Raw genomic sequence first — 71,264 nt, forward strand, 5'->3', positions numbered from 1 at the left:
TTTGTTGTGTTTTCCCTGATTTGTTTTGGTTTTTGTTTTCTTTTCTTTTTTTGTTTTGAGAGAAAGAACATGAAGTTGGGTGATTATTCTGGGAGGAGTTGGGAAATGAGAAAGAATATGATTAAAATGCATTTTATGAAAATATTTTTAATACATTTTTTTCAAGATTACTGAGCTTGATGAAGGAGAAACCCTCTTTCCATCCAAATTAACAAAGTTGAGTGCCTGACTTTTTAACACAGACCAAGTCTAATTTTATCCATACACAGCAGTCAGGAGCTACTTGGTTGCCAGGGAAACAAAACATACCTGAAAGCGTTCCACTCAGTGTCAGCTGAGCCAGAACTGGAAGGTTATTGACACAGTTCCAAGTAAAAGTCATTCCAGACCATGCAACCAGAGAATACTGGCTTCCTCGCTTTGCCACGGTATGTTTCTTTCTTCAGTGTTGGGGATCAAACAAGTCCAGTCATCTCTTAACATTCAGGACACTTGTCTTATAAACACACTAAACCTCCACCCAGGAGAGACTGGAAGAAGGTGTCTCCCTGATAGAACTCAGCAGAGAGTTCTCAATGAAGCACAAATGACTGAAAAACACTTAGCCATCAGAGAGATGAAAATTAAACTACTTTAAGATTTCTTTTTTCCTTTCTTTTATTGAAAATAGTGGTGTTTTTTGTTTGTTTGTTTTTGTCCACTGAGCAAGTTCCAGGACAGCCAGGGCTATGCTAAGAAATCTTGTCTCGAAAAACCAAAAAGGATCTGTGAGGCTCAGTTTCATTCTGAGGATTCGTGGAGGCAGGATCGCCATCTCAGACTGAGGTAGAGGTAAGAGCCAATGGCTGACTGCTTTGCTTTTCTGATCTTCAGGTTGAACCCCAATATATGTCTTTGGGTTTTTATTATTCATACTCCAATAGATTTTTCCCCTTTAATAATATACTATGATTGTTGTTTCCCCTCCATTTCTCCCAGATCTTCCTACCTCCCTTCCCATCTGGACCCGTTCACTTTATGTCTCTCATCGGAAAACAAACAGGCTTCTAAGGGATAATGATAAAAATAAAATATAATAAGATAAATTAAAAACTAACATCGGAATTGGACAAAACAAACAAAAGGAAAAGAGCCCCAAAGAAGAGACGAGAAACAGAGACCCACTCATTTGCACACCCAGGAATCCCATAAAAAAACACTAAACTAGAAACCATTATATATATATATATATATATATATATATATATATATATATATCACATAGTGAAGGGATGGAGAGATGGCTCAGTGGTTAAGAGCGCTGCCTGCGCTTCCAGAGGTCCTGAGTTCAATTCCCAGTAACCACGTGGTAGCTCACAACCATCTATAAGGAGATCTGGTGCCCTCTTCAGACAGAACACTATACAGATAATAAATCTTAAAAAAAAAAACCACATAGTGAACCTCATACATTGAGAGTGGGAGACATCCAAACCCCACTCTTGCCAATCAACAGGCCATCTAGTCAAAACTTAAAAAGAAATGCTGGAACTAACTGATATCATAAACCAAATGGGCCTAACAGATATTTACAGAACATTTCACCCGAACACAAAAAAAGGATACCTATGGAACTTTCTCCAAAACTGACCACATACTTGGACACAAAGCGAGTTTCAACAGATTCAGGAAAGTTGAAATAACACCCTGCATCCTATCTGACCACCACAGATTAAAACTGAACATCAACAGGAAGTAAAAAACAGAAAGCTTAAAAACTCATGGAAACTGAACCACTCACTACTGAATGAAAAATGGGTCAAGATGGAAATTAAGAAAGAAATTAAAGAGTCCTCAAACTAAATGGAAATAAAAACACAACATACCCAAACTTACAGGACAAAATGTAGGCAATTCTAAGAGTCAAGTTCACTGCATTAAGTGCCTACATTTAAAAAAAAATGGAGAGGGCTGGAGAGATGGCTCAGAAGTTACGAGCACTGGCTGTTCTTCCAGACAGCCCTAGTTCAAATCCCAGCAACCACATGGTGGCTCAGAAACATCTGTAATGAGATCTGGTGCCCTTTTCTGCCCTGTAGGCACACATGCAGGAAGGACACTATATATATTTTAAATGAGAGATCTTATACTTTGAGAGTTCATCTAACCCCAATCAGAATGGCCAAGATCAGTAAAGCAAATGACAGCTCTTGCTGGTGAAGATGTGGGGAAAAAGCAACTTACTCATTGCTGCTGGGATTACAAACTGGTACAGACACTACAAAAATCAGAGTAGAAGTTCCACAAAAATCTGAAAGTCAGTCTACCTCAAGACCCAAATATACCACTCTTGGGATACACTCAAAGGACTCTATATCCTACTACAGAGATACCTGATAACTCATGTTCTATTTATTTATTTATAATAGCCAAAAATTGGAAACAGACTAGATGTCCGTTGACTAATGGATGGGTAATGAAAATGTGATACATTTTCACAATGGAATATTATTCAGCAATTCTGGAAAATAAGATTATAAGCTTTGAGGATAAATGGATGGAGCTAGAAAAAAAAAATCATCCTGAGTGATGTAACCCAGACCCCCAAAAGACAAATATTGTATGTTTTTTTTCTTACATGTGGATGTTAACTTTTAAGCTTTCAATATGTGTGCTACAGTCAGAATAATCACAGAGTTTAGGTAGCTAGTAAAAGATCGGGGAAGGGAGGGAGTGTTCCAGGGAAGGGGAAATAGAACATAGTAAGAAACAAAGAGGAATCTAGAATAGGTGGATTAAATAGGGAAGGGGATGGGAGAGAAGGGTAAAGGAGAAAATAGGGGGAGGGATAACAGTAAAGGCCTTTCAAAAAAAATCATAGGGAAATTTACTACTTAGAGGCTTCCTAAAATACATATACATATGAAAGGACTCTAAATGGAGTCACCATATGATGGATGATACAATGCCCCAACTAGACATCTTATGCCACCAAGGAAAATTCCAGTGCCAGAAAAGGTTTACACCTAATTAAATCATTGGCCAAAGTGGCCCTGTAGACCACTCCCAAATACCATACGCCATTGCTAATGCTATTGGTTACTCTCTGTAACCTAGAAGCAAGGCCCTATTGCTGAAGACACTGCTTATAGGAATGCAGTTGGTGCTCAGCTAGAAGCTTCATGATGCTATTGACTAGTGCTCATGATGCTAGAAGGCATTTAGCACACCAACAGATGAGAAAAGTAATCACTGATATCACCCAACGACAAACCCTGAGCCTACAACAGTGACCTGCCTATGAGACATAGTGGTACAATAAAGACACCAATGTTATGGGAGTAACCAACTACTGTTTTTCTTTCTTTTTATTTATTTATTTATTTATTTATTATGTATACAATGTTCTGTCTCTGTATATGCCTGCAGGCCAGAAGAGGGCACCAGACCTCATTACAGATGGTTGTGAGCCACCCTGTGGTTGCTGGAAATTGAACTCAGGACCTTTGGAATAGCAGGCAATGCTTTTAACCGCTGAGCCATCTCTCCAGCCCCCAACTACTGTTTGCTTGGACATAAAGCCCACCCCATGAAACCCACTATGAACGTGGCCAAAAAACTTGAAACTAGAAAGGTCGTGGATCCTAGCTGAAAACCTACTACTATTATTCTGCTAAAGGAAGATAGGAGCAAAATGACTCTTCATGAAATATTTCTGCATGCGTAGATCAGTGCATCACTCAACCCTAACCAGAGAACCTTCTTGTGGTATATGTGTGATTTCTTACCATCGGCCAGCAGCCACCAGCACTGAAAGCCCTGCCTCAGGGAAGGGGCTGACACACCTGTTCTCCACCAGTCACACTGCAGCCTTCCTGCGCTGGAACTTTGCATTTAGGATTTTTCTAGATAATGGACGGAGCTATCACCCCAAAAGTGCCAGAATTTTGCATGTTAACCATTGGAGCTGAGGTTAAGTCACAGTCTCCTCGGCTAGGAGTATGAATATTGGTAAATCGGTCTGTCGCCACTTGTAGGTGTCTGAATTATCTCATAAGGGTGGATTTTGAGGCTACATATGAGCTTTAGTGAGCAAGCTAATTCACAAATACCAAACCCACAAATAATAAAATTCAGTGGAAGTACTTGTACAAGACATGTTCATTCTAACTAGAAAGCAAATAACAAAATGTATAAAACAATGTAACATTCAGGTAAGTAGACAGGGTTTGGATAAGGTCAGGAGGATGGGGGGGATGAGCATTTGTTTGGCAAGGATGAGACCAATGGCGTGTGGGCGCAGCTCAGTGAAAGAATAATTTTTTTTATTATGTACAGGGTACACAAAATGAATCTCCAACACCAAAAATAAACAGTTGGGTAAGGAGGAGATTAAAATAGAATCTTTATCAGTTTCTATTGCTGCTGTAGCCGATTATCATGCAGACGGTATTCTAAAAAACACAAATGTGTCATCTGAATTCGTCAAAGGTCAGAAGCCCTGCGTGGTCTTACTGGGCTAAAAATAGGAAGTCCCCTAAGTCTGGGCTCCTTCTGGAGGCTCAAGGAGGATTTTCTTACCTGCAGCAGCCTGTAGAATCTGCCCAGTCCTCAGCTCATATCTATCAAAACATCCAAGTCATCTCCAAAACACCCTCACAGAGAGAGAGAGAGAGAGAGAGAGAGAGAGAGAGAGAGAGAGAGAGAGAGAGAGAGAGAGAGAGAGAGAGAGAGAGAGAGAGAGAGAGAGAGAGAATATGAGAAGAACATGGCATCCTGGGACAGATGGCTGTGCTAACTTACAGCCTCTGGGCTCAGAGTGAGTCCACCACTGGAGAAGTAATCACAAGCGGCAGCTATAAGTGTCCCAGGGTGCTGTGGCACTGAAACACGGACCTGGTGAGTCATATTTGGACTCCCCAGCCATAAAAGCAGCCACTTAGAATGCTTCTGTGCCCACAGTTCCTCTCCACTTCCTTTCCTACTGCTTCCGCACCACAGAGGATCTTAAAAACTCTCCATGCTTGCCTTGTTCTACCATGGTGAATTATTTTATAGCATTGGCCTGGCCCTGCTGTCTCACACAGTAGAAAAGGAGGGAAGGAGGGAGAGAGGAAAAGAGGGAGAGAAAGAAGAAGGGGGGAGATAACAGCTATGAATAAACACGGAGCCTGTGCTAGCCCGTGACCTACAGCTAACACACTAACTCTCCAGTATTCCCAGAGAAGCATTGGGAGTGGATTCACAACCCGTGTCAACCTCACAGAAACACACTGTCTACTTCTAGACAGCCGAGTTTCCTCACCCGCCAGAGTGCCTTTCTGTTACCATGGAGAAATCCGAAGCTCCTCATCCTTATTCCTTTCCTCCTCCCCTCTCACCTCACGGTACTTCTGACACTGGCTGACAGGTATGTGGGAGGTGGGGAGGGGGACAGAGACGTAGACGTTCTCCCAACCCCAGCCTGATCCTGTGATTTAAATAGCCCAGCTATCAGGGGATATTTAAACTGCAAGAATAAAGTCCCCATCCCCAGGTGACTTTGAAGAAACAGCTTTTGTCTGGAAAAACTTAACTATAACATTGGGGATGGAGGGACAGGTTTTCCTGTAGTCCAGGCTGACGGAAGAATGTTAAGACAAACACTACTTCTTATACCGTGGAGATGTCCAAAGATGAATGACCTCTAGGTTCTCATCAAGCCAAGGGCATATACAGCCCCACCCCCACCCCCACCCCCAGCCATGCTTGCTAACACCAGAAAGCTGGATTAGAGCTTCTGGCTGCTCAGCAAGCACGTAGTGTGCAAAGTGACCTTCCTTCCTGCCTTACCTCACCCTCCTCATTCCTAACAGATCACTAGAAGGCATTCCTATAGAGAAGCAGGCTTATGGAGTTGGGTCCTTGTCTTTCCGGTTTATAGTAAACCAAGCAATTTTCTCAAATCTCTGCAAGAGAAGTTCACTGGAGTCATAAATACAAACCGCTGTGACATCCTAAGGGAAAACAAGTTGGCTCCAGTCGCAATCAAGCAGAGATAGCTAAGGATCAGGGACTCAATTCATAGGAAGCCCTGCCCCAGCAGGACCCAGCTGAGTGCTTTTCAAAACCTGGGACCCGAGGAATCTCAAACCAGGAAGCCCAACAAGGGCCAGTGTTCCTCAGGCTGGGGCGGAGGCCCACGCCGCTGAGCAGGGAATGCAGGAGATTAGTTAACGTCGCCACTAGGTGGCGCAAACGGCCCGCTGCTGTGAGAAGACAAGGCCAGCCTGGAGAATTTTTATATTTTCAGGGTTTTTTTTATTGAAAAAAAAATTCATAAAAATATTTCCACCATATTTTTCCTTCCCCAATTCTCCCCAGGTCCTCCCCATCTCTACACCCACCCGGTTCTATGTTCTTTTTCTCTCTCAAAAAGAAAATCCCCTCAAAAAGAGGAACACAAACATGAAATTCAAAATAAACAAGCAAGAGACCAAGGAAAAATATGCCAAAACAAAGCAAAATGAAACACAACTCCACAGAAATGCTACTGAGTTTGTTTGGTGGTACCCAGCTTCACCTGGCACGGAGCCTGCCTTGGAGTGTGGTTAATATCCTCAATGTTGCTCTATTAGAAAAAACAGATTTTCCCTGTGCCAGCCAGTCTCAGCTGCAGAGAGTTTTCTGGTTAGAAGTGGGAGCCTGTGCCCGCTTCCCCTTCTCAGAGCTGGGACCCTATTTGACTTGAACCTGTGCAGGCCCCGTGTGTGCTGCTACAGTCTCTGTGAGGGCAGACAGGCACCCATCCTGCTGTGTTCCTTGGACTCATTCATCACTCCGGCTCTTACAATCTTCCGGCCTCCTCTGAGCCTTGAGGGGAGGGGTTTGCTGAAAATGTCCCATTGAGGCATCATTGATCCAAAGCCTCTCACTCTGCACGCTGTCCAGTTGTGGGCCTCAACATTAATCCACACGTACTGTAAGAAGCAGCTTCTACGCTGGGCTGAGCTCCCAAAGTCCAGTCAAAGAGAGGGAGGAGCGATAACATAAACAAAGGGGTCAAGACCATGATGTGAATACCCACAGAAATAGTTGACCTGAGCTAATGGACGCTCACAGACTACAGACTAAAAGCAGGGGAACTAGCACAGGTCCAAATGAAGCCCTCTAAATATGAGTGACAGCTATGTGGCTGGGGCAGTCTGTGGGGCCACCAGCACTGGGACCAGGATTTATCCCTAGTGCTTGAACTTACTTTTTGGAGCCCATTCCTTTTGGAGGGATACCTTGCTCAACCTAGATATAGTGGGAAGGGCCTTGGTCCTGCCTCAAAGTGATGTGCTAGACTTTATTGACTCCCCTTGGGAAGCCTTACCCTCTGAGGAATTGATGGGGACGGGGAAGGTAGAGTGAGCAGGAGGAGGGGAGGGAGGGAGAACTGGGATTTGTATGTAAAATGAGAAAAGATTGTTTTTTAAAAAAAAATAAATAAATTTAAATTAAAAAAGAATCTTCTCTGAAATGGGTTAATGAGGTAGTGATCTATGGGTATAGCAGTACGTCATTAGGAGTCATTTTATTACTACGCTCCTTTAACAGATTAACAGTAGTAGGTTCACCCTTACCTGTGACCTATTTAGTCCCGCATTATTGACCACTTCAAGAGAGACAGGTATGGGATCCATTTCATGGAGTAGCCCTTGAGTCTAATCAACAAGTGGTGGTTACTTCTGTAACAGCTGCATTGCTGTGGTACCAGTATCCTCGCAGGCAGGTCAGTGTTAGGTCGGTCACAGGGGCTGTAGACGGTGACACTGGGGACACCTTTCTCATCTGGAAGTGTACAGAGTGCCTTCTAGAACCATGGACACTAGTCAGGAGAGGTGACACTAGCTCAGTTTCTCTGTGTTGGATGACATTAAACGAGATTTATTTTCAAAAAGACAATAAGTCCTTACCTCTAGGTGACGGAGAGTAGCCAATAGTCTTGGCAATAGCCTGTGATGTTTGGGGGGGGGGGGGTTCTCTAAGGCCCCTTTTGGTAAAGATTCAACAAGATGTGAACCCAGCTCAGGCACCGGAGGTTTCACTTGGTGGCATTGTCTCCCCTGTTATTTGGTGACACCATTTAGATTCCTTTCATTTATGTCTGTATTTTAGGAAGTTTCAACAGTAGTAGGCTTCCATAAGGTTTTCTAAATCACCTTTGGCGTTAGCTGTTCCTCCCCATATTTGTCTTTTGGGGTCTGGGTTACCTCACTCAGGATGATTTTTTTTCTAGCTTCATCCTTTTATCTGCAAACCTTATAATTTTACTTTCCACAATAGCTGAATAATATTTCATTGTGAAAGTATACCACATTTTTTTTTTCGAGGCAGAGTTTCCCTGTAGTTTCTAGAGCCTGTCCTGGAACTAGCTCTTGTAGACCAGGCTGGCCTCGAACTCAGAGATCCGCCTGCCTCTGCCTCCCGAGTGCTAGGATTAAAGGTGTGCGCCACCACCGCCCGGCTAGTATACCACATTTTAATTACCCATTCATCAGTTGACGGACATCTAGTCTGTTTCCAATTTCTGGCTGTTACGAATAGAGCAACAGTGAACACGGATTAGCAGGTATCTCTGTAGCAGGATGTAGAGTCTTTCGGTGTACGCCGAAGAGTGGTATACCTGGGTCTTGAGGCAGACTGACTTTCAGATTTTTGAGGAACTTCCACATTGATTTCTATAGTGTCTGTACCAGTTTGCAATCCCACCAGCCTTTTCCCCTCATCCTGACCAGTATGAGCTGCCTTTGCTTTATTGATCTTGGCCCTTCTGACTGGGGTAAGATGAAATCTCAAGGTAGCTTTAACTTGCTTTTCACTGATAGCTAAGGATGTTGAACATTTCTTTAAGTGTTTCTTAGTTGGTGGCGATGGTAGACACCTTTAATCCCAGCACTCAGGAGGCAGAGGCAGGTGGGTCTCTGAGTTCAAGGCCAGCCAGGTCTACGGAGTGAGTTCCAGGACAACCAGAGTTACACAGAGAAACCCTGTCTTCGGTTGTTTACTTTATGTTCAGGTCTTTGTGGGGGTTGTTTTGTTTTGTTTTTTTCTGTTTTGTTTTTTAGTTTTATGTGTGTATGTGTATGTGTGCTTGTGTGTACTAGATGTTAAACCTCTATCAAATATATAATTGTTAAAAATCCCTTCCCATTCTGTAAGTTACTGTGTTGTCCAAATGATGGTTTGCCATGCTTTTTAATTTCATGAGGGTTTTTTTTGGGGGGGGGGGGGGAGGGTTGGTTTTTCAGAGTTTCTCTGTATAACCCTGGCTGTCCTGGAACTCACTTTGTAGACCAGCCTGGCCTCGAACTCACAGAGATCTGCCTGCCTCTGTCTTCTGAGTACTGGATTTAAAGGCATGTGCCACCACAGCCTGGCTAATTTTAAAACCACAACAAAGAAAAGGGGATAATTTAGTACACAGAAATGCACAACTAAGATCATGGACTTCTGTCAGCCATGCTCAATCATAAAAGCCTGCCATGTCAAAGACTGATTAGCATGTGGGGATCAGGAGCTCAGTGGCAGTTAGTGGGGTCTAATGGGTACATCCACTCCGGACAACCACGTGACATGGTCCACTATAGTCGAATACACACCTGTACTGTGACACAAGAATTCCTCTCTAGAGACACACCTACAAATGTACACATCTTCGCATCAAAATTCAAGGGCAATAGTACTTGAAGCAGCACTGCATGCAATAGCCAACTTCTACCCACAGTAAGCATCTTAGTTAGGACTTCTGTTGCTGAAACAAAACACCACGATCTAAAAGCAATTTGAGGAGGAAAGGGTTTATTTGGCTCACACTTCCACATTACTGTTCATCACTGAAGGAAGTCAGGACAGGAACTCAAAGAGGGCAGGATTCTGGAGGCAGGAGCTGGTGCAGAAGCCATGAAAGGGGGCTGCTGATTGGTTTGCTCCCCCTGGCTTGCCCAGTCTGCTTTCTTATCAAACCCAGGACCACCAGCCCAGGGGCAGCACCACCCACCATGGGCTGGGCCTCCCCCATTGATCACTAATTGAGAAAATACCTTACAGTGAATCTCATGGGGGCGTTTCCTCATCGGAGGCTCCTTCCTCTCTGATGACTCTAGCTTGTGTCAAGGTGACTCACAAACCAGCCAATACAGTAAGTAAATAGGTAAAAAGGGCTGATGCAGTGGAAGACAATACAGTCACGAAGATAATGAAACTTATAGCTACGGAAAGTGTATCACTGAGCCTCACTAAATAAATCAAAGAAGCTGAATTTTTAAAAGCAATGACTATAAAGTATTTCTATAGACAAGGTTCAAAAAAAGAGAGAAACCACACCTTGGACCGCAGTGCAGAGTGTAATTACGAGCAATCGTTAAGTAGACATTAATAAAATAACTTTAAATTGTTTAAAGATAGTTCCTTCAGGGTCCTACTATACTGGCAGATGAGGAACGAAAGCAAACAGTTGGGATTACTAAAACGTCACGCGTATGAAAACAAAGACGCTGTCTTGGTACACTGAGGCGGGTTCTGCTAGTACTGGAAAAATCACCCAGAAAACTTCAACTCTTGGGACAAGAAGAGGCTGCCTTGCGGGGCACAGCCGAACGCCTTGGGTGGAAAGTGGGAAACTTTCTTCCCTCCTCCTCCTGCTTCTAGAACTGCTGTTCCCCACTATAGACACCTGGTGGCGCTGAGAACGGGGGACCCGGCTGCTGCTAGCGGGGAGAGAGAAGGGTGAGTGTAGCAACAGCTTGATAGCTGAAGCTGATAGTTTACGTGAAGCTCAAAGGAAAACGAATAGCTGGTGTTGCTGCGGGGTAGTGGCGGGTAAAGGGAGAAGGGAGCGGCCGCAGCAGGAACCGAGTGTCAGTAAGTACTAGCTTACGGACAGAGGATGTGTGAACAAAGCCTTGCATTAACACCTGGCCTTCTCCAATCTGCTCTGCTGTCAGACCCTCCACTAAACTCGGGGCTGGCCTCTCTGGTGCACTTCCCAGACTGCGTCCTCACTCTCTCTCCCACCTCCCCAGTCTTAGAAAGCTTATCATCGACTCCACAGAAGTCCCCAGTGAACGCAGAACTAGTTCTACCAATTAGCCTTTGGCACAGAACCCTGGGGTTCTCTCAGATCCCCAAAGTAGCAAAGGCCTGGACTGGGTATTGATGGTGTCGGTGAATACATTATCTGAAGGCCAGCTTCAGGCAGGAGTTAAGTAACCTCCCCTCCTCCCCACCACCCCCAGAAAACCAGGAACTTGGAAGAAAGAGCGCCCTTGGGGCTATTGCTTGGAGGAAGGCCAGAGGGTGACGCAGAGGCAAATCACCTGATTGTAATTCCAGAACTGAGATCTCTAGGAAAGCCCCTGGTTGGACGCTGAAGCCGAGCTGGAGAGGAGCTGGAAGGCGCAGCACTTCGTGAGACCTTTGCCCTACTTGTAATGTCCTGGCTGGCAGGCCGTGTGGACCCGGCCATTTGGGGACCTGTTTGCTGGGCCCTCACGTTTGAGCTTGAACACACACTCTTCACTCACCAAAGGGCCCTTTCTAGAGCTTTTTACACTTTCGGCAGGCTGTTTTAAACTGCTCCCGGGAGTACCCAAACTGAAGCCCTGAGGTCTTGGCACCCTCTCCCACCTGCCTCCCCTAGACGGGCAGCTCCAGACTCCAGCGGGCACCTGCCCAGGACAGAAAGATGGTTCCTTTGGTTTGTCGTCAAGTCTGATGACCAGAGTTCAGTCTCCAGACTCTAAGTTATGGTAAAAACTGACACCCAATATTTATTCTCTAACCTACCCCTCCCACAAACACACTAAATGAATAATGCAATCAAAATTATAGTATTTTTATTAATTCTTTGACAATTTCATACATGCATAAAAGGTATTTTTTTTATCAGATTGTTCTCCTTATGTAACTGTCTGGAAAAATAACTCAAATCAAAGACCTAAGGCCATATAACTATCCGAAGAAAATAAAACACAAAACTTTCATGACACTGGATTCATCAATGATTCTTATACTAGTAATAGGAAACAAAAGAAACATGAGCATTTAAATATCTAGAGCCAGGAAGATGGCTCAGTGAAGGAAGGTGCTTGGAAAACAAGCATGACAACCTGAGCAGAACCCTGGGGACCCACTCCACGGTGAGTAAGAGTCCACAAAGTTGTCCTGTGACGTCTGCACCTACCCTCCCATTTCATAAGTATTGAGCCAATTAGTGCAATTTTTGAGACCTATTGGCATCCAGCTGGCATCCCTTTTAGGGAAAATGTAAGAGAAAATGTAAGTCAAATGTCTGACCTTTTGTTATTGGTGGTTCTGGACATTGAACCCAGGTCCTCACCTACTGTTGAGTGACATCTCCAGGCCAGCCCTTGTTTTTAAAGCTCGCCCAGACTCCAGGCTCTGGGAGGCAGTGTTGGTTACATGGGGAGCACAGAGGACAAACCAGAGGCATAGCGCAGCAGTTGGCAGGCACACCAGTGGCAAGGGATCTGCAATATGAATACAGCCCTTTGGATGTTACCTTGTCTCAGAGTACTTAGGAATATTGTCACCCAACTTGATTGTGCCAACTCGGTCTTAGTGCTGTGTGTGCCTTGTTGGGTGTCCTGAGCTAGTTAGTGTATGTCACATCTGCCTCTGTGCAGGTAATAGCTTAGTGAGTGTGTCATGAAGCCACTGAGCGTGACAGGAACTGCTCCACAGAGAGGTTGTGTCAGGGTAGTTGGTGACATTAGAATGGTACTCGTAGGGAGATGACAATGACTGCATTGATTCATTTGGGCTGCCTTGACACAGGGTCAGATCTTTGGGGAGGAGGCTTTACATAACGAACTGGTCACCTTAAGTTCTGAGGCTACCACACCTGGTTTATGTGGTGCTGGGGCCTGAACTCTTTTTTGTACATGTTAGACCAGCACTGCCAGCTGCATTATGCATTACATCCCTGCACACACTTTTTAACTTTGACTGGGACTCAAGAATTTGCTTTCTTGGGTTTAAGCCCACCCATCTTCACTCACACGCAGCAAATTACCTGACAAGTTTCCTGCTAAAATGGATGTAATAGTAGCAATCTTCTGGGGTTTTTGGGTTACTCTGTATATTTTCTGAGGTCATTGTAGGAGGTGCTTTGGAGCCTCTTAACTGTTGCCTCTTTGTAGGAATGTTTTCCTCCTAGTGTTTTATGCAGTTACTGACGCATTGGCCAGTCTCTTCCTTAGGTCCTCAGTCTGGTGTGGACCAGTCTGGCTGGACAACCGCAACTAACTTGCTTAGCCTCTCTTGCCTCTCATTTTATATATCCTCTGGGGGCAGTTTAAATAGCTTATGGGAGTGGTCTTGACCCACTCTGGGAGGGGGGGGGGAGTCATTGTTTGGTGGGCTTTCTCGGAGGCGGAGTCTGGACCGTGGCAACTCCCAGGAGAGGGAGCTTGAAATGGAACTTTCCACCCATCATTCCAAAAATGGATACGGGGAGCTGGGGTGACACTTCCAACCAAACATCCCAGACTTTTTTTGATAAGGATGTTAGGGGCTGAGGTGACACTTTTAACCAAACAATTCTGACCAGTGAGTGGCTTTTTCCTAGAATTATTTTTAACTTTTACTGGGGTCATCCTCTAGTTGGGCCTCTCTCTAAAATGGAGTTCCTTTTAAAATGGAGTTTGTTCTGCTCTTTCAATCCAACACACACACTTTCTAGGGCTAATGAAAATGATCACTTTCTCCTTTTTTTTTTTTTTCATTTTAGTGTTTTGAGACAGGGTTTCTCTGTGTAACAGCCCTGACTGTCTTGGAACTGGCTTTGTAGACCATGTTAGGTATAATTCTTAAGATGACTTCTCCACCATGCAAATAAATCCAATCAGACCAAATTAGACCGGAGGAAAAATGCCCACGTTTAATGCAGCACCCGGATGACCGGGAAAGCATGGCAGGAAAGAGACAGCAGAGGAGACCACGCAAAAACCGAAGACCACGTGTTCCTTTTTTGGGGAGGCAGCCTAAATAGCCTGTGGGAGTGGTCTGCCACTTGGCGGGCTTTTTTGGATCCTCCCTGGGGAGGGGTCACTGCTTGGCTGTGCTCTCCTGGAGGTGGAGTCTGGACCAAGGACCAGGGGGAGGGGCCTTCCAAAAATGGATACCAACTATTACAGACCAGGCTGCCTTCAAATTCACAGAGATTCTCCTGTTTCTGCCTCGTGAGTGCTTGGATTAAAGGCTTGCAACACTGCCCGACTCCTTTTCTGTTTTCTCCTCTTGTAGGAAAATCTACCTAAACTGAATAAAGACACATGTCTTCTTTTTGTAAAGATAAAAAACAACTTTCATGCATACTAAATGGAACATAATCCATAAGTAAAACATTCAGAGAAGCATTTTAAAATGCAGACACACCAGAGAATTTGTGAGTATATTTGTTAGAAACTAGCTGCTCCCAGAGTGTGCCTTCAGCAACTCAGCTCCAGCAGCAAGATCATCACCAGCCGCCAACTGTGGCACATGTGTACCCTTTAAAAGGTCTCTGCCATCACAGACTGTCTCTTGTTCTGTCTGTCTCTATCATTTTCTTTTGTTTCTGCTACGAGATGGCCTCTCACTCCCCCCCACCCCACCCCCAATAAATCTTCCTTGGCTCTGATTTGCCAAGGTACCCCCAGCATAGACCCTAACGTTTCTATCCCCATTTTCTTCCCGACTCCAATCTTTTCCCTGTGGGCAGAAATCTGAGGCTTGACCCACTCACTACACTAGGATTCATTCCCAAAACACCTCAACAGTGTAATTTCTCCTGCAGGGCAACCAAATGACCTTTCCATTCCCCCACACCAGGAGGCCTTAGAGCGACAACATTCACTCTTTGTTCTAACATAGAACAGTCAATTTATATAGAGTCAATCCCATAAAATTACCTGCTAATAGGACACATAGAAATGTCTGTGGAAGACAGGCACTGAGCAGGAAGGCAGCGTGCCCCACTTTTACTAACAAACAAATCTGGGTGTCCCCAAAGCTGGTTATCACAAAAGAGATTGGGTGAGGATTATAGACTAAGCCAGGATTCAGAGAAGTTTAGTAACTTTATCTAATAGTTTGGAATGTCGGGTATTTCCTTCGAATGCTGGCTCTTTCCTAGGTTGAGTCACCTGTTCCAGAGTACTGCTTTGTCAGGTTCTACCGGCCCTTTTTGTGACTGTGATATGCATATTATCATTGTCCTTGCCTATGGAATTTTCCAACTATGTCTGTAAAAATTAGAAACCTTGTGGAGCTCATCCCTTATTCTTCCCCTTATTGTTATTCTTCCTCTCTGCACCCCCTTTTGCTTCACTTTCTCTCCTCACCCAAAAAATAAAGAACATGCAGAGGTAATGTGCACGAGTTAATTTTTTTTATCCTCATAAACATCCTATTCTGAGCCCTCATGGGGTACTGAGGCTGGTACTCAAGGCTCCCAATACTCAAGGAACAAAACTGATAAAATGAACACAAAATGAAATATATATATATATATATATATATATATATATATATATATATATTGTGGAGAACACCAAAAAACCACCCAGACTCTATCTTGATTTTAATCAGTCCTTGGTCAGATTTGCAACTGCGGCCCTTGCTGGTGCCAAGCTTGGGTGAGGGTGGGTGCTAAAGGCAAAAGTCACAATTCATTGCTGGAGACCTGTGCTTCTGCTGAAGCAATTCCTGTGGATGTGCACCCTGGGTCTTTTGCATTCCTGGGATTCCTGAAATGTTCTGACTCAAACTGCTGACAGGCCAGTCTTAGACCTCTGGAATGGTTGCTTTACTCAAAAATGGCATCATTTTAGCTGGTAGGGTATATATTATATTATATATATTATATTAAAAGGGAATTTATTAGAATGACTTACAGCTGTGGCCCAGTTAGTCCAACAGTGACTGTCTACCAACAGGAAACCAGTTGTTCAGCCCACAGACTGGTCTTCAGTATATGTCAGAATCCCAACAAAGTGGGCTCTAAGACCAGCAAAAGAAAGCTTCAGCAGCACATAGATGAACTGACTAGCAAGGGTGAGAGTAAGCACGCAAAAATCAAAAGCTTCCTTCTTCCATGTCCTTCTGTGTATGTAGGCTGCCACCAGGTGGCGTGGCCTCAAATTAGGGTGGGTCTTCCCACCTCAAAGGGTCCAGTCAAGAAAACCCCTCACAGGCATGTCCAGATGCTGAAGTTTTGGTTGATTGCAGATGTGGTCAAGTTGACAACCAAGATCAGCCATCACACCTACCCTGCAGGGATGGGACTGGCATTGGTTGGAGGAAGTAATCAAAACAAAACTACAGTATAATGCTGATAAAGAAAATAAAACAATTTGACGAAGATAAGAGGCTGTGTGGGAAAGTATGTGGGAGCTCTTTGAACCTTCCCTCTTGTTTGCTGTAAACCTAAAACTGCTATTTAGAAAGCAAAACCCAGCGGGAAAGCATCTGCCTTGCACACATGAGACCCTGGCTTTGGTTCCCAGCACCACAGAAAATTAAAACAACTGCGATGGGGGCTGGAGAGATGGCTCAGAGGTTAAGAGCACTGGCCGCTCTTCCAGAGGACCTGAGTTCAATTCCCAGCCACCACATGGTGGCTCACAACCATCTGTAATGAGATACGGTGCCCTCTTCTGGCCTGCAGGCATGCATCTAAGCAGAACACTGTATACTTAATAAATAGATAAATCTTTTTTAAAAAAAATCAAAAACATAACTGAGATGGAGGTGAAAAGCCAGCCTGCCTCCATCTTAGACCTAAAAGTCGTCTTCTAGTAAAGATAAACTAGGCTCATTTCTGTTTGTGATTAAACCTCTGTTTTCTCGGGATGCCCCACCTGTAACCTTAACTACAAATGGTCCTGCACTGATTGTGTCAAGAGTAGCAATCATGTCTTTGTTTCAAAAAGCTATTAACCGTCTTGCAACCCTACCTGTGTCTCAAAAGGGTGGTTATGGCTACCTTACTATGACTACCTGTTGTCACAACCGCCTTGCAACTATGTCTTTGTTTCAGGAGGTCATTAGGACTAACTTGTTATGATGTTCTGCGCCTGTAACCCTGCCTATGTTGCTGCCGAATCCCCCATTTGGAAACCCCTGAGCTATAAAAGCCTTGTTTTCCTCACATCCAATGCTGCCCTCTCAGATCCCACCTTAGCGGGAGACAGTTTATATCCATAAATTTTTTTTTTTTAAAAAAAAGCTTGCTTTAATTAATCACTTGCCTTAATTAATTTGACCATGATGATTTGCGTCAGTGGTCTTTCCCCACCCATCTTTGGGATTTACAGAGGAAGATGGGTTGGCACAGCCATCCTCTCCTCAGTGTACCAGTCAGGGGAAGTAGCTACAGGGCCATCATGAAACCAGACAGGCTGAAGGCTGAGGCTCCAACCAGGCAACCTTCCCACACAAGAGGTGAAGGTCAACTGAACTGCAGGATAACTTGTTTGGAAATATTTATGTCTTGGGACAGCTGTGGGAATAATGCTCTTGTATACTATAAAGATTTGTCACACATATTAATTGAATAAAACACTGATTGGCCAGTAGCCAGGCAGGAAGTATAGGAGGGCCAACCAGACTAAGAAATCTGGGAAGAGGAAAGGCAGTTGCCACCTAGATGCAGAGGAAGTAAGATGAGAATCCCTCACTGATAAAAGGTACCAAGCCACATGTCTAAACACAGATAAGAATTATGGGTTAATTTAAGTTGTAAGAGCTAATTAATAATAAGCCTGAGCTAACAGGCCAAATGGTTTATAATTAATGTAAGTCTCTGTGTGTTTCTTTGGGACTGAACAGCTGTGGGATTGGGTGGGACAGAAACTTCCATTTACATGGGACTCTAATATCATGGAAGCAAACTTCTAGTTTCCTTTAACAGGATATCAGCATGAGAAGGGTGAACAGCAAAAGGAATATCCCACCCAAGGAGTGCGACAAGTATCCCTGGCACTTGATGGATGAAACAAGGGGCCAGAATCACATAGATCAGAGGTTCTCAACTTTCCTAATTCTGTAGCCCGTTAGTACAATTCCTCATGTTGTGGTGACCTCCAACCACAAAATTATTTCATTGCTACTTCGTAACTTTAATTTTGCTACTGTAGTGTATAAAGCATTTTTTTTTTTTGGCCTAATAAGCCTCTCTGCTGACACAATAATCCATATCAGACCAAATCAAACCAAATTAGAAAAAGCCCAGGCTTAATAGATGCCAGCGCTCCTGGCATCCTGGGTGGCCCTCCAGGAAAACACAGAGACTGGGAAGAAGAACGGGAAAGACCACGTGTTTGTTCTCTGGGGGCAGTTTAAATAGCCTGCGGGAGTGGTCTTGGCCCTCTCTGGAGAGGGGGTCACTGTTTGGCGAACTTTCTCGGAGGTGGAGTCTGGACTGTGGCAACTCCTAGGGGAGGGGACCTGGACCTCTGGCATGGTCTCATGGCTTGCTGCCCCCTGCCGCCATTCGGGGGGGGCCTGCAGCAGTTTACTTAAATTATAACACTAAGGCCTTGTAGTTCAATTTAATAGAATGCAGTAGTGACAATAATTGAAAAGCCATTTCATAGCACCCAGGATCTACAAATTTAGAGACTGGGGAGTGACTACATGTCAAAGCAAAAACAAAAGACAAGTCCAAGAAAGATCTGCACCGAGTTCTCAGGGAGAATCTGGAACAACGTTACACTCAGCAGGAAAGAGGCTGGCGGACATTTTAACCCCTCTTCCACGAGGGGGAAAGAAGGGCTCTATGAGAGAATTTCCCAGAAGAAGAAAAGTGTCTCTAGTTTTCCAGTGGAAATAAGTGAGAAAAGGACTAACCGTCGGGAGAATTGTTTAACAAATGTCTCTTCTGGAGGAGAGCTGCAAAGGACTCCAAGTGCTCCTGTTGCAGGCCCACGCCCCGTGTGAGTGGCACAGCGTTTGCTGGCAACCACCTGACTTAATTTAGTAAAACCTCTGATTAGTTTGAATGACTAATGACTCCGGGCTCTTGGGCTAGGTGAAGGTAGGCAGGGGTCTGGCTCCCCATTGCAAGACTTGCCATAGGAAAAGAATCCCTTATCACCTGTGGTGCAGATGCCCAGGGCACACCACCTTAGATCAGTACATGTCAGTCAGTTTGAGCTACCATAGCCAAATGCCATAGCCTGGCAGGATTGCATATTTGTGGTGATAGGGTTGGAAACCAGGTCCCAGTGCATACTAGGCAGGCACTGAGCTACTACATCCCCAGCCCATCTAGAAGGCTTAGACATCACAAATACTATTTTCTTGATTTTCTGGAGGCTGCTTGTCCATGATCAGGGTGTAGACAGAGTTAATTTTTCCTGAAGTGTCTCTACTTGGCTTGTGGGTGACTACCTTTCTCTATATACAAATTCCCACTTCGTATAAGAACTTCAACCAGACCCTGGCCAGCTCTAATTCAACTTAACTATCTCTTTAAAACTCTGTCTCCGAATAGTCAAGTCACATTCAACCCCAAAGAACTTTTTATACATAAAGTTACAAATGTTCAGACATTATCAGGAATCCACTTTCTAGGGATGCACTAATAAGGTGAGTCTGGCCAGGCTGTGCTGCACACACCTTTAATCTCAGCACCCAGGAGGCAGAGGCAAACTCTCTGAGTTTGAGACCACCCTGGTCTACAGGGCAAGTTCTGGGACAGTCAGGGCTACACAAAGAAACTCTATTTCAAAAAAAAAAATCAAATAAATAAATTGATGAGATCAATCAAGAAGTGGATATAATGTCGAGGCTAATTTCTTGGACTTCTTTGGCCCTGAAAGATAATATCTAATTTCAAAGCAACATGTTGGAGAAGTAGATACAAGAAATCATTGCCTGACTTTTTTTTTTTGAGACAGGGTTTTGTTTCTTTAACCTTTGCTCTGCTCCAAGGACAGAAAGACAGTCCTTCCTTGCACACTGCCATCCCCTGATTTTTGGGCTCCTGCCCATGCACTTTGCATGAGGCCTCCTGGTGACCAAGGCACACACGTGGACGGAGTAGCCTGGGGACATCAAAGGACAGGAAAGTTGAGAAAGAGTTTTTTAAACCAGAGCACACCATGGCTTGCTGTTTAGCATGGCTTCTAGCCTCTGGATGTGGTAGCATATGTGCAGGAGGCAGACTGGATGAAGAGCTGTCTCACTTGTCCACTGAGGCTTGCCATTTACACTTGGAAGGGGTGTGTTATCCATTATAAAAGGCTGATTTCAGTATTCAGTGAGTAACAGATTTATTAATTTATTTAATTTTTATAATGCCAGGGATTTAGGGCTTCAAGCATTCAAGGCGAGTAAACTTAGACTTATTCAATATCAATTATATGGTACATTAATATAATAATATGATATATTAACCTCTTGAGGCTATGTTGGTGCATGAGTGAACAGTCTTTCTTCTTTTGGTTTTAATGCTGAGGACAGGAGTCAGGGCCCTACCCAGGCTAAACATGCACTCTACCACTAAGGTACCTGTTACAAGGTATGGCTGGCATACCGTGTCCTCTACCCTGAACTCTCCAGCCCAGGAGCTGGGCTAAAAATGTGTGAATGTCAAGCACAAGAATATTAATTCATACAATCGTCACAAAAACCATTCTGTACTTGAATGGAGGTAAGATAAAAGAGAAACTTGGCCAGCTTCAATCTTCATACCTGTCAAAGGCACACCATTCTGTGTTAAGGGCTTTGTCAGTTAGACGAGAAAGTTATCAATATTTCCCACAGATGGGTTCAGATCTGTAATAAAAGTTTTTTTTTTTTTTTTTTTTTTTTTTTTTTTGGTTTTTCGAGACAGGGTTTCTCTGTGGCTTTGGAGCCTGTCCTGAAACTAGCTCTTGTAGACCAGGCTGGTCTCGAACTCACAGAGATCCGCCTGCCTCTGCCTCCCGAGTGCTGGGATTAAAGGCGTGCGCCACCACCGCCCGGCTGTAATAAAAGTTTTATACCATGTTATAACTGAACTTTCAGATTAGATCATAGGAAGGGGTAGATATGTTCAGAAAGGGGATCAAGTAAAGGCCAAAGTTAAATCCAATAATAATAATAATAATAATAATAATAATAATAATTTCTTGAGAGAGGGTTTCTCTGTGTAGCCTTGGCTGTCCTAAAACTAACTCTATAGATCAGGCTGGCCTTGAACTCACAGAGATCCTCCTGCCTCTTAGTGCTGGGATTAAAGGTATGTGCTACCACCAACCTGTCAAAGTCAAATCTTATCATCCCTAATTTTAATCTCTAATGAAAATCAGCATCGCAACACAGGCCACTTTTTAAATTTTTTTTGTCAGTTCTCAAAGGAAACCCTGGACAAGTCCTAGTACCTTACCTGGGACCCTTCTCAGCACATTTCATCCTGCCCCTATCCTACCCCTCCCTTCCAGAGGCTGAGTTTCTGTTTCCCCTCCTCCCACCCCCCAGTTTCTCTTCCTTATATAACTCAGGCATTTTGGCTACATAACCTCTTCGGTTCTCTTGGCTCCTGGCTGTCTCTGCACCTGCCTTGCTCTTGGTTTGCTTGCCCGCCTCCTTGGTACCCCCCACCCCCACTCTATGTATGGTCTGGTCAGTCTATTGGCTATGTTCAGTTCGGACTCTCCAGATGTCTGCGGTTGTGCGAACCCTCTTTTCTACAGTAAACCTTCTCTTCAGCCATGTCTTACATTGGCCATGTCCTCATTTTTCATCCAATTTAAAGTTACGTAGACTTATTTCTGTACACGCCTGTGTACGTGCGCGCAGTGAGCATGTGGTCCGAGGACAATCTCTCCTTCCACCAAGTAGATTCCAGGGATCCAACTTAGCTTGGGAAAACCCGCTGAGCCATCTTCGCCTACCTCACATTTCCTTTATCAAAGAAGCATTCAGGAACAGTTCCGGGCTTTTCTCTGAAGCCCTAAACGCTATTTGTGGCGGGGGTTGGGGTGGGGTGGGGGAACAAAGATGGAGCATAGCGACCCCATGCTGACCGGGGCAATCTTGGGTCCTCTTTTCTGTGCCACGGGGTGAGCTAGGTGAGGCAGAGCCTTCAAACTGACCCCAGCTAAAAAGGCTTACTGCCTTCTTTACGTTAAGTTAGAAAAAAACCAAAAAGTCCCGTCAACGTTTTTACACGAACTCCTATTCTCCTCCCAGAGTCTTGAGAAGTGGCAGGCACTTGTTTTTGTTTGGGTCGACTTTTATGTAAGTGGTGGGTGAAGAGACTCGAAGTTACACTTTTGGACATTCAGGAAATGCCTTCCTAGTGTTTGCATTTTCATAATAGGCGTGGACTAGCCTTCAGCGCCCAAGGTTAAAACGGTCACTCCTCGCTAAAGAAATTCTAATCACAGTCACAGCTAGGGCTCCAACAAGTTTTGAGTTTAATTGTTTACAAACCCTTGTGACAGTCTTGGTGTTTGGCTTGCGGCTCCCACCCACCTCACACCCGTGGGACACCTTGGTAATATGTGCCTTTGGGAATGAGTGCCAGAGGGTCAGTTGCAGACGGATTTACAGAGGCCGCCCATGACCAGGGGCTGGAAGTGCCCACCTTGCCCTCCCGCAGGCTCCGGACCCGGACTGGCTGAGAAGTGAGCGTGGTTTACCGCGTGGCTAGGCGGGGCGAGCCCAGGATGCGGAGCGAGGTGGGGGCGGGGAGAGGGCGGAGCGAACGGTGAAGGGTGGGGCAAAGAGCGCGGGGCGGGGGCTGTTGTGGGGAGGAGGGACTAATGATGAGAGGCGGGGCCTGAGATGGGAGGGCGGGGCAAATGGGGCGTAGGGGGTGGGGCACGAGGCGCGCCTACTTGCGCTGCAACTCCTTGCCGGCCTTCCTGCTGCTGCACGGCGCGCGGGCTGAGGCACGGCTTGGCGGGAACGCGAAAAGAGCGTGCGGAGCCTCCGGTGTTGGCGGCGGCAACGAGTGGGAGCCCAGGTCCGGCCGCAGCACGCGGAACTGAGCTGAAGGTGGCGGGGCCTGGCGAAGCCGCGATGAAGCCGAGCAGCGAAGAGGAGGAGGAGGCGGTGCAGGGAGTGGGCCCCTGGGATGAGTGCTTCGAAGTGGCGGTGCAGTTGGCGTTGCGAGCGGGACAGGTGAGCACGGTGGCCGCGTCCAGCCCTGAGGCACCCCCGAGATGGGCAGCGTGGGCGTGCTGTTGGCGCGTGGGCGGGAGCGGGGCGAGTTGCAAGGACAGGGCCTGCGTTGTTTCTGGGGCGCACCTTGCTTTGACCCTTCACCCCCCTGCAGCGGGAGGAAGCGAGTTTGGGTAGCATGGGGTCACCACCACGGCGAGAAGAAGGGCGCAGCCTTCGGGAAAGCGTGAGGGACGCGCCCCTCGTTTGGCGAAGGAACGGCCAACTGCTGGGTACTTGACCTTGGCGTTTGAGTCACCTGGAAAGCAAACGTCCCTCCCAGGCTAGAATGCCGCAATTGCTTCTTTTTAAGGGCCAATCCTGCAGCCGGGTTGTCGAGGCCCCCTGTTTCAACCCCAGACGCGTGGAGCTCTGGCTGGGTTGCCTTCTCCTGGCATCCTGAGCCCAGGCAGCCTAGGCTCACAGCGCCTCCAGGGAGTGACTGGCACAGACCCGAGTTCAGGAGGAACTCAGACTGCCGGAAGGATGGAAACCAGCGCAAAGCTGAAGAAAACCAGACTGGGTTTGAAAGCTTCACTGTGGAGTCTCTGTTTTTCCTTTTCATTTTTGTGTTCGCCCACCTAACTGTTCCTCAGTCTCTTCAGCAGCGCCGAACTTCTAACATTGGTGGGGTGAATATGCACTGGCTCCCCAGGACGTCAGAGCAGGCCTTGCACCGTGCTTTGCTCCTTAAAACGTGGTTGCATACTGCTGACTGGGGTGGGGGGGGGCAGGAGTTATCGTAGTACTGTGCACAGAAAGACTTATATCCAAAAAAGGGGGGCATTATTTCAGGTGTATCTGAAAATATTCTAAAGGGGATGTATTAAAAGGTGTTGCCATGGTGCTGGGGATGGAGCCCAGTGGTATAGTACATGTACAAAGCCATCCCAACATAGCAACAACCGGAAGAGCAGTTACTTTGAAATTACCCTGTGCATTATGGAGAGTCCAGCCCTTCCCAGTCGACTGATAAAGCCTGTAACTCAGAGCAAACCTCACCCTAGAAAAATAGATCCTCTGGGAGCAGGAAGTGGCAGCCCTCCCTCCCATCTCCTTGATTCTGTTCCAACAAGAGCATCCTTCCAGAGAGAGCGATGTCAGCGGGTGGAGGAACTTTAAGACTCCGCTCTAAAGCCTTTTTTCCCTGGGGACTTTGAGAAACTAGGACTTCGGCACTGCTGTGTGAAAGCTGTTGAGTGGAGTCGCAGGGTCTGTGGCCGTTCAGATTTCAATCTTTAAAGGCATGGAGGTGTAAGTCATTTCTCCTAGTCAGCGGTGCTCATCGGAAGTTTGCAGCACCACAAGGCACCGTTCTTAAGGGTTTTGTACACTTTAACTCAAAGAGATTGGTGCTTTTGCAATTTCCCAACAGCAAAAAAAGCTTTAAAAAAAAAAAAAAAGAGGCAGTGAAATAAAGATTCTGACATTAGGAGTCTGGTCAGGGAGCTCAGGACTCTGGGCGCCCTCTTGGGAATTATGCGGCTTCCTGCCTGGCTAGCATTGAGCGAGGGAAAAGGCTGAGAGAAACAGAAGACATGCGAGGTCGTGGTAACCTGTAAAGAGGGAAAGATTCTCTAAATGATCTGTAGGAATCAGGTACTGACCGGAGAAAGTGGCCTGTAGCAAGGCAGCCCCGTGAGGGCGGAAAGACGGTGGGTGACGTCTTTGAGTCCTCCTGAGGCACGGGCTCCACCTGTGCCAAGGCTCTGCTAGTTCATCATGGGGTGCTTACTCTCCATTGCCAGCTGAGGGTCTGGGTGCTGTCTGCTACAAGGTCAGGGCCTCAAAGGGAGGGAGCTCCGAAGATATTTCTCCAGTGTCCCCAGACTGCACTCTCTCCTCTCAAGTTCCCTTTGCTCCATCCTGAGAGAGCTCCCTGCCCAGAGATGCCCCTTGCCTTGCTGTCTCTTCTCTCTCCCCCTTACCTCCTTTGCACTCCACCCATTTATCCTTAGCCTACTGGAGTTGTTCCTGCCCTTCAGAAGTCCCAGCCGCTCACGTGCTAAAGAGGCCACAAGAGTGTGTGTGTGTGTGTGTATGTTTGTATGTGTGCGCACATGTATGTGGGTAGATACATGCATGTGTGTTTTGCGAGGGACTCCAGACAGGACTAGCGTATGCTCTACCACTTAGCTACACCCCCAGCCCTTATCGTGTTTTCTGTCTCTTTCCTTCTGTTCTTTCCTTTCCTCCCTTCTGACAGTCTCCATATTTAGTGCAGGTTGACCTTACGATCGATCCCCTTAGCTCTGCCTCCCAGTACTTGGATTATAGGTGTGCACTGTAACGCCAGCTCATTGTAGTATTTTCTGTAGGGGAACAGAAAGATAAACAGCTTTTCTGACTGCAAAATTGAGCTTATTATCAGTGGTTTAGAAAAATTATGATAATATAGTTTAAAATTTTACAGTTGTTGTCGTCAACTGAGAACTTCAAATTTTCTTTAGTGATGCAGTATTTTATATATTAATTGTACTGTAGAAAAGAGTGTTGAACAGGCCTGATCCCAACTGCATGCATTAAAAACCTCACATATTCGGATAGTCACACCTTTCTGGTGCCGGCTGCCCCATACAGGTATACTCCTTTCTCTGTACCGAGTAATGGTGACAGCAGGCCAGGCCAGTGGGTTTGGTGAGCAGGAAGAGAATGTCTGAAAGCCGTCCTTTCCTGGCTGGCCAACAATAACTTACAGACAGATAATGCCTGCACGTCCCACAGATAGGTCTCGTCAAACCTAGGTATGTCTCCTGACACCTCCTTGCCCAATCTGACCACACCCTCTTCAGTCCCAGCGGATGCCAGGTCTGACAGAGAGTTGGTCATGGATGAAAGGGACAGGTCAGATCTAGTCACAGTAGCTGGCTTCTGTGCGCTTGCAAAAGGTGGTCTGGGGAGCTGAAACTGTTTCATTGTTGGTTCAGATGTCTTGTACATGTTACTTTGATACTGTTTTAAAACCGTGGCACTAAGACACTGAAGTTCATTCGCCAGGCAACATTTGTCCAGCAGCTCGGGAACTTCAGCCCTATGTTCTGTTTGTGACGCGCGGTCTTGTGTAGAGTCTTGTGTGCAGCTGCTGTGTGGATCCCACACGAATATGACTGAGCTTTGTAAAGCAGTGGTGGAAAATGATCGATTTTTGAAGGCTGAGGTGACAGTTTGGGTTGGGTGTAGGTCATGAGGGACAGGGGTGCTAGGATGGCGTCAGGGACATGGGCCTGAAAATCGGGTTGCGTGTCCAGAAACAGTGAGCTGCGGGTGAGTGGAGCAGGTGTGGAGCCGTTCGTTCCTAGTGAGTGGTGCAGGGGCAGCCAGGGGATGTCTCATTGAAGAGACAGAGTGGATCCTGGTTGCAGGAGAGAAGGAGATGTGAATGTGGCGAGCTTGGTCAGCTTACAGGACATATCACCCCGGGCTGGGCTCCTGGGGTCTCTTTGGGAGAGTCCCAAATGCCCCTGTATGACCTCTTCATCCTGGTGGCTCCTTTCTTCTGCCTGGGCTGAGACATCTGCCACTGAGGAGGTGAGAAAGGGTGGTGACCTCACATTTCCACGTTCTCCCCGTCTGCTTCATTCCCTGCCTCACTTGCCCCCTTCCCCCGAGAAGCCAGCCTTTGAGCATTTGGTCCTCTCTCTGCCGGCTGCCCTAGTGCTGAAACCCAGGGTTTCCAGCAAGTACTCCACCATAGAGCTGAAAACCGAGCCTTCCGTAAGGGCAGAGTCCCTGTGAGGCAATGGCGCACATGAACCCAGAAACTGTGCTGGTTTTCCAGGTTCCTGACCGCACCTGAGAAGCCAACTGTTGATCTCCTATTACAGAATCGTGGTGAAAGGGATGTTTTTCTTTTCTTTGGCTTAATAATTTAGCTTTATTTTATGTGCATTGGTGTGAAGGTGTCAGATCCTGTGGAACTGGAGTTACAGACATGTGTGAGCTGCCCCGGCTTCCACATTTTATTTAGCTTTTGGTTTTTTTACCCCAAGGGAACGGGCTTAGGAACTTTGGGTCATCCCTCTTTGTATTTCTCACACTTCATTTTGCTGACAAGGGCTGTCTGAGAAAAATGGGAACCGAGAGCCTTCTCCACAGAGAGAAAGAAGACTTGCTCCCGTGCCTGGCACCTGTAGTTCTTGGCAGATAGGGAGTCTGGTAGAATTCCTCTTTGGTCTCACCTGAGGAAAAGCTGGCGGAGTGCCAGTCCTGATCTCTGAGGCCCTGAGGTGGTCCTTTCCTAACCCAAAGGAAGCTCTGCCAATGGCGATAAGTCCTTGGGGCTGGGGAAGGACAAAATCACATAGCCAGAAGAGTGTAAAGTTGGCAATCAGTTCCAGGCATTCCGCTTCCATTCCCGCCCTAGCGCTGAGGTAGGTGGAAACTGAGTAAAGCCTCTGGGCGCTGGGAACAAAGTAGGGTGCAGAAGAGAGGGAGTCCTGGCCACCCCTCTCTCCCAGCCTCAGCTGGCCTGCAGCTGCCTTCTCCTGGGAGTTGAGGGGAGGGTTTGGTTTCCCCAGGCTGAGCCAGTCTCAGGATCCAATTGTTGCTATCTCTGCTTGCTCCTAGCCTCTGATAAGTGTTGCCAGATGTTTCTTTGCAGTGGCTAGAGACTAGTCACAGAAGCCTGCCAAAGGACCCCAGAGGAGGTCATAAAAGGATCTGAGAGGTGGGGACAGCTTCCTGAAAGATGTCATAGTTAATTTGTATCCTCAAGAAGACTAGGTGATGAGCTCAGGAGGGTGAAGGGGAGGACACAAGGGATCCAGATAAGAGTGCATATGAAGATGGTGTGGCTGAAATGGAGCTGAGAAAGCCTAAGATGAGCCCTAGAGGGTCAGTCACTGGGCGTGAGAAAGAGAGGTGCTGCTAGGCTAGAATAGGCACTCGGCTTAGGCTGTCTGATATTAAAGGAGATACATACCTTTCTTTTTTGAGTTTGGAATTCAGACTTTAGTGACTTAGGTCCACATTTTATATATTAAACATTAACCGAGGGCTCTTTGGAGAGGGGAGAAAGTCATGCCAGAAGGTCTCCAAAGAACATGCTGTAGATAGTAACCGTTAAAAAAAAAAAAAATAAAAAATAAAGCATACACTAACTTGTTGCTCATCGACTGATTAAAATCTCTTAAGAATGAAGGGAAAAGAGTCATGGAAAAGGGCTTAAAACATAACAGTACACATTAACTTGTTGCTGGTAGAATGATTAAAACCTCTAAGATTAAGGGGAAGGAGTCATGGGAAAGGCTTTAGCTGGTACTCAACATACATTCCTATCTCCCACTGCAGCTTAGCCTTGGCCATGGGTCTATCACCTTCCCTAGGTGTGAGAGAGTTAGGAGTTAAATTTTCTTTTCCTTTTTTTTTTTTTTAACATGTAGAGCCAGCCCCAGAAATCAAACTTCTCTTAACCTCAGATTTTAGGCCCCTGATTGACATTTTTACGTGGCATGTTTGAAATAGGTCTCTGACCTGGCCATAAGCCATTGAATTTTGTCAGGTTCGTGTTTTTTCAAAAATCAAAGTGGTGGGAGTCTGGGAGTGTGGTGGTGAGCACCTTTATTCCAACACTTGAAAGGCAGAGGCAGGTGGATCTCTTTGAGTTCAAGGCCAGCCTGGTCTACAAAGTGAGGGCCAGGACAGTCAGGGATACATAGAGAAACTCTGTCTCAAAAAACCAATAAAATAAAAAGAGTCTGGAATAGAAACAAAAGCATCTAATTGGTGGATTCCTTACAGTTTTGGAGGCTTAGTCCATTATCATGGTGGGAGCATGGCCGTATGCATGGCATTGGAGCAGTAGCTGGGAACTGCATCCTGATCCACAGGCAGAGAGAGAGAACTGAAGCACTAGGGGCTTTCAGAACCCACCTACTCCTTGTAATCAGTTGTACTCCTTGATGACCAAGCATTCAAGATTCAAGTGTATGTGCCTGTTGGGGCCATGCTCACTCAAACCACCACAGATGGGAAGGTCTGACACTGAAAGCCTCATAGAAGAATATCAGCCTTAGAGGGAGAGCATAGGAAGGAGGAGGGTAGACATGAGAGATGGGGCTCTTGTTGGCCTTTAGAAAGTACAGTTTACATATGGCGCAGAGAGAGGTTCTGCTTGTGGAACCCCCAGGAGCCAAGGTCCTTTCTCCTGGGCCAAGGGCTTCTTCTTGTGACTGCCCTGGCTGTCATTAGTGGGGATCACAAACTTATGAAGGAAGAAACACACTGAAGGGGAGCACAGTCTTTTTGAGGCTGTGGCTCTGAAGTTACAGCGGTGTCTCCATCCCAGACCCAGCAGCACAAGAGGGAAGTCAGGGTAACCTTTGAAGGCAGCTCTGGGACCTCCTGAAACCTGGGGCTCTGGTCCTAAAAGGAAGAAGTGAAGTTAGATGCCTAAGGCCAAGTCCAGAAGCTGCCGCATTCCTCCTTTGTGACCTTGACATCCAGGGTAGTGAGGACCATCTGTGCTTTACGGGAGATGCATGGTTACAGAGGTACAGCTGGCTGCTTATGGTAGGAGCGAGTGCCTAAGGCAGACTGAGTTCGGCTTTGGAAGCAGGGTAGTAGATGAGACCATGTTTTAGGAAGGCCCAGACGATAGCAGGCTCTGGGCCCATTGGAACCTTTGTTAGCACAACCAGAAAAGGAGGCAAGAGAACAGACACAGGGGTGGCCAGTGTTTACACAGACATCAGTGGTCCTGTTGGAAGGAACGTGGTAGGAACCAGCACTTTCTGTCTTTCCATTCCCACAGCTCTGTGCTGGAGGAGAAAATGAGCAGCAAGAGGAAAAGTCAGGGAGCCTCTGCTGTCGTGGAGCTCTTGTTGCCATGGGAGCAGCACAGCCAGCTACATCTACAAGACAGCCGCAGGTGGGAAGAAGGTAGATGGAGGGCCAGACGGGAAGGCCCTGGATAGGAACATTCTGCCATGATCAGCGGGAAGTTGAAGACAGATATAGGAGAGCAGCTTGGTATGGTAACCCATGAAAGGTGAGGTGACAGGCTGGCAAGGATCTGGCCGTGTTGTGTTTGGGGTCCTTCTGGCAGCAGTAGGAAGCCATTGGGGAGTTTTCAGAACTTTGTCTTTAGTCCTTAATCCAGCTTCTATATGAAGGCCACATGGGTGTGCGTTGGGCTAACTGACTGGTTTCATGGCTGCTTCCTCTTAAGCAGGTCCCAGGAGACACTGGTTTCAAAATGGAGATCTCTCTCTCTCTCTCTCTCTCTCTCTCTCTCTCTCTCTCTCTCTCTCTCACACACACACACACACACACACACACACACACCTTCTGCCAAATGAGACTGTCCCAGCCTCCCGGTGACCCTCCTTGCTCCAAGGTGTGAAAACTGCCCTGCCTCCTTACCGCAATGAATCTTGCCAGAAATGTTGATCTCAGACCCCAACCCTGACCCAGCAACCAATCTTCTCCTAGCAGATCCTGGAAGCTCTGGTGCTTTGTGGTCCTGTTAGACTCTTGAGATGGGTCTCTCTCCCCTGTTCTTACTTTCTCCTGCCTCCCCCACTGCAGCATACACATTACCCAGATAACACTGGCTGCACCCACACGCTGAACCTCCTTCCCTGTATAAGATATACACACAGTGCCAAGTGGCCTGCCTGGACTGGCCCAGAATTGGGATTCCTGGAGGATGTCAGGTTCTGTGTGAGCTAGACAGTGAAGAGTGTTGAATTTATGAGCACCGTGGAGGTTGGTTACACAGACGCTGTGTGTAAATTGGTGTTGTAAGAGAATTAGCATGGTGGTAATAGGCAGGATATTGCCAATTCAAGACAGGAAGCCCTGCAGTGTAGGCTGGAGGCCGGCAGGATATGAACAGTGGTGAGCTGACGTTAATGGACTGTAGGTGGCCTCTTGATTTTCATATTGCCCATCACATCTCAAATCTATCATGGTATCTGTTATTTTTGGAGCCCAGATACAAACATAGCATCACCTTGGTAGGTGCATCATGGGTCAGTTATGGGAAGGACAGTGAAGCAGAGAGGAGGGACCACTAAATGTCATGTTTCTGTTTGTTCTTTAAGATTCCATTTGTGGGCCGGATAGATTAGCCACCAAGCCTGAGGATCTGAGTTTGATATCTGGGACATGGCATGACTCCTGCAGATTTTCCTCTGTCTTCCCCATGTACACTGTGGCTTGTGTGTGCTCACAGATGGCCAGACACACATACAACACAGAAGTGAAATGTAATTTAAAAGATTCTATTTACGGCCCTCCTCCCCACTAAAGACCTCTCCACCTTGGCATCATTAGTACAAAGGCATGTGGGTTCTACCTTGGCATCATTAGTACATAGCTCTTCGGATGCTATGGATTAAGTGTCATAAATGAACAAAGGATATCAAGTCTGAGTAGCCAGTCTGGGTAGTACTTTTTAAATTAAATTTATTATGTATGTGTGCATGGGGGTGGGGTATATATCCTATGATACACGTGCGGAGATCAAAGGACGACTTTGTGCCTCACTTTTCTCCTTCCACCTTTACGAAGATCCTCGAGATTGACATTATCACGGCACTTTGGAGAGAAATGCATGCTTTGGTGAGGTAGCTGGTTCTGGAGGGAACAGGGCAGGTCTATTTAGGTTTCCTGACCGCCACTTTTATCCAGTTTTAGACAGACTTGAATAAAACAGCCCCAGATAGAACTGGAGGTGGCACTTTCTCCCACAAGCTGAAATGTATCCTTTTGAAACATTCAGCAATGGACCAACTGCTGATGTCTTGTTCAGGTCTCTAGAGGTTTCTGAGACTACCCCAGGCCAACAGAAATGGTGCTAAACCAGGCCTTACCCTTACAGTGGGTTCAGTCCAGATGTGTTACAGCTTGCCCAGGTGTAGAGCCTGCATTTGTGGTCCCTTAGAAGCCTCCAGTATCTTTGATGTGCCCCTATGGGCGGCTGGTTGCTGTTCTGCAAACAGTATCAAGAGCCATCCTTGGTTCCCGTGACAGTTCAACGTGGGGACGTTTGTAGCCTGTATTCCGAGGCTCACTGAATGTTTGTGTGATTCGTGAAGTGAATCAGAGGCAAGTTTTGAAATCACGGAACTCTAGGAGGCAAACCTGTGACATGGCGTCTTATTTTGGGGAGTTCCTGTTGATGACATTCTAGCCTTTTTCAAAACCTTTTCTTCCAGAGTAGAGTTTCAAATGGAATTTGAATGTAGAGTCTCAGGTAGGGAGTCTGTGTTGGGGTGGTTACAGTTCCTAGAGGTCCTGAGAGCCCAGAATGATGCAATGTGTCATTGAAGGAGGAGGAGGGTAACTGCAGGCCCTGGCCAAAGCCAGCCAGTCCCCAAAAACAGAGGGCTCGGAGTTGGGGAGTTGGGGAGAAGAAGGCCGACAGTTCTCACCGCCTGCCACGCTCTTGTTTCAGATCATCAGGAAAGCCCTCGGTGAAGAAAAGCATGTCTCGACCAAAACCTCCGCTGCAGATCTGGTGACAGAGACAGATCACCGTGTAGAAGACTTGATAGTTTCTGAACTGCGAAAGCGGTTTCCTTCCCACAGGTGAGTGCCCTCTTTGGAGGCATGCCCCGGTAACTCACACAGCTGAAAGGCACTGCCACTTGTCGCTGAGGGGCAGGTGGGAAACCCCAAGTTGCCAAGCTCAGGCCCTGGTCCTTTCATTTTTAGGGAAGAAAACTGCTTGCTTCTGTTCTCTTTACTGCCCCCTCGACAACCATCCAGTCCTCGTGTCTCCTTAGGAATATGGAAGAGCCTCTGCTTTCTTAAATGTATATTAAAAATACTTTCATTAGACCATTCTGTAGTTTTCTTTCCCCAGAAGTACTTACATGTACAATCAGTAAATATGAGATTCTTGTTTTCAGGATAAAGAGCTAGTCATTTACTTTACATTGTGCTTATCATATTGACTTTATTTTATAGTTCTGTTTCCAGACATATGAGAACTTTTGGGTCTTGTTTTGATTTTTGGTTTGTTTATTTGTCTTAGTTTTTCATTAGCATATCTATAACAGTGGCTTTCATTATAACATTTTTATACATGTATTAACATTTTGGCCATATTCACTCCTCATTGCCGTCTCTTGTCCCCTTCCAACTTCTGGTGCTTCTCTTCCCAGATAGTGTCCTGGTCTCCTCCTTACATGTCTGTCTGTGTCTGTCTGTCTGTCCACTACCCCTCTCTGAACTTTTACAAGAATTATTTTAGGGTGAGGGACTATTTACCAAGGCCCAGGCATCTCACCAGTGGTTACATCACTGAAGAAAATGCCTCTCCTGCCTTAGCAGCCGTTAACTACCTGTAGATCTTCAGGAAGGGGCTGGGTCTCTCAAGCTCCTCCCCGTTCCATGATGCACTGTTGACAGGCCCAATCTTGTGCAGGTGGTTCTAGCTGCTGAGAGTTCAGGAGTGTAACAGCCAGGCCGTAGCTAGTCCATGACAGTTCCCAACACTCCACCCCTTCCTCTGGCTTGTGAATTCTTCCTGCTCCCTCTTCCTCTGTGTTCCCTGAGCCTTGGAGGGGGTGATGGGCCTCATTTAGGGCTAAACATCTAGCAGTCACTTTCTCTCAGCACTTAGACAAGTTATAAGTCTCTGCAGTAACTGTCATCCACTACAAAAGACTTTTCTCTGCCCAAAGTTGACAGCAGCACTGATCTGTGGACTTAGATGCCAATATTTAATAGTAACTTCTCTACTAGGATCTGTGATGTCCCCAGCCACAGACTTCCCACGATACCATACATGATACCCTTCCCTCCTATGGAATGGGCCTCATCCAGTCAGAAAGTTTGCAGGTACATCTTGCCTGGCAGGTTGGTAATACACAGTGTCCGCAGCAGAGTAAGACCATCGGTGTCTTCTCTCCCCTCCGAAGCCTTCATAACACTTCCCAGCACTGTGAAAGCTAGTCATCAGGGAGAGCACTTCTGGTTTGTTTTCTCTTAAGTCCTCCACCAAAGCACGTGGCGTCTTCAGCCTTAGGGGCTTCCTTTCTAGTTCTGGTGGGCAACAGCAACAGTACAATAGCCTGTGTAGTTGGGGGCTTCAGGGACCTCCCTGACCAACACCTTGTAAAGAGGTAGTCCACCCGAGCACTGAGTTGTTTTTCCTAATAAACTTATAGCTTCAGGGAAAGCTTTATGTACCCACAGAAGATATCTGTTCAAACTTAATTTTCTTTTTTTTTTTTAGTTTTTTTTTAAACTTTGTGTGTGTGTGTGTGTGTGTGTGTGTGTGTGTGTGTGTATGTCAATATATGTCAGAGGTTCTACTTCTAACAACACATGCTCAGAAACGCTCCCTGCCTCTGACTCCAGAGGGTTCTGTGCCCCACTTCTGATAATCGTGCCTCCCTGGCCACCCAGGGGTGTATCCTAAGAGCACAGGCTAAAACATCATCTGTGTAGGACTGCATCCATTTCCTATGTTCAGTAACGTAGACACCCCTTACTGTGGACAATGTCCGTGGTGAGACATAGGCCTTCACAAGGATGCCCCTTTCCTCCAAAGGCCAGAGTTCTTCATCTTCTTGGGCCATCCTGTGGAGGATTGACTATAAGTCAGTCATCATTTCCTTAGAATAGTTAAAATATTTATTCAGCATTTGCATATAGCTCTAGAAGAGCCAGGGGCTCTAGAGTAAGACTGTAGAGCAGCCCCTTCCTGGCCCCTGGTTTCTGCAGGACACATCTTGAAGACCAGGGCCTTGGGTTCAGGGCTTCCCTTGCCTTCCTCATGTGACAGCTCATAAAGATGCTGAACCTGTGAAAATGGGATTATGGTTCCTGGAGTTCTGGGTGTTGATTATTCTAGTCTGGCTGTGTATCTGTGCGGCCATGGGTAACAAAAATACATACATGGTAGTCTCCTTAGCGTCTGTTTGGGACATGATCGGTGTTACCCATTTTTACTGTGATAAACGCATTAATTAAAGAACAAGTTTTGGTTAAAATATATACATTATTTTACTGCTTTTTAGTGTCCTCTTTGGGGAGGTACATCAAGTTGAACCCATGACCTGAGAATGGTACACAAGTTTTCAAGCACTGAGCTAAACCCCCAGCCCCCACTTTTAGCTTTTTTTTTTTTTTTTTTTTTTTTTGAGACAGGGTTTCTCTGTGGCTTTGGAGCCTGTCCTGGAACTAGCTCTTGTAGACCAGGCTGGCCTCGAACTCACAGAGATCCGTCTGCCTCTGCCTCCCGAGTGCTGGGATTAAAGGCGTGCGCCATCACCGCCCGGCCACTTTTAGCTTTTTAAAGTCTACTTGTAATTCATCAACAATGTGAAAAGAATGTATCACGTAGCTTGCTTTACTTCCTGAGGAAAACAAGTGCTATGTCAAGCTGCATAGTGATACCATGACCACAGCAACTCTTGTAAAAGAACGCATTTAATTGGGGCTGGATTACAGTTTCAGAGGTTTAGTCCATTTTTATGGCAGGGAGCATGGCAGCGTCTAAGCAGGCGTAGTGCTGGGGAATGAGCTGAGAGTTCCGCACGTGGATCTGGATCTATAGGCAACACAGAGAGACACTGGGCCTGGCTTGAGCTTTTGAAACCTCAAAGCCCACCCCCAGTGACACACTTACCCCAACAAGGCCATACCTCTTAATCCTTCTCAGTAGTTCCACTCCCTGATGACTAGGCATTCAAATATATGAGCCTTGGGGACCATTCTCATTCAAACCACCATAAGGGTTATTGGATCCAGAGGTTTTCTGATGGAGTCCATAGGATCTCTTCTATATAGAATCATATCATCTACAGATAAGGCTACCTTGATTTCTTCTGTGCCATTCTTAACTTTTATACCTATCCTGTGTCTTATTGCTCTGCCTATGACTGAACTCTTCATCGAGTAAGAATGGAGAGTGGTGGCTCCTTCCTTGTCTTGTTCCAGGTTTTAGAGGAAAAGCTCAGTTTTCAGTATTGAAAATAACTCTGCCTTTATGTTTGTCTTATATACTTTTTTTTGGAAGTATGTATTGTCTAGTCCTAGTTTCTTCCGGACTTTTATCGTGAAGTCATGCATGATAAAAGTGAACTTTGTCAGGTGTTTTTTTGTATCTGTCAAGATGGTTTCTATCCTCAAGTCTGTCTATGTGATGTCAGGATACATGGCTTACAGTGTTGAACCAACTGACTTTATCCTTAGGAAGAAGCGAGCCTAGTTATGATGTAGGATCTTCTTAATGTGTTCTTGAATCAACTGCAAGTGCTTTTCTGTGAATTCTTGCATTGTGTAGTCTTTGTCTTTTCAGTCTTTATCCAGTTTAGGTATTATTTAGATAACACTGCATTTAATTATTTAGGCAGTACTGACTTGGTAGATGGAGTTTGGTGATGTTCTTTCTAATTTGTAGAGTGGTTGAGAACTGTCGTCATCAGATCTTCTTAAAGGGTTAGTAGGATTCAGTAGTGGATCCTTCTGACCTGGGGCTTTTATTTGTGGAAGGACTTCTAAGTTCCTACCTCAGTCTCGTTGTTTGTTATGGCCTGTGTACATTGTCTGCATCTTCTGGTTTTAATTTTGGTAGGTTTATATTTAGAAAATTTGTGCATTTATTTTAGATCTAAACTGGAGTATTCTGTGATCTCCTGAATTTCCCTGGAGTCTGTCTAACAAGCCCCTTTTCATCTCTAATTTTTATTAATTTGCATTTCCTCTGTATGTTTTGATAGGCACTTGTCAGATTGCTAATCTCTGAAAAGAACTAGCTGTCTGTTCGATTCTGTGTTTTGGACTCTTCACCTCTCTTTGGTGTCCTGTCACCAATACAAACCCTGTGGTCATCAGTATCCTCTTGAGTGATGCATCCAAGATGCTGAGGTTCTCTTGAGCTGGGGAAGAGGATGGCAGCTTGAACAGCTGCTCAATGTCCCTGCTGCCTTCTGCCCCCTTGAGGTCATTGTAACCTGGTGCCCTCTGGTGTCCTAGCACATAGCAATATCTGCTGAATGTGTAAGTCAATCAGAACATAAAGCAAGGTCCTGCCACCAAACCTGGACATTTGTGCCCAGTCATCTTCCCACTGTGCTTTGCCCTGGACTCCCCTCTGGGCCATCTGGTGGGGACAGGGCTGCAGTGGAAAGACAGGACCAAATAGCATCAGTCACCTCTGCAGACTGAAGAGACAGTCCTGACTTAATTCAAGACCACATTCAGTAGCCGGAAAAGAAGAAAGTCTCAGAAGCAGACACTGCCAAAATGAAAATGGAGAGCTTGTACAACTCTTGACTTGAGGCATATCTTTTCATCACTGTGTCTACCTGGTGCTGCATTCATGGGCGTTAGCACCTGTTCCTTGGATTTTTTAAAAATATTTATTTATTTATTTTTATTATGTATACAGTATTCTTTCTTCAGGCCTCATTACAGATGGTTGTGAGCCACCATGTGGTTGCTGGGAATTGGACTCAGGATCTTTGGAAGAGCAGGCAATGCTCTTAACCGCTGAGCCATCTCTCCAGCCCCCCTTGGATGTGTTTTTAAGAGTACAGTATTGCCGGGTGGTGGTGGCGCACGCCTTTAATCCCAGCACTCGGGAGGCAGAGGCAGGCGGATCTCTGTGAGTTTGAGACCAGCCTGGTCTACAAGAGCTAGTTTCAGGACAGGCTCTAAAAAACTGCAGAGAAACCCTGTCTCAAAAAAACCAAAAAAAAAAAAAAAAGAGTACAGTATTTTCTGGGGGCTGGAGAGATGGCTCAGCGGTTAAGAGCACTGACTACTCTTCCAAAGGACCCAGGTTCAATTCCTGGAACCCTCATGGAGCTCACAACTGTCTGTAACTCCAGTTCCAGGGGATCTGATGAGACCCTCACACAGACATACATGTAGGCAAAACACCAATGCACATAAAATTATATAAAATACAGCATTTTTTTTCTTTAAAAACAATTCTAGCCTGGCGGTGGTGGCGCACACCTTTAATCCCAGCACTTGGGAGGCAGAGGCAGGCGGATCTCTGGGAGTTTGAGGCCAGCCTGGTCTACAAGAACTAGTTCCAGGACAGGCTCCAAAGCCACAGAGAAAAAAAAAACAAAAAAAAAAACCCAACCAACCAAACAAACAAAAAACCAATAAAACACAACTCTAAGATTCTTTAGGAAAGACAGGTAACTACAGAGGACAGTGCCAAAAATGGTGTGACTCCTCATGTCTTTGCCCAAGAAAAGTGGCAGAGCTAATGCCATACTCAGTGTCACCTAAGTGGGCCAGTTCTGTCTAAGCCCGCGTGTGGGTGGAAAAGAAGGGATAGTTGCTTCCCTGCCTTTGGCTCAAGCAGCTGAGCTTGTTGACTCTGTTTTAAAAAGTCTGGCATTCCCTTCTGCACAGGTTCAGTTTGAGATTTGGGTTCTGTCTCCTAGTAGGACAAAAATCACACTTGTGGCTGGGTGTGGTAGTGCAGGCCTTTAATCCAGCACTCAGGAGGCCGAGGCAGGCTGGTCTCTGCGTTCAAGGCCAGCCTGATCCACAAAGCAGATTCTAGGACTGTTGCACAGAGAAACCCTGCCTCAAAAAAACCACACGCAAAAGAAAAAGGAAAGCAAGAAAGACCCTCGTGAGGGTAGTTAAGGAACCTTATGTCAGAGGGCCTTGTCACAGAGGGGCCAGTCGAGATCCCCACCTGTGTCAACTTCTCAGCTGAAGACAGCTAGTGTGACCCTAATGGAGCATGTAAGGAGGCCACCATGAGCACAGGAACCTGCTTCAGCACTCAGGACGGGGGGGGACGTAAAGCAACCTGATGACCACACTGCTCCCCACTCGGGCCGTTATTTTCTCCCAGAGAGAAGGAAGCAGAAACCAGGGAGGGGAGGGTGGAGGTCACCTGTGGCAGTGGGAAATGTGGGTGATAGTTACTCTTCCACGGCGCAGGTTCTGCTCTGCAGGCCAGCATGACCTTTTGAGCTTCTGCCGCTGAACTGGGAACCAGGTTTCCCTTTCTTCTACACTCGTTCAGGTGCTCTGAGCTCCTGCATCTCTGCCTGGCCTGCTCTGTTTCCCTCGTGTGCCTCCAGAGCTGCTACAGTGAGAGTCACTCTGATTGGGGGTGGCTGGGGGCGGGGGTTGTACTGGGGCTGGAACCCAGAGTTTTGTGGCTGTTACATATGCTTGTCTGCTGAATGTTGGACATTAACTCAGGCTGAGCCCCCCTGCCCCAGCAGGTTCATTGCAGAAGAGGCCACAGCCTCCGGGGCCAAGTGTGTGCTCACCCCCAGCCCAACCTGGATCATCGACCCCATCGATGGCACCTGCAACTTTGTGCACAGGTGAGGAGGGGCTGGGAGCTTGCAGGGTCAGGGCTCCATGTGGTCCCTGGATTTTCTTTTCAATAACCTAAGTTTTGAAGACATAAGTGTACAGTAAGTGACTAGTCTTGTAAAAGAAAATCGTATCTTGACTTTTTAAAAAAGCTTTCCGTCAGGCAGTGGTAGCACACAGAGGCAGGTGGATCTCTGAGTTCAGGGCTAACCTGGTCTATAGCATAAGTTTCAGGACAGCAGGGACTGCACATAAAGAGACCCTGTCTTGGGGGTAGGGGTAGAGGTTCCATTTGTGACTCTAAAGAATTTGGAAGGAAACTTTGTTTTAAAAATATTTTTTGACAAACATGTTGGCACATGCCTTTAATTCTAGTTCTTAGAGACAGAGTTAGGTAGATCTCTGTGAGTTCCAGGCCAGCCAGGGCCATATGGTAAGACCCTGTCTCATTCGTGTGTGCATGTATGTGCATGTATGGAGGTTTAGTAGCATGCACCTGTGTGTGTTTGTGTGTGTGTGTGTATGTGTGTGTGTGTGTGTGTGCGCGCGCACATGCATGAGTGTGTGTGCATGTGCGTGTGTGTGTAGATTTGGTGGCATGTACTTGTGTGTGTTTGTGTGTGTGTGTGTGTGTGTGTGTGTGCATGCACGTGTGTGGAGATTTGATGGCATGCACCTGTAATCCCAACACTTGAGAGATGGAGACAGTAGAATCAGGAGCTCAAGGCCAGCTTGAACTAGATTGAGATTCCCCCAACACACTTTTAAAGTATTTTTTGCTAGTACAGGCCCATAATCCAAAAGCCAAGATGGAATCACAAGTTTGAGACCTGCCTCCCTATACTTAAATATTTTACTATACTTTAAAAATTGAAAACATAATTGCCTGTAGATGAAACGACTGCTTTAAGGTGTTGCCCCTACAAAAGAGGTGGAGTCTGAGGTACAGAGCCAGGATGAGTCGGTGAGATTTAAGTGTCTCTCAGGAGCTAACACGTGACTGCAGGCTGGGCTTATGGGAGTAAGGCTAAAGGGCTACCTAGAGGTCCCTGGCAGTGACAGATATGGGAGCTTGTCCAAAGACCCAGAAGTACAATAGGTGACGAGACTTTCACAGAGGGCAGGTATTTTACCTTGTCGTTCTATGTTGCCAGCACTTCCTCACCCCGAGATCCACACTCACAGGTGTGGGCTGCCTAGCTCTCTGGCCCTTGTTGGCCTCCATGCTATGCTTACCTGTAAAGTAGTTCCGAGTATACATTAAGCGTGACTGTAGTGACTGTTACCTTGAGAACTCAGTCGTGCATGAGCAAGGGGACCCTTTTGATGCTGTGAAGTAGTGCCATCTGCTGCCACCAGGCTGTCACTTCACTAAAGCATAACCCCTCGGTGTGTTTTGCTGAGTGGGGTACCTCTCACTTCTGGTTTGTCATCCAGGGTACTCATAATAGGGGTGCAGTGTCCTATAGGGCATTCCCGCTAAGGGCCACGTGTTCATGTTAAGGTCTGCTGTGGCTCTCGTGTCCTTGAGATCTCTAGTACTTCCTGATCTGCAGCCCTCAGGGGAATTGGGCTGCAAAGAGTGTCCTGAGAAGCAGGCTCTAGAGTTGACCTGGCAGTCCCACCATGTGAAGGCCACAGCTGCAGCTTGTGACCTGAGCCATCTGAAAGCCTGCAGTGCTGGGCCCATAGCCAGCATGGCTGAGGGAACGCTGTGAGGAGCCTGCCTAGGAAGCCAGGAGGCTTTGCCCTTCGGGGTTTCTGCACAGGATTCTGTTCGTGGTCCCACTTGGTATTTTTCCCTGTGAGTTAACAGTACTTGGTCTTTCCTTGCCCCCTTCCTGTTTTTTAAACTCCTATGATCTTAACACAAAGGACAGATTATTTGGAGACCCAGCAACAAACCGAGAAGACTAAAACCACAGCTCTAAAATAAAACCTTCTCTCTACCACTGACTCGCCCTGCTGTTGCCTGCTTGGGAGCTCAGGCAGGAGACAGGACGGGGGTGTTAGTACTACTGAAAGGCTGCATCTGTGTGGTGGCTGCGGTCCAGCGTGTGTGACGTCATCTACTTTGTCCTTCACATGCATTCTCAAGTAGGGGCTGGCCTTTTTCAAAGTCTCTACCTGCTTAGGCTCCTCGGTGGTTGTTACAATCATCCCTAGTTAGTATTATGTGGTCATTGTTACATTGTATCAGCTTTACCTCGGCTTGCAGAGCCCGCCTGTTCCCTTAAATTAGCTATCTCACAGCACGGCTAGCTACGGCTTTTTATGCTGGAGGCAGTGGGTGAAACTGGCAAGTCATTTTGAAAGTCAAACCCAGCCAGAGCGCAGGAAGGTCCTTGTGTGCTGGGTGGGAGCCTTCCCACAGCCACACACACAGCTTCTGAGAACTGTGTCCCTACATTACGGGTAACCCATTGTTGTCTTCCCTTGCAGATTCCCTACTGTGGCAGTCAGCATCGGATTTGCTGTTCACCAGGAGGTAACAGTAATCCTCCTTGTTTGGTTTCAACCTCTGCATTGCTCTTTGGCATGTACCTTAACTGTGACTAGTACATCCAAGTATGTATTTTTCAAATCCAAGAAAATAAAGAGCCACAGAAGATTTCTGTAGGGGTGTTGGTTTTGGGCTTATCTCCTAGGCTCTTATTAGTGCTGTGGTCTATAGTCCTAGCTGCTGTGCAAAGCGATGTCCTGAGCAGATGGTCAGAACGAGTCTCCATCTGACCCCGAGAGCATGTGATCTTGTCACAAACAAGGGAGCTCCTATTTTTGGATGACATTTTTAATCTCAATATTCTATTCTTCTTTCCCTCCTGGCTATTAGTATGAGAACGTGGCCTTATCAGGATTCCCAGAGACTTTCTGAACTAAACCATAGCATGAGACCTAAAGGAAAGGCAGGGGCTAGAGTCTCATTCAGGAACATGGCAAGAGCCTTAATTCCTTATAGTAGCATGAGCAGAGTTGGGGTCTCCATGTCTTCTACAATTGCCCCCCTTCAGAACAGCATAGTGTTGCCATCTTCAGAATCACCATACGTTCCCCTCATGAGAACAAGAGTTTGCTCATACCTCAAGCCCTTTTGGTGTAGGTCAGTAAAAATTTGAATATTGCCAGTTGGGTAAGGAATTGATGAGCCATTACTTTCTCTGTCTGGTGTTGTCACGAAGACTAGCAAGGGATATCTAGAAAGTATTGCTGGAGAGCCACACACTGTTGGGAAGTCCTCTCCAGCAATCAAGCCTGTACTGTAGGCTGGGTACCCATTTCTGAGTGGCTAAGCTTACCTCAGGGATACCTAAGACTCGGCTAAGGCATCTTGACCTCTCCAAAGCTGGGCATGCGGGTCCTGACATCACGCCTGGGGTGTATTAACTCCAGGTGGTGAAAGCAGGCAGGAGAGGAGAGAACAGTCCTAGAGAGGGAGGCTCGTCACTTCCACTTGTTGGAAGCTTTTGTCTAATTTGTCACTGTTGATTCTGCCTGCACAGGGACCCTCTCTGGGCAGTAACTATGCTCCCTGGGGCTGTCCATGGGTTCCTGTGTCCGTTGCCTCAATGGATGTGTGCTCAGCTCTTCACACACCAGCAACCTGGAGAAAACTTAAGCTGGTTTTTTTTTTTTTTCCAGTCACAGCCAGAGGAAGGAAGGGTAGAGGGTGATGAGAGAGAGGCCATTCTAAAGATTGAAACTTTCAATACTTTATTATGATAACGTTTATATGGTTTTATTAGTATTTATACAGCTTTAACATGTTCATCTAAGAAACGGCTTGCTTTCATGTCCAGGTGTAGTTTGAAGCCGGCTTTTCTCCATTCCTTTTTGGAAAGTGGTTTCTGTTCCATTGTCATTGTCACGGTTCTGGTTCCAGCTCTAAGAGGAGCCTTCATTTTTAGACTGCTGTTACTTCCGTGTCAAGGAGTGACGTGCGTCCGCTTTCTTCCTGCCCCTTATAGCTGGAATTCGGAGTGATTCACCACTGCACAGAGGAGCGGCTGTACACCGGCAGGAGGGGCCAGGGTGCCTTCTGCAACGGCCAGCGGCTCCAGGTCTCCAGGGAGACAGGTGGGGTTCATTCAGCTCCTCTCAGGTTGTTTCGGATAGAGACAGGTGAATGGGAGGTGCCCAGTGTCACCGTTACACAGATGGTGGTAGCGAGAGTGCAGAGAGTTCTAGCTCTTTTTAGGGGTACCATGGCCCTAGTGGAAATAGACACAACTTATTCCGTGTAGTGCTAATGCCTGAGCGGTCAGGAGCTTTGAATTCATTATTACCTCCCCTGTATCTGTCATCTTTTAAAGTGGCAATTACTGGTTACAGTTTGGTCTGGTGGGACTAAGAGAGTAGCCAAGAGGACCAGCAGAGCATCCGGGCACAGCTCAGCGGTACCCATGGCCACAGCCATTCACATTTGGTCTCTGACCAGGGTGTTAGAGGGGCGAGCGCGGTGGGGATGAGCTACCGTAGAGAGGCAGTGTTTGCACGTGCCTCAGGCCTACCACCAAGATTACGGCTGTCCATGGAGAGACTCAAGGACATTGTTCCCTTGTGGGAGCTAAACCGTGGAGCTGCCCGCCATTAACAATGTGCCAGTTGGGGGCTCTCCGTCCTCCCTTTGTCCCACAGTGACTAAACGAGTATTTTTTTTTTTTTTTCGCCTATAGGATAGGTAGGATGGGCAACAGAGAAATGCCAGGAATTTCGTGTATGTTGGTGAGGTGGAGACAAGGCAGTGTGCAGATTCAGAGAAGAAAAAAGGAGCCTAGAGAGAAAGAACTGTGGGAGAGGTAGACTTTAAAACCCCCGCGCGAACACGTAACTGAGTCTGGAAAGGCCACGAGAGCTCAGGGTGAAGCTGATGGTGGAGTATCTTGCCTAGCATGCCCTAGTTTGCTCTGCAGCTCAGGACAGGACATGGGCGGCAGTCACGGCCTTGGCTCTTGTCTGTCTGAGTGTCAGAGGCTGTACATACATAAAGAGCCCCAAAGTTAGTCTCTGCTTTCTGTTTGCTGATCCTGGCATCAGTTCCAAGATGACAGCACTTGGCTCCCAGCCTGTTTGCTGCCTTTCACAGCCTCTTCCCTGTGCCCGTTGCTGGTTTTATCTTCAGCAGTTCCTTTCCATGTCAGCTTCTCTCTACTTCCCCACTGCTTCATCCTCCTTAGTTAACGCTGGTGTCCCAGGGCAGCACAAGCCTGCCTGTGAGGAGCTGACCTACTGGCTGTGTGTGAAGGCGCTGTGTGTGGTTGTGTTCATAGGCCTTTGGGGAGAGAGGCTGGGAGAGCATGTGTGGACCAGAGCAGAGGAAGTGGAACTCACAGGGACCCTGTGTGGCATCCCAGTAGGACGATTGGCCAGTCAGTGGGCCAGAAAGAGTACCTGCCCCATTTCTCCTTCTGCCAGTGTTTAGTTTGGCTCTGGAGTGGTTTTAGTTCCAGCCATGCTGGCAAAAGGCATCCGTCCAAGCCTAACTGGGAAATGCAGGGCGAGGAAGCTGATCATTAAACATGCCTGGGTGAACTTTGCTCCAGATTTCATTTGATAGGACACTAAACTATTCACACACCCACTTTCTGGTTGGCTGCCTTCACAGGTCGTCCGGTGGTGACTGCCGTCTCTGAGAGACCCACCCACCTCTGCTCGGGTACCTCCTAACCCCGCAAGGGGGAGACTTGGGCTGGCTTCCACATTACTGGGTAGAAAGAAGCCTGTCCCTAAAACGTCTATCCCCACTGGTCACTCACCTCCCTTCTGCACACTGCCACACTGTGCCCTCACCTTGCCAAAGCACATTTGTGACCACACGTCCAGTGTGCCGTTCTCAGCTCTGCTCATGGATGTCAGAGTTCTGGGCAGTACATAGGCTGACGACTCCTGAGGCTATGCCTAGAGCAAGTCAGGTAACCTCTCAGAACCCAAGCTGGCACGCTCAAAAGCAGCTTCAGGTGGAAGATAGATTGAGTTGGCCATGATCTTGGAGGACTTTAATCCTAGTCCTTAGGGGAGTAGGGGCAGAAGCAGGTGGGTCTCCGTGAGTTCAGGGCCATCCTGGTTTGCAGGACAAATGGCTGGACTACCAGAGCTACGTAATAGAGAGAATCTGTCCTTTTTTTCTTTTTTCTTTTTTTTCTAGGCTGTGATTGTTGGTAGCAGGGTGGTGCAGGCCTATAATCCAGCACTTGGGAGGAGGAACAGGAGGTCTGAAGTCTTTAGCTCTTGGGAAAGATACAAGTTTTCCAAAGTTGTCTTCTTTTGTTTTGATGTTTGAAATGTGCTCTCCTGTTGAAGGCCAGACCTGCCTTGAACATACAGCAGCCCTTCCACCTCTGGCTCCTCAGTGCTGGATCACAAGCGTGCACTACCACGCCCAACACAAGCTCTCCCAGATGCCAAGCTCCGCTTGAATTTAACCTGATGCTGTTGGTCATTGGTGCTTTCACTTTTTCACTTCCAAATACTCAAGTCCTAATAATTTTAGTTTATCAAAATCCTCTGACAGCTGGGCATGGAGGCGCACGCCACCTTTAATCTCAGAACTAGGGAGACAGAGGCAGGACAGATCTCTGAATTTGAGAACAGCCTGATCTACAAAGTGAATTCCAGGACAGCCAGAGATACACAGAAAAATCCTGTCTCAAGAAACCAAAATAAAAAAGAAGAAGAAAGAAAAGGAAGAAAGAAGGAAGGAGGGGAAGAAAGGAAGGAAGGTTGGTTGGTTAAACCGTGTCTTTATGGGGACCAGAGAGATGTCTCAGTGGTTAAGAGCTCTGAGTGTTCTTCCAGAGGACCCCAGATTCACTTCCCAGCACCCACATGGCGGCTCACAACTGCTTGTAACTCCAGTTTTAGGGGACCCAGTGCCCTCATACAGACATACATGCAGGCAAAACCCCATGCGAATGAAATAAAAATAAATACGTTTTTTAATCTTTAAAAAAAATCTCCTGGCTGCTTGCCTCCTTACTGTAAAGATTACTTCCAAAGAAAAATCTTCTTATAGTTCAAGATTTAATGCATTTGCTAACGTTCACAACTTCATGGTTGTGAAGGACACTGGCTGTTCTCCTACTGTGTGTGACAGGAGATAATAGCGCCAGCTGGGATAGTGAGGCCGTGGGCTACTGTGGGGACACCCACCTCCGTGTTTGCTGTTGTCAAAGGCAGCTTAGCAAAGAGGACAGACATACCCCGGCTTAATGGGCGATGCTAATGGAGCAACCGGTGGGAAGTGATGGGAACCACACTTTGAGAGAAGAAGCCTAGTTGACCCCTCAAGACGGGTTCATGAGAACAGTGCCGTCAGACTTCCTTGTGTTCAGTGTAGCTTATCATGGGCCTTTTACTTGTAAGTTTGTTTTTCTAGCAATAAGATCCAAGGCTCGCCTCTTCTGTGTCAAATGTCTAAAATGTCCCCCTTGCGTGCTGGTGCAGATAGTGTTGGTGAAAGTGAATAGTTCAAAAATAGACTTGTTTTTAAGGCAGGATCGCACTGTGTAACCTAGTCTGGCCTGAAACTCCGCCTTCCTGCCTCTCCCTTCTGAATGCTGGGGTTACAGAAATGTCACCATACCTGGTGACAGAGCTGGGATTACCAAAGTGCCACTGTACCTGGTGACAGTTTAATTTTCTTCTCGTAAGGTACTTTGGTTTTTTTTCCTAGATGCATCTTTCTAGTGTTTTGTTAATTTAAAAGGGGTTTTTGTGGGGTGTTTTTGTTTGTTTCATCTCTTGACTACAGTAATTTTATTGAGTTAGGACTCCAGAGCTGAGTCTGTTTTCCTGGGGACATGGTTCTTTGACTATTTCACCTCTTTTCACTTCAAAAAAAAAAAAAAGTATTCTTGAATTGTAATTGTTAGTATTTTTTTTTTTTCTTAACTCTGTTACTTTGCATTCTGTCTTGGGGTATCTATTGTAGGGAATTGGTGTCCTTTCCTTATGAATCTGTTACATGCAGATGCCCTCCTGGTCCAGAAGAGGGCGTCTAGTCTCCTGAAGCTGGAGTTACAATGGTTTCGAGCCATCCAGTGTGGGTGCTGGGAACCAAACTGTGGTCCTCTGGAAGAGCAGGAAGTTTAGCCCCTGGGGCTGCCCTCTGGCTCCTAGCTTATGTTCTTTATATTCACGATCTGAAGTATTTTCCATTTTCCCCCTAAGCTCTGTGCCCTCTGATTTTGAGCTTTTGCTGTTTTTTGTTTTTGTTTTTGTTTTTGTTTTTGTTTTTTTTTTTTATGCTGTCTGTTCTTCACACCATTTCTATTTTTATGGGCGGGTTTTCAAGTGTCCTTTCATTGACTGTCGAGATGGGGTTCTGTTCTTTTTGTTTACGCCTTTATGGCTGTGTGTAGGGTTCCCCCTGGTTTGCTGTAGTTCTAAAGCTAGAGCCTGCCTGTATAGACAGGAGCTGGGGGATGTGGAAGGCTGTCTTGGCGGTGTTTCACAGAATAAGGCCTGCCGAGTAAAGTAACGTGGTAGAGGCTGTTCCCCCCAGGCGTGAAGTTGCTGTGATTCCTACCAGAGCACACCCCGTATGCTCCATCCTGCCTGTAGTGTGACCTGCTGAGGTAGGACCAGTTTGCACATGTGACACAGGGACAGGTTGCTCCTGACTTCCCCCAAAGTGAGTCTCAGTCATGCTCCTGACCCAGAAGCTAGACTTTCGGCTCAGGTGCTGTCAGCCCCTCACAAATCTGGGTCCTTGGTGTGAGCTCTTATTGGCCCTGGAGTGAAGGCGGTTTCCAGGTGTCCACCCCTCTGTGTCCCGATTGCTCCATGGATCCTAAGTCACCTCCGTAGGAAGAGACCCACTCCTGTGATCAGAGAAGATAGAGGAAGTTCTTAAACCCTCATGGAAGGATGTATTTGATGAGGTCCTTTTCATCTTCAGACGTGGAAGATTGCCAGTGTGGGATCACTTGACAGTGGCTGTCTTTATAAGCCACTGGGTTCTCCTGAGGTCTGTGTGCTCCTCCGTTACAATAGGGTGTCTCTGAGAGGAGACTGGGAAGTGCTCCTCAGCAGCCAGGGCAGGGCGGTGACAGTTTGAATTAGAGCAGGTTAGTTTCACCTCTGCCCATCACAGCAGAGAGACACGTGGAATTAGCCTGGGCTCAGTGTGTTTGTGCTGACGGGAAATTCTTTCTTGCAGATCTCGCCAAGGCCTTGGTTCTGACAGAAATTGGGCCCAAACGTGACCCCGATACTCTGAAAGTATTCCTGAGCAACATGGAGCGGCTGCTGCATGCCAAGGCTCATGGGTACAGGTCCTCAGTCCCGTAGCCAGTGGGTTGAAAACCAAATGTGCTCTTGGCTAAACACTCCCAAGGGATGTGAAGAGGCGGCATCAAGAGAGGTAGAACAGGAGGCTGCTGACACCAGGCCCAGAGAGGCGCACCAGGCGCCATCATCCATGGAAGAAACGATGGGTCCCACGTCCTTCTAGTCTATGCTGGAAAGCCAAGTAACTAAGCTTGAGTCCCTCGACCAATGAGTCTTAAGGGTCTTGAAGAATCTCTCAGTGGACTTGCTGTGGACCAGGAGTATTTTTATTCCTATGACTAGATACTATCACTAAGGCATCTTACAGAAGACTTTATTTGGGTCTTACAGGTTTAGAGGTTTAGAATCCATGACCATCATGGTGGGGAGCATGGCAACAGGCAGGCATGGTCCTGGAGCAACAGCTGAGTGCTCACATCTTGAGACAACAACCCCAAGGCAAAGAGAGATGACTGGGGAATGGCGTGTGGGCTTTTGAAACCTCAGAGCCAACACTTCCTCCAACAAGGCCACACCTCCCAATCTTTTCCAAACAGTTCCACCAACTGGAGCCCAATTATGTGTGCCGTGTGCACCTGAGGGGCCATTCTCTCTCACAATGCCACAATGTTTAACCATTTGATGTTCTGTTAAGGTATCATATTTATAAGTAGGTTGGGTCACATTCATACCTAGACAAATGTGGTCTATGGCCACAGTTGGACATACCTGCTAGATAAACAGTTGTTTGTTTGTTTGGTTATTGTTTGTTTATTGAATTTTTGAGGCAGGGTTTCCCTGTATAGTTTTAGCTGTCCGTCTTAGAACTCACTCTGTAGACCAGGCTGACCCTGAACTCACAGGGATCCACCTGCCTCTGCCTCCCACTTATGGGGATTGAAAGCATGCACCACCACTGCCCAGGTCTGCTGATTATTTAATTCTCACATGTGTTTATGCCAAAATTACTTCATCGTCACCTCCCCTTCATCTATGTGGTAACCACCAGCCACTTGAAGGCCTACATGTAACCTCCTCATGTTGAGTAGGGTAAGCTTCAGGCCTCTGGCTGCACTGGCCACAGTTCACACATAGGAGCCCCTGGTTACCAGGCTGAGTGACACCCTACCGTCATTGTGGAAAAGTTCATCTACCCAGGCCTGCACTCTATCCTGAGCTTGCTGGCAGAATCCCTAGCAAAGCGGGGAGGGGATGAGCATCGAGCATGGCATGCCAGGTGCCGTCTCGCTCACCCACATCTGTCCTTCCCTTCCCTGCAGGGTCCGAGTGATTGGAAGCTCCACCTTGGCGCTCTGCTACCTGGCCTCGGGCGCCGCTGATGCCTACTATCAGTTTGGCCTTCACTGCTGGGACCTGGCAGCTGCCACAGTCATCATTCGAGAAGCAGGTGGCATTGTGATAGACACCTCAGGTAAGCGCTATGGCCCCTGGCCGCCCTCCCTACCAGAAGCAGACACTAAAGCAGGTGACACTATGTAGACCACACACGAGGTCCTCGCCACAGTGGATTCCCCCACTTCCTCTGAATTCTGCAGGTGAGACTACACCGGGGTGCATGGCGAGCGGTGGCCAACCAGAGAGGGCTTTGGTCCTATCTTTCCCGCACATGAGTTAAGGTCACTTGGCTAGTAACTGAAGGGGCAGCATTCCACGTTCACACACCACTGACAGTTTCCATGTCTTCTCGCCAACAATGCAGTCGGGAGACAGCAGATACTTCCCCGGGAGCTGCAGCCCGGAGTTCTGTCCTTCTGCTTTTGTGCTATGGAGTCCCAGTCGCTGGTCCTCTTGTTTAGGGCATATCTGAGCCTAGACTCATTTTTCCTTCTTGATTTTCATTTCGAGTTTATTAGTGAAAATGCTTTGGCCCACTTTTTAACTACTGGGTGCAGAAAGTGGATCTTCCGTAGTCTGGCTTCCACATTCGTCCTGTTTGTCTTTTGAGAGGCTCGGATCTCCTCACATTGTATAAAAGTGAAGTTGGCTGGCCTTTGGCAGGGAACTGTACAGGACAGTCTTGTACTAAAAAGTATCTCACACTCTGGGTTTTACCATTCAAGCACCCTGGGCCTGAATCTGTGTGTTTGTCATCACCGGCTGTGACGGCTCGGGTAGTCAGGCTTGGCCCTCCCAGATTTACTGAGAAGCACTTCATCCCGCTGAGCCACAGCAGCCTGCCGTATGGTGAAATACAAGCTTTCCACGCCCATCCTGGTCTCACCTGGCTTCTCATTTCACAGAACCTTCATGACGCCAAGATGGGGCAGCCTTGGCCACATTCCCACTAGGGCAGAGTAGGTAGCAAGAGTCACCAGCCAGGTTCATTTTCTTGGCTGCTTGTTGGATCCCAGCCCTGGGACTCTACCTTAGGCCTGTGAGCTGTTTTTCTCTGCACACATCTGTGAGAAGTTGCCGAACAAGACTGTTGTGCAAGCTCCCATAACTCAGTTGTCTGCTTTCCAGGTGGACCCCTTGACCTCATGTCCTGCCGAGTCGTTGCTGCTGGCACCAGAGAGATGGCGGCACTCATAGCTCAGGCCTTACAAACTATTAACTATGGACGGGATGATGATAAGTGAGGTTCAGAAGAGGCTGGGGCTCAGCAGCTCCCTGGAAAAGAGCTGTCCCTATGGTGAGGGCTCCAGGACGAACGTCTGCCGTGGCTCTTGCCGGGACTCGGTGCTTAGCTGATCTCTCTCTAATCTCATGTAGCCTTTTTCAGGTCGGTACAAGTTCTTTCATCGGAGCCAAACCCAGATCTCTTGTGAGGTGTGCGTGAGTCACGCAGTCTTGATTGTTTTTCCAGAACGTAAATCTCAGGTAGTAAAGCTTTAGAACTTGCTCTCAGGCCCTCCCCTGCCCGTGGTAATACAGAACGCAATAAATCAGGATTACTGCGTCCTGCTCTTTGTTCCCCTCCGGCCTCTGGTTCTCAGGCTTCCTGAATCCCCATGCTGTGCAGGCAAGTTACTGACGTCACCCCAACCATGGCAACAATGAAAACATTTCCCCTAAATATCAGTCTCCTGATCTACAGGCTGAATTTAATTGTGCATATAGATCATCTTTAGCCATTTTTTATACTGCCTTTAGCGGACCTTCAGGGAATAAGTGTGCTGTATAAAATTAAAATGATATATATATAAAGAACCTTTATTGAAGCCAACATGTATTGAAAGGTGGAAAAATGAGAAACTGAAAAACAATACTAAAAAAATTTTTTTTTCATTTTGGTTTTTCAAGACAGGGTTTCTCTGTGTAGCTTTGGAGCCTATGCAGGAACTCCCTCTGTAGACCAGGCTGGCCTCAGACTCACAGAGATCCACCTGCCTTTGCCTCCTAAATGCTGGGATTAAAGGTGTGCACCATCACTGCCTGGCTCAATAATAAAATATTTTGTGACAAATATTTTTTTAATCTTTTAGAAGTTGCAACTTTTTAAACAGTGGAGTTTGGTTTTGGTTTTTTGGGCTTTTTTTTTTTTTTTTGGTTTGTTTTGTTTTTGGTGTGGGGAGTGGGTACTGGGATAGAATTCAGGCCCTCCTGCGTGTTAGACAGGCTTCCTACCACTGAGCTATATTGTAGCCCTAAGCACCAGAATTCTGGTTCTAACCTAAGCTGTGACTCTAGACTGTTGCATGACTGTAGGCATGGCCCAGGTGTCTCTGAAATATCTGTGAAAAACCTCAGGGCAACCAAAACAAAAAACAAAAAAACCTCAGGGCATTTTTCTGTCTTGTGAGCCTGCCAGTTCCAAACATGCCATACTGAAGTTGCCGTCAGGGAGAGAGATGCTGCTTTCCTTCCTTGCTAGGAAAGATCTTGTTCTTTTTTATCTGTTTGTTGTTGTTGTTTTTTGAGACCGGGTTTTTCCTGTGTTGCCCTGGCTGTCCTGGAACTCACTCTGTAGACCAGACTGGCCTCAAACTCACAGAGATCCCCCTGCCTCTGCCCCCCCCTCCAGTGCTGCGATTAAAGTCACACGCCACCATGCCCGGCACCTTGTTCTTAATTAGTGGGAAATTATCGTACTTCCCTTGTTTGACTCTAAAGTGAGCACTGTGCCTTTGTCAAGTTCTCTTTCTCTTTGAGGAGATTGTCACACAGGGCTGCACTGGCAAAAAGCAAAGCTTTCTGTCCTTTGTCTTCCTGGGACAATCGCCCTGGTCTTTTCTAGTTCAAGCTACTAAATACTTCCAAACTCAGTTCAGCCATCTTGAGATGGCTTTTGGAATTTTTTCTGCTTTTTTTTTTTCATCTGCAGACGTTGCTTTTTTTATCTGTGTGATTGTTTCGTACATGTTCGTTTTAGTAGCACATTTTTTCACAGGTAAATTATTTTTGTTTTGTTTCTTTGAGACAGGATCTCCTGAATCCCAGGCTGGCCCAGAACTTTCTACATAGCCAAGAATGGCCTTGAACTCCTGATCTCCAGCCTCCCACCTCCCCACTGCTGGGATTACAGTCATTTGCCACCATGCCTGGCAATAAGGTGCCTTCTGATTACCCTGGCAGGCTCAGATTTGTGCCATTTCATTTTCTCAGCATATAATCAGAACAGCACCTAGCACATATGCAGATACACAAGACATACCTCCAATGCTTCACCATGCATTGTGAGATGTAGTACTTAGGAAGGTCTCCGGGTTTGAATGATTATGGGGTGATCTTCAAATAAGTAGCGGCAGGAACAGCCGCTCCTCAGGTCTTCAGAGCACTTGAGCTGTGTCTGCATCTCAGTGCCACTCAGTCGCTGAGTCTAAACCAACTCTGAGCGGACATCATCCTATCGCTCCGAGAGAAATAGAGAGCTCTGAGGAACAGGGAAGCCCCAAGGCTGGGCCAGGCAGGGATCTTGCTGGCTCACTTGCTTGTTTGCGCGCTCACTTGTTCCTTGAGGAATACGTTAAGAATGTAGCTGGCCAGCTTCTTCTGTGGTGCTCCAAGTCAGCAAAATTCCCCACCCACCCTCCCACACAGGTCATTTTTATTTCCGTTCCACATAGCATTCATCTTATCTGGTGGTCATTGAGTCCTGGCCTTCAGGATTCTCACTGGCTTCCACACACTCCCCCAACAGCCTCTTTATTTCAACAGCTTTGCTGGTAGCATCCTGTCACAGCGGTTCTCCTCCTGTGGGTCGCAATGACCCCTTTGGGGGGCCAAATGGCTTTCACAGTTGGAAAACTCAGATATTTTCATTATGATTCATAACAGTAGCAAAATTGCAGTTATGGAGTAGCAACGAAATAATTTTATGGTTGGGGGTCACCACAGTGTGAGGAATTGTATTAAAGGGTCACAGGTTAGGAAGGTTGTTTTGGGCCTGCCTTTTGTCAACTAACCAGATGATAAAAGCCCTGTCCACAGCAGGGGGTCAGTCGGGTGTGGGCCTGTGTTTTGGTTAATGCCCCCTCAGGAAAGCCGCTGAACCTCCGGTTCCTAGCCTGCCCTTACCACAGAACTGTCCATGGGCATCCTGGGAAAACATCAGGTGGATTTCTGTTTTTTGTTTGTTTGTTTGTTTTGTTTTTAGTGAGTTTCTCTCCAACTTTCCTCAACAAGTACAACATGGTGTTCTTCCCTATGGTTCTCAACTAATTATCGCCGTGGTGTGCCATTCTGTGATATTTTGAACACACTCTTATGCTCCTGAGACTGCCAGTAAAGTTTGCTTTGAATCAGAGGGCAGAGCTAGCTACTTGCTGACCAAAACTAATCATAGAGATTTTGGAGAACTAAGGACAGAGAGACACAGGAAGTAGGAGGGCGAGGCTTAGCAGAAGGTCTTGGCTTTTTTGGATTGGAGGGAGGGAGGTCACTCGTTTCTCCGCTGCTTTTTTGACCATTCAGGTTCTTCTCCTGATACCTGACTCCTGAGATTTACTGATAAAGAATAATTAGACAAACGCTTCAGTGTGCTGTGTCAGAATGATCAGGTTCTGCTTCATGAAGCAGAAAGGGAAACTATGATAAACAACAGCGGTATCAGTCTGTCCGGTTTTGTCATTCTTGTCCGTTCTTTTAATAATAATGCATAGCTGGGCTGTGGTGGAGCACATCTTTAATCCCAGCACTTGGAAGGCAGAGGCAGGTGGATCTCTGTGAGTTCGAGGCCAACCTGATATTCAGAGCTAGTTTCAGGATAGCTAGGGCTGTTACACAGAGAAACCCTGTCTCGAAAAAAAAAAAAGAAAATAATAATTATAATACATAAAATGTAAAAATTATATATTATGAGATACATGTGATATTTCAATGTATTTCCATTATATAATGTTTAAATTAGAAAAGCATATTAGTGATTTTCCATTTCTTTTATGAGAAAATATTCAAATGCTTTGTTGTAATATTTTAAAATAATAATCCTAACATTATATACAGGCACTTTATTGTGCACAGTTCTTTACTGATTTTTTTTGTTCTTGCTATTTAAACCATCTCCCACAATTCACTAGGATGGCTCACCTATTAGAAAAACCAGAAATGCTCTTGTCAGACTACCCTGAAATTTAGGCAGGTTTTACCTGGTTGAAAAGCCATTTACAGAACCAGTGGTTGTAGCACACACCTCTGATTCCAGCACTCGGGACACAGCGGCTGGCGCTGGCGGATCTCAGAGTTGAAAGCCAACTTGATCTTCATAGTTCCAGGACAGACAGCGCTACATCGCAAGACATGTCTCAAAAGACCAAAAATGAATAAATGAATAAATAAAATAAATGGGGGGGGGGGTCTGCAGTACGCAGTACCCAAGCTGAGATGCAGGACAGACAGTTCAGAGGCCAGAGCAGTCACCACTGAGACTGCTCATGAAGAGTGCCAGAACGGGAGACTCAAAGGAAGTGTCTGCGGGAAAGTGGAGAAGGAGCTGGTGTCACTCACCGTGGGGAGACTTGAGATGCCGCTTGACATGCTAAGGCCTTTGTTTTGTTGGCAGAAGTTTCTGCCTGTGACCTCCAATGTATAACAGCTTCTCAGGGGCCCATTCCCCCAGAGCCTCCTGAGTGTAGATGCATGATGCCCATGAGGCAGCAGGTGCAGGGTGGGAAAGATACCCAAGGACCAGCATGGACAAGCCCACCAGGCTTCCTGGTGGCAGTGTGCGTGACCTTGGACCTGTGAGTGGGATTGGGTGAGAACCCAGAGCACACCATCAGATGGTGAGGAAGCAAGCATGTAGGGCAGGAGGGGGAAACACTTTTAGCTCCCATGTAGCAAGTCGGTGCCATTTAGGGAGACCACTCTCAATGGTGATGGGTGTGCCCTCTCTGGCAGAAATACCAATACATGAAATGAGTTTGAGGCTCTCACATGTGTCAGACTGAACAATGGAATAAGATGGACCCCTGCCCTGTCTTAGGGTTTCTGTTGCTATGAAGACACCCCATGAGCACAGCAACTCTTATTAAGGAGAACATTTAATTGGGTTGGCTCACTTACAGATCAGAAGTTTAGTTATCATCATGGCGGGACATGGCAGCATGCAGGCTGATAATGCTGAAGAAGGAGCTGGAATTCCTACATCTTGACCTTAGGCAACAGGAAGTGATCTGAGACACTGAGTGGTATCCTGAGCATTTATGAGACCTCAAAGCTAACTCCATAGTGACACTTCCTCCAACAAAGCTACACCTAATAGTGCCACTCCCTTGGGGGCCATTTTCTTTCAAACCACCACAGACCCCTTCAGGTTAACCCAGTTCTCTCCGTGTCATTAGGCAGAGTCATTAGACAAGGTCAACGCTGGGAAAGCTGAATTGGAAAAAAAAAAAAAAAAAAAAAAAAAAAAGCTGGATGTTGGAGGAGAGAGATGTAAGGCTGTGGTTTGCTCAGGTCAAGTAGAGCATCTTCCAACCCTCCCGAGACTGGGCTATCAGCAGGAAGGAGCATGACTTAGTCTCAACAAAAGACACCCCTTTTCTCTCTGTCCAGGATCAGCTGGATAGTGTCTGCAGCCAGTTCTGGGGCTGTTCATTAAAACCAATCCAAAACCAGAATGGATCCAGGGGGTGTTGGCACTGGTCTTTAATCTCAGTATTCAGGAGGCAGAGGCAGAGGCAGAGGCAGGTGAGTTCAGGGTCAGCCTGATCTACAGAGAGTTCCAAGGCTGCATAGACCTTGTCTCAAAAAACACAAAACAAGGGGGCTGGAGAGATGGCTCAGAGGTTAAAAGCATTGGCTGCTCTTCCAGAGGTCCTGAGTTCAATTCCCAGCAACCACATGGTGCGTTACAACCATCTGTAATGAGATCTGGTGCCCTCTTCTGGCATTCAGGCAAACATGTAGACAGAACACTATAATGAATAAAATTTAAAAAGTAACAACAACAAAAAACAGCTCAGGATGATGTGAGGCCATCTGCCCACCTGTGGCTTCACTGCAATTGTCGGGTGTGCACATCTCCCTAGGAGATGTGATTGATGTGTCACAGCCTTTACCATCCCCCCACCGTAGAGTATGTTAGTAACTGAGGGTCACATGGCACACACACATGGAGTATCAGTCTGGAACCAAGGATGTTTGTGTTTTAGTTTTCAGCAAGAATTGACTTAAAGCCTTTAATAGGTACAGCTATTAAAATGTGTCTCCAATGTAGTGTATAGGTTGCTTGTTTTGTTTTTCGAGACAGGGTTTCTTTGTATAGGCCTGGCTATCCTAGAACTTATTCTGTAGACCAGGCTGACCTCACACTTACAAAGATCTGCCTCCAGAGTGCTGGGATTGAAGGCATGTGCCACTACTGCCTGCCTTTCTCTCCCCCCCCCCCCTCATTTCATTTGACCTTCCAGAGATTGTAATGATACTAGCATTTACGGGGCAAGTTTACCATTGTTTAACCCTCTACGTGCTTTGGACTCATGTCTGTCTGCACACTGATTTCCTTGGAAGCAGAGGTTATGTCTGGACTGCACTGGGAAAATGACTCCTCGCTAGTGGGCCGGGTCTGATCCAGGAGGGATCCTAAGTAGACTAGTCTGAAGAGGTTACAGTCACATTAGGAACACCTAGGGACTGTGTTAGAATATACCGGCAGTTTACAGTGACTCCGGACCTCTTGTGTGGTCTCTGTAAGGGCTACTGGGCCACAGGAACTAGGCTTGTCCAAAGATGTTGGGCAGGGTGGCACAACAAGACACGTGGAAGGAGAGAGAGAGAGAGAGATTGGGCATTTAACGTTCTCCTGGCTGCGTTTGTCAGCTTTTTCTTAGATTCTGTTTCATGAATGGCACTTTGGCAGCCACCTAAACCAAACGAAGGTGTTGGGCTTTGGGGTCAGCTTTCCCCGAGAGAAGCAGAGAAGCCAATTCAGTCTCAGGACCTCATGCGCTGTTATGCTAGAGTAAATAGTAGCAAGCAGCTTCTAGGGCCTCTAGGGCGGACATGGAGCCACACTGTAACTTTTGGCGCGCCAAAGCTCTGCTCGGACGGGGCATTGGGAAGCAGCTTGTTGGCTTTGTCCTGGGTATTCACGGAGCTTCAAGCTGCAAGGTGATTGCTTAGTTCCTTATTGTTGGGTCTCAGTAGATGCAACCTATTGTCCATAATTCCCTTGGCCACTTGTCTAGAGCTCTTCATCCTAAGGGAATGGCGCCCTCTGTTGTCTGTGCTGGTGAACTGCTCTCAAACCACAGCTTCCTCGGGCATCCTGGACAGTGTTTATGTGAGGAGGTTTTATGACCCTGGAAGAAAGGAAATCTTAGCGGCAGTGATCCCCGGTGTCTGTGGGCATATGGAGACAGTTTTATGACAGATTACATGCCATTTTGTGATGTGTGATAGATCGTCCCTGAAAAACCAAAAAGAAGCCATGTCAAAAATGTTTGAAATAAGAACTCTAGTAAGAAAAATAAAACTTGATTGTTCAGAGTGCACTTAAGTCTTTAGTTGGTGGTAGTTTTGTTTTTGCTGTTGTTTGGTGGTTTGTTTCTGATCGAGGTCTCTCAGGTAGCCCCAGCTGGACCGGAGCTTGCTATATAGAGCAGGCTAGTTTCAAACTCACGGAGATCCATCTGCATCTAACTCCTGAGTGCTGGGAGTAAAGGCATGTGCCACCATGCCCAGCTTAACAGTCTTATCCAGCTGTGAACTCTATGAGCTATAATAGAGTAGCCCAGCAAGATGTATCCATGGATGCAATCGTGGCATAAATGTCAGGGGGTAACCAACTGCTCTGTGATCGGGTTTAAGGTCTACTCTACAGGGGGAAAAGTGCATGCTTAGTAGTGTAAATCTGACCAGGAACTCGTGATTGGGGAACTTCTAGGTGCCATGGTTGAACTACTGCTGTTATTTTATTAAGTGGATATCTAGATTTCTACATCTCTCAGACCTACCTCGACAGAAGTTTCCTTGTGTGGTGAGTGGCAGTTAATACAGAAACTCATGGCTGATCAAAAATGCAGAGAATACGCGTCTGTGGAGTGCTCAGTCACAAATGGAACATCTACATCACACCCTGTGGCAGTTTGGATGTAGTTGGCCCCCATCAACTCATAGGGAGGGGCATTAATAGGAGGTATGACTCTGTTGGAATAGATATGGCCTTGTTGGAGGAAGTGTGTCACTGTGGGGGTGGGCTTTGAGGTCTCCTTTGCTCAGTGTTTTATGTGGGAGGTCCTTCTGTTTATGTGTTCTAATTGTTTAATGACTAAAGCTGCTTTGACCTCTAGTAGGGCAGAATATTGCCTTGCTGGAAGAGAGAGAGAGAGAGGGCAGAGTCAAAGAGACACCATGTAGCCGCAGAAGGAGCTAGATGCCAGAACCTTACCCGGTCAGCCACAGCCTCGTGGTGATACACAGAATAATAGAAATGGGTTAATTTAAGATGTAAGAGCTAGTTAAGAAGCCTGAGCGAATAAACCAAACAGTGTTGTAATAAACATAGTTTCTGTGTGATTATTTGGGTCTGGGCAGCTGGAAATGAAGAGCAGTCTCCATTTACATAATGATGCTCACCTTCTGTGGCATGAATCCACGTAAGACCTAAAAAAGCTTAAAAAAAAAAAACTTCTATACCCACAAAAACAGGAAACAAAATGCAGCCCCCGCTTACACAGTGTGACATTCAGTTCACTTCCTGTTGCCTGCAGGTAAAGCTGCAGAACTCTCAGCTACTACTCCAGCAGTGTTCCCCGTCGTGGTGATACTGGACTAAAGCTCTGATGCTGTAAGCCTCTCAAATGTTTTCCTTTATAATACTTGCTGTGGTCATGGTGTTTCTTCACAGCAACTGAAACCCTAACTAAGATACACCCCCATCCCCAAAGCTAGGGAACATCGGAAAGGAAGCAGAAAGATGGTAAGAGCCAGAATCTGGGGAGGGGACTGGGGTGAAACGGTGCTCTCTGGACGTGGCAAGGCTGTTGCGACCATGCACTCCCAGCTGCTGTGGTTTATGTTATAATCTTAATAAAAGGAAAGAAAAGCTGTACAAGATGGAGCTACTCAGCATTCTACGGTGGGACAACCAGTGATGGAGGATCCACCCCGCTCTAAAGAGCTATTGGCAAATGATGGCTGTTAGAAGAGTGGGGAGAATCTGTGAGAGCGGGGAGAGTCTATTAGAAGGGGGAGAATATGTTAGAGTGGGGAGAGTCTGTTAGAGCAGGGAGATTCTGTTAGAAGGGGGAGAATCTGTTAGGGTGGGGGGAATCTGTTAGAGTTGGGGGGATCCGTTAGAGGGGGAAGAATGTTAGAGGGGGGAGAATCTGTTAGAAGTGGGAGAATATGTTAGAGTGGGGGGAATCTGTTAGAGGGGGAAGAATATGTTTTCTTTAGGATTTAGTCCTGGTAGGTCAGTTCTATAACCATGTTTAATGGCTATACAAACTGGACTCAGTGGGTTATTGTTTTTAAATGTATCTGAAGTCTGAAAAGGGTGGAGGTGAATCTAAGTGAGTTGTAGTGGGGGGTGAGTGTGATCAAAATATATTGTAGTGAAGGAGCAGGACAAACTCCATTTTAGAAAGGACCTAACTAGGGGTGGGGGTGAATGCAGACCAGCAAAGTCAGAAACATTCCCAAGAAACTGCCAGCCCTGGTCAAAGTGGCCCCACCAGGGTGTCCAAACATCTGTTTGCATCTGCTTGCTTCAAACGTCATTGTAGATAACCTGATTAACCACTGTTTTGACTGTGTTTTTTTTAAGAAGACTTATTTATTAATTATGTATACAGGGTTCTTCCTGCATGTATGCCTTTAGGCCAGAAGAGGGCACCAGATCTCATTACTGGTGGTTGTGAGCCACCCTGTGGTTGCTGGGACTTGAACTCAGGACCTCTGGAAGAGAAGTCAGTGCTCTTAACCTGAGCCATCTCTCCAGCCCTGTTTGACTGTTTTAAAATTCCCCTATACCCCAGCCAACGAATTCAAAAGTTGTATACTTTTACCCAATCCCCAAATGCCAAGGCTTGTGCCACCCTGCTTGCGGTGTTTCCCTTTAGAAACCCATTACCCTGAGAGCTCGGAGCCATTTTTCCTCCACCCACTGCTTCTGTGTGTTGGATTGGGTCCAAGTTATCTAACTTGTAACCAATAAACCCCGATGTGTTTGCATCGGATACCAGCTCTGTGGTGGTCTTGTTTGGGGGTCCTGTGACATGAGCACAACAGTAGCATGTATGAACGTCCCCAGGAGGTACTTTTCAAAACAAGGATAGGGGATCAACAGTTAAGAGCACTGGCTGCTTTCACAGAAGACATGGGTTCAGTTCCTAGCACTCACATGGTAGCTCATAACCGTCCATATTTCAGTTACAGGGGAGCCAATGCACTCTTCTGGTCTCCAACACACTATATACATGTAGTTCACATACATGCATGCAAGACCCCTGTATGCATACAATAAAATGTAAACACACACACACACACACAGGAAAGGAGTAGGCAGAGAACTCTCTTGCAACTGTGAGTTCTAACTTGTGTTCCACTCAAAATCCTCATCCTGGGTGGTCCATTTGGGGATGATGTATTTAGAACCCGTAAAATAGCTGCTCACATTGCTCTTGGCCTGTATTTACCATAGTTTTAAACATTCCCACACCCCATTACCCTCTCTCCTCCACCTGAAATCTTTTTTCTTTTGTTGTTGTTGTTGGTGGTGGTGGGTTTTTTGTTTGTTTGTTTGTATGTTTGTTTTTGAGACAAGGTTTCTCGGTGTAGTCCTGACTGTCCTGAAACTAGCTTTGTAGACCAGACTGGCCTCGAACTCACACTCACAATGATCCTCCTGTCTCCGACTCCTGAGTGCTGGGATTAAAGGCCTGCGCCACCACCACCCGGCTGAAATCTTGTTCTTGCCCCTAAACCCAACTCTACTTTCATGACATTCATTTTGTGTGTGACCGAGTTAAACAGGGCCCCTTGCATGAACGTGAGTAGGGCGTTATTTACTAGAGTATGGGAAACACTATTGAAAGAACTGGCACCTGCTCCCGCAGCAAATCTTAACGGCCAATAGTCAGTCCCTCGTGGAGGGGGAACTCACAAGCCCCTCTTCCATCCAGGTGGCATGTTAGTAGGCTCCATCTTTTTTTTTTTTTTTTTTTTTTTTTTTTTTGGTTTTTCGAGACAGGGTTTCTCTGTGGCTTTGGAGCCTGTCCTGGAACTAGCTCTTGTAGACCAGGCTGGTCTCGAACTCACAGAGATCCGCCTGCCTCTGCCTCCCGAGTGCTGGGATTAAAGGCGTGCGCCACCACCGCCCGGCTAGTAGGCTCCATCTTGAGCAGGTACCCGCAGCTACTGTTGAGTTTGAGGGCGGTGAACGTGTCATATCTAGAAGACATCGCCACAGCACTTCCGTGTGTTCCCTGAGCCTCCAAAGGGATGATACAGACATCCTGTATAGGGCCAAGCATGCAACAGTCACTTATTCTCCGCAATCTGATAGGTTGTGAGTCCACTGTAAAAAAAAAAATTGTGTGTGGGTGGGTGGGTGGGGTGCTGGTCTTCTCCAAACCAACACTGAATGTAGCACGGATCTATGGGTATATGGGTACAAATTTTAGTGTTTATAATGCATTTTGACGCCATGTTGGCTAGTTTTATGTCAACTTCCCAGAAGCTAAGCTATCTGAAAGGAAAAACTCAATTATAATGCCTCCCTAAGATCCATCTGTAGGATGTTTTCTTAATTGGTGATTGGGGGTACTGTGAAATATTATTTTAACTGGGCAAAGATGTGTTACATTTGTTTATGCTGTGAAATATTATTTTAACTGGGTAAAGATGTGTTACATTTGTTTACACTGTGGAATATTATTTTAATTGTGTAAAGGTGTGCTACATTTGTTTACGCTGTGGAATATTTTAACTGTATAAAGGTGTGTTACATTTGTTATGCTGTGGACTGTTATTTTAACTGTGTAAAGGTGTGTTACATTTGTTATGCTGTGGACTGTTATTTTAACTGTGTAAAGGTGTGTTACATTTGTTATGCTGTGGACTGTTATTTTAACTGTGTAAAGGTGTGTTGCATTTGTTATGCTGTGGACTATTATTTTAACTGTGTAAAGCTCTGCTTAGACCTGAACTGCAGATGATCAGCTTCTGTGAGCCCAGCCTGCCTGTGTCCTGAGCCTTCTCCCTTCTCCCTTTGTGCTTCTGATGCTGACTTCACAGATGGTTCTTCTGAAGACCCCTCCTCCTTTGAACCCTTCTCCTGGGCTCCCAGGGCAGCATGCCCCTCAGGTGGCTCTGATCTGAAGGTACCTCTGGAGCAGGTATGGATGGAGACTCCATGCCCTGCGGATCTCTGAGCTGCCAGCACTGACTGGGAGTTGACCTGTGCTGGGCAGAGGACTCTGAGCTCAGCAGCTTGAAGGCACAGTGGGATATGTGCACGGGTCATCTGGGGTACCCCTCCCACAGGTTCAGTTCTTGGCTCCTACGAGTGATGCTCACCCTAACCTCACCCCCAAACTTGCTTTTAACTAATTAAACTTTACCACTTTTACAAAAAAAAAAAAAAAAATTCGCTTAGATTTGGAGGCTGGAAGTCCAAACAGCATGGCGCAGATACTGGCAATGGGCCCTCTTGCCTTCATCCCCTCATGTCAGGTAGCATTGGGAGCACATAGGGGACCAAGAGGTCACCTGGCAAGACTGGAAGCTAAAAGATGTGAGGCATTCATCCCCCTAACTGACCTCACCAGCTCCCACTAGACCCCACCTCTTAAAGGGTCCCTTGCCTGGCGTCGCCACTCTGAGGGTCAAGGTCCCAAGACGTGAAGCTGTGGGAAGCACAAAGCACAGAAAGACCCCAGCAATTATCAACTAGCAACAGGGTAGAAAGAAAGAAGGGTTGGAAGGAGGAGAACTGGGCTGCAGAGGGGAGACTCCAGGACGGGTGTTACATAAGTGATCACCTTTGTGCCGGATCTTGAAGGGTGGATGCCATTTAGACAGGACAGAAAACATTTCTGAGAAGAAAAATGTGTCATAAATAATACAGATTCATGGGCTGGAGAAATGGCTCAGCAGTTAAGAGTATGGGCTGCCTTTCCAGAGGACGTGGGTTCAATTCCCAGGACCCATATGGCAGCTGACAACCGTTTGTGCCTCCAGTTCCAGGGGACCCGACACTTTATGTAGACATGTGTGAGAGATGTGTGGTCTCCATCCAGTCCTGAAGGTACAGGAACAAAAACATAAAAGTAGCTTGAAGCTTCCTGAGCCAACCAGAGTGGATGCACACTCGGGGATGAGCTTCGTTTCTCTCTAGCTGACACCCAAGGCCTTGCTCAGGTTGAGGGACTCTGCACTGGGGCTGGGTACAGGGCATGAGACAATGAATGACTCATTGTTCTGATACACCCTGAAAAGCCTTACCCATGAGTTACACTGTAGCTATAACTGTATCTTTTCTAGAGTGCTACAGAACACTGTAGCTATAACTATCTTTTCTAGAGTGTTTGGAAGGCCCCAGGCCTCCCCAGAGGGTGTCACTGACAGCTATGGCTGTAGGTGTGTGCAGCAGAGAATGTGAGGTGTTGGACGGTGATGGCATGGTGGATAGCAGGCCAGAGAAAACCCAGCAGGGTTCCCGAGGTGCTTGACAAGCTATTGAATCAGCACTGTGGTTAGCCCTACCAACCTATACCCACCCAGGAAGGGTTAGGGTGTTGGCTGTAAGCAAGTGTCCCTGAGGGCTAGTCATAGGTCTGGGCAGCACCCTCTCCCTAGGGCTTTCGACCCTACTGCCCCACCCCACCCCCCAAACGTCAGAGGGCCACTTGAGGAGCCAACCAGGTCAGGAGTGAGCATTGTGTAAGGAGACCACAGGGTATTAGTGCCACCTCTTCACTCCTTCCTTTGGGAAAGAACAAGGCTTTGCATGGTCGGGGTCACTGTCAAACCTGGTGCTAGCTGAGTGATCCCATCAGTGGTGAGGCCAGAGCCCAGAAGAAAGGGAAAAGTGACGAAGGACAAAAGTCTGTACTTCCCTGGTCTCTTATTTGCACAGTCACCTCCATGTTCCCTATAACCAGTAGGAGGAATCAGCCCACTTCTAGCTCAGCCCTAAAAATGGACAGACTCACAGAGATGAGTGTTGATGGCATTGTGCTAAGGGAAATAAGCCAGCCTGTGGTCAGAGCAGTCAGACCCATAGAGACAGAAGTTGGGGGGCGGGGATTGTAGCCAGAGACTGGGTATGGAAATGGAGGCCACTGCCTAGTGGATGAAACAGTTCCACCTGGGACAATAAAGGATTTTGGCAACAATGCATAATGTATGAGGCTGTATACCAAGGATGATTGGTGGGCTGGGTGTGGCTCAGCGGCAGAGCACTTTTGAATGTATTTTTTATTTTATATGTATGAATGTTTTTCCTGCATGTATGTAAAAGTACTACACGTGTGCCTAGTGCTCACAGAGGCCAGAAAAGGTCATCGGGTCAACTGGAACTGGAGGTACAGATGCTGTAAGCTGCTATGCGGGTACTGAGAATCAAACTCAGGTCCTCTGGAAGAGCAACCAGTGTCCTTAACCAATGAGATATCTCGAAAGTCCAACTAAAGATTGATTGCTTGTTTATTTCTAAGATAGGTTTCTCTGTGTAGTCCTGGCTGTCTGGAACTCGCTCTATAGACCAGGCTGGCCTCAAACTCAGAGATCTGTCTGCCTCTGTCTAGTATTGGAATTAAAGGCATGTGCCACCACCACCTGGCAGAATCTTTAAAATTACTTTTTAGGGAGCTGGAGAGATGGCTCAGTGGTTAAGAGCACTGATTGCTCTTCCAGAGGACCCGGGTTCAATTCCCAGCACCTACATGGCAGCTCACAACTGTCTATAAATCCAGTTCCAGGGGATCTGACACCTTCACACCAATGCACATAAAATAAAGTTAAATAAATCACAAGAAATATTACTTTTTAAATGATGTCCATGTTGTGCTTTTTGTAGCATTGTTTCATATTTTATACTTTATTGTATTGAGGTGGAATTTATCTGAACCAAACCACAATGTTTTGTGTTTAGTTTAGAGGTTCCGTTGTTTGAGAAAGGATTCCTCTGTGTAGTGGTTCAGAGTTTTGATTACTTCAAACTAAATAGATATTTCCATCACCCTAGAAAGTACCCTCTGTCCGCTTCCCCTCAGCTCCCAACCCAGGCTCCTGTCACTCCTCCAGAGGAAGTTACTGTGAAGCACACTTTGGTTCATGAGTTTGGGGATGGGCTGGAGAGATGGCTCAGGGGTTGAGGGTACTGGCTGTTCTTCCAGAGGTCCTGAGTTCAATTCCCAGCAACCTCATGGTGGCTCACAACCTCTAAAATGAGATCTGGTTCCTTAAGTTTGGAGAATTGTCAATGTAGACTTCCATAATCCCGTCACATCCCAGGCTGTGCCTGAGGCAGGAACTCCATTCTCTCCTCCAAGGCCCTGCCTGTTCTAGCCCTGCAGCTCTCTATGCCTTTGTGGCCAGCTTTTGCTCTACCAGAGTTTGAGACTCAGCCATGTTGCGATGCTGGTCAACCACTTGTCCCTCTTTATTGCACAGTGTAGTGTGTAAACTCCTCAGCCTTAGCTTAAGTCACCAGTGCTCGCTAACCGTTCTACTGACGGACATTAGCGCTATTGTGCCTTCTCACTCTTATGAGCAAGCATGCTGTGAACATGGCTTTTGGGAGCACGTGCTGCCTTCTCTGGGATAAATACCTGTGAGTGGTGGAGTTTCTGGGTAATTGGATAGCTGTGCATTTAATTCTATTAGTTTTAAACTGCCAAGAGTTTTCCTAAGGTTATACCATTTTTGTACTAAGATCTTTCCAAAACAGAAACTATTGCTGGGGTCTGCGAGATGGCTCAGCAGTTAAAGGTGCTTGCCTCACAAGCCTAATGGCCTGAACTGAATCCCCAGAACCCATGTAGAATAATAGAAGGACAGAGCCAGGTGGGAGCGATGTGTGCCTTTCATCCCAACACTAGGAAGGTAGAGGCAGGCGTATCTCTGAGTTTGAGGCTAGCCTGGTCTCAGCTCAGAATTGGAGACATCTCTCCACACGATGTGCAGAAGTCAGAACAGCGGGTCTGGTTTGTGCGTTTACTGCAGGCCTGTCTTTCATTTTCCTCTTGGATAGCAGTCCGAATCTTGGCGTTCCCCCACTCCACTTTCGCTTTCTTTTATGAATTATGACTGCACTTTTAGATACAGCTAAGAAATCTCCTTCTAAACTGTGTCCTCAGGTTTCCTGTTTACTCTGGGCTGTAGTCTGGCACTTGGCTAGCCTGATGATTTGAATAGGAATGGCTCCATAGACTCAAGTCTTGAAGGCTTGACCCATAGGGAGTGGCAATGTTAGAAGTGGCAATGTTGGAGGAAGTGTGTCGCTGTGGGGACAGGCTTTGAGGTGTCATATATGTTCAAACTAAGCCCAACACGTTTTCCTTCTTCTGCCTGCGGATCAAGATATAGAGCTCTCTGCTCCTTCTCCAGCACCATGTCTGCCTGCACACCATCATGTCCCGTCATGATAATCACGGACTAAACCTCTGAAACTGTAAGCCACCACCTCAATGAAATGTTTTTCTTTATAAGACTTGACATGGGCCAGGCAGCGGTGGCACACGCCTTTAATCCCAGCACCTGGGGAGGCAGAGGCAAGTGAAGCTCTGTGAGTTCGAGGCCAACATGGTCTACAGGAGCTAGTCCCAGGTCAGGCTCCAAAGCTACAGAGAAACCCTGTCTCAAAAAAACAAAAACAAGAGAAAAAAAAGAAAAAAAAAGTTGCCACCGTCATGGTGTCTCTTCTTCATAGCACAATAAAACACTGACTAAGGCAGCTCACACTTATAAAGTCTGGCTTCCATTGCTGGCATTAAAAGCAGTAACTGAAACAGCAGCTGGACCAGTGCAGCCCTGAAAGCCCTTCAGGAGGCTGAGGACCAGCCTGGCTACATGGTAGGAGTTTGTCGAGACCAAAACAAGATGACCCTTTGCTGTTTGTTCAAGGGTCAGTATCAAGTATCAGGTCAGCCAGGGGCACTGAATCTCAAATACAGACACAAAGGAAATCTCCCGCTCACCTTCTTTCTAAATCTTTCCTAGGGTCATAGTGTATGTTTAGACCCATGATTTACTGGGAGCTGGTTTTGCGTATGGTTGACACACAGGATGGCTCAGCAGGTAAAGTCACTTGCCTCCAAGTCTGATGACTTGAGTCCTCTTCCAGAACGTACGTGGTGAAAGACGCAACACCCACACATTGCCCTCTGACCTCCACGCATGCGTTCGTAGCACAGGCATAAGCCCCACCGCCAGGTTTCCCCCATAAAGTAAAATTCAAAAATAAAAAATGTAAAAATAAATTTTTAATTTATTTTTGCTTTTTCAAGACAGAGTTTCTCTGTGCAAAAGACCTGGCTGTCCTGGAACTCACTCTGTAGATCAGGCTGACCTCGAACTCCTAGAGATCCCTCTGCCTCAGACTCCATCTCCCAAGTGCTGGGGTTAAAGGCGTGCACCACCATTGCCTGGCCCAAAATTGACTTTATAAAAAGTATGGGTCATAGCTCATTTTCAGACACAAGGCTTCGTTCCAGCGGCCTTGCTGCAGAGCCTGTTCCTTGCACGGCCCTGTCCGCACTCTGTAGAAGGTCAATGCACGAACTGTCTCTGAACTCGCAGCTTCCTTTCGAGCCATAACTATTTCTTCCACCAACACCACACAGACCCTAGCACTAGACGTGACAGGAAGTCTAGGAACTAGGTGGAGTGAGTCCTTCCCTTCTACTCTGTTCTTTTTCAAACTTGCTTGGCTCCTTTCTTTTCCATAGGAAGTTTAGTATCAGTTTGTTGGTTTGTCTCTTTAAAATTATGCATGCGTGCACACATACAGACACACAAAGTGTGGGTGCCATCAGAGCTCAGAGGGCATCAGATCCCCTGGAAGTGGAGTTACAGGTGGTTGTGAGTCACCCAGGGTGGGGTCTGCAACCTGAACGCAGATTCTCTACAAGAGCAACAAATCCTCTTAACCACTGAGTCATCTTTCCCGCCCCTGCCGCCACCTTTTAAAGGGTAACTGTTGAGGGGACACACCACACTTTGCTCATGTATCTGTTGGTGGACATGTGAGCTGCTCCTGCCTCTTGGCCTTTGTGGGTACTATGAACATTAAACTATGAGCATGTGCACACAAGTATTTGTCTGAGCGTCTATCGTGATCTTTTGAGGAGAGTCCTAAAAACAGAAATTGCTAGTGATGTAAGGGTTTTTTTTTTTGGCTTTGTTTCTCATCGTGTTGGGGATTGAGCCCAGCACTCCATGGGTATAGGTTAGTGCTTTGCCATTGAGCTCCACCCCATCCAGCCGAACACATTCCGAAGAACAGCCACACCTTCCCCGCAGCAACTGCATCACGTCCATTCCCGTCAGCTGTGTGGTGTGCATTCCGATTTCTTCACAGATTCACCAACACTTGTTATTTTCCTGGCTTTAAAAAGTGCAGTCCAGGGAGTGGAAAGGGTACCTCACTGTGGTTTCGATGTTCATTTCTCTAAAGGCTTGTGTTGTAGCTGAACATTGTAGTTACTGCTTTGCTCTCCGCTGGGACCAAATGTCTGACAAGATGCAGTGTAAGGGAGTGTTGACTTTGGCTTCCAGTCTAGAGCGTCACAGTGTGTTGTGGTAGAAAGACATCACCGTGACAGAAGCAGGGGGCGGCTGGTCACACCGTCTCCACAGTCAGCAGAGAGCAGAAAGAAAGCCAGACCAGACTACAAAGCCACAAGATCTGACCCCAGTGACCCACTTCCTGAACAGAGGCTCTATCTCGTGAAGATTCCATGACCTTCCAAACCAACTTCACATGCAAACCATTTCTGGGTGTGACACCCCAGTGAAATACTGTGTAGACAGGATTTGTTTACAGGTTCAAACAGCATGGCTTATACTATGGACCAATGGAAACATCTCCAAGGTTCAGCTAAAGGAGATATTGAATAGGCTGTGCTATACATACACGATGAAATAGTATGCAGTAGTTTAAAGGAAGGAGTAAGTTCCTGCATCCTCAGAGGAAGAGCTACATACTGTTGTTATGTAAAGTACATTGCAGAATATGATATGCAATGCCATTTATAGAAACAAAAGGAATAACACCACACACAGTTAATGGGAAGGAAAGCAGCAGGATTTCAACTGAACTGAGAGAGTAGTAAATAGGGACCCAGAGCCGCTGTTGGACGTGGTCCAAAAAGATGCTTACTCTATCCATAATGTCTTCATGAAGGTGGCCAGTGACAGAAGAGCCACACAGACTGATAGAAAGTTCTTCCAGCCAGGCATGGCTGTTCATGCTGGGGAGGTGGAGGTGGGAGTTCCAGGGCAGCCTGGGCCGTAATAGATCCTGTCTCCAAAAAGAAATCTCTTGGAGCCGTAGAGATGGCTCAGCGGTTAAGAGCACTAGCTGCTCTTCCAGAGGTCCTGAGTTCAATGTCCAGCAACAACATGATGGATTACAGCCATATAATGGGATCTGATGCACTCTTCTGGCATGCAGGTGTATATGCAGATAGAGCACTCATACATAATAAATCTTTAAAGAAAAAAAAACAAAGAAAGAAGAAAAGGAAGAAAGGAAAGACAAAGAGAGGGAGAGAACATTTAAAAGACCAAGACATTTGCATGAGGAAAGCAGAGCTGTGTGCTGGCACAGCCTGTTCCTTTGCCCTTCTGCTCAATTGTGGAAGATGGGGTATCCTCCACAGAGGCTTCTCTGGACACGTCAAAGACAAAAAAATAGATAAATAAATAAATAACACCTCACACTGAAGTCAGCAGCAAAGAACACCACCGTTGTTCCTACACTTGGAAGGAAAACAAAAATCCAAGCCAGAAACAGCAATAAACCCGAAAGGCGCCAAGCAACGCGAGGCCAGAACCCAGGGTATTAATAGCGCCCACTGAGGGTCTGCCAGCTGCCTGAGTAACCTTTCCTCCAACAGAGCAGGCTTCCAGCTGGAGCCCCATAGACTTGTGGGAGCTGGCACACTGCTGGTGGGTGGGTCATGTGAGCACTTTAGGCAAGAGAGGCCATGACCTCC

The 71,264-nt window shown here is 46.7% G+C and overlaps 1 protein-coding gene across 4 annotated transcripts; it reads left to right on the forward strand.

Annotated features, from left to right (window-relative positions):
• The first annotated feature begins 22,820 nt into the window (after positions 1–22,820).
• On the forward strand, positions 22,821–51,864 carry Impa2 (inositol monophosphatase 2). Of its 4 annotated transcripts, none has more exons than XM_038329985.1 (9): positions 22,821–23,124; positions 32,564–32,697; positions 39,327–39,434; positions 41,869–41,914; positions 43,392–43,500; positions 45,029–45,079; positions 48,584–48,692; positions 49,974–50,125; positions 51,178–51,864. In XM_038329985.1, the coding sequence occupies exons 1-9, from the start codon at positions 23,023–23,025 to the stop codon at positions 51,291–51,293; spliced, it is 927 nt and encodes a 308-aa protein (XP_038185913.1). In that variant the 5' UTR covers positions 22,821–23,022; the 3' UTR covers positions 51,294–51,864. The 4 variants fall into 4 exon arrangements, with proteins under 4 accessions (XP_038185913.1, XP_038185914.1, XP_038185915.1 ...); XM_038329986.1 differs by having other exon boundaries at positions 39,330–39,434; XM_038329987.1 differs by lacking the exon at positions 45,029–45,079.
• Positions 51,865–71,264: the final 19,400 nt, after the last annotated feature.

Source organism: Arvicola amphibius, chromosome 5, assembly GCF_903992535.2.
Source record: "Arvicola amphibius chromosome 5, mArvAmp1.2, whole genome shotgun sequence".
Classification (NCBI taxonomy): domain Eukaryota; kingdom Metazoa; phylum Chordata; class Mammalia; order Rodentia; family Cricetidae; genus Arvicola; species Arvicola amphibius.

Coding starts and splice junctions, on each gene's coding strand:
- Impa2 (XM_038329985.1), top strand. CDS start 23,023: ATGAAGCCGAGCAGCGAAGAGGAGGAGGAGGCGGTGCAGGGAGTGGGC. Junction 43,501..45,028: donor CCAGGTCTCCAGGGAGACAG/GTGGGGTTCATT, acceptor CTGCCTTCACAG/GTCGTCCGGTGGTGACTGCC. Junction 48,693..49,973: donor CTGCATGCCAAGGCTCATGG/GTACAGGTCCTC, acceptor CCTTCCCTGCAG/GGTCCGAGTGATTGGAAGCT.